Raw genomic sequence first — 72,089 nt, forward strand, 5'->3', positions numbered from 1 at the left:
GTTACAGCGAGACTGCCGCTGTATAATACCGGCGGGCCAGCTCTAATGTTAATTTGATATTGCCCAAGGGCTAAATTAAATTACTTGGCGGGCGAAATTTGGCCCGCGGGCCAGAGTTTGACACCCATGCAATAGAACTATGTATGCATGTTTATTTTTTTTAATGTATTTTTTTATTAATTATCCATCCATCCATCCATTTTCTACCGCTTATTCCCTTTTGGTGTTGCGGGGGGCGCTGGCGCCTATCTCAGCTACAATCGGGTGGAAGGCGGGGTATAAATTATTTTCCTAAAATATCACCAGCCTAAACATACAACAAACAGAGGAAAGTCAAAACACACAAGAAAGAGCACATAAAACCACATCCATTGAGAGAAGCTTACGTGAACTAGAGCAGGGGTCGACAACCCGCGGCTCCGGAGCCGCATGCGGCTCTTAGATCACTCTGATGTGGCTCAGCTGCTAAATCGCCGACCCCAACGACTATTCCATGAGGTTCCCGGACTTAAGTGCCTCTCTCGGCAATCAGCAGGTCCATTCTATGTGTCATACTTGATCATTTCGCGATTTTGCCCTAGTTTTACTGAAAGGATTTAGTAGAGAACATCCATGATAAAGTTCGCAACTGTCGGTGCTAAGAGAAAAGCCCTGCCTCTACCGAAAGTCGCAGACGATGACGTCACAAGTGTGGGGGCTCCTCACATATTCACATTGATTTTAATGGGAGCCTCCACCTGAAGTGCTTTTCGGACCGAGAAAACGACAATTTCCCCATTAATTTGAGCGAGGATGAAAGATTCGTGTTTGAGGATATTGATAGCGACGGACTAGAAAAAAGTAAAAAAAAAACGCGATTGCATCGGGACGGATTCTGATGTTTTTAAACACATTTACTAGGATAATTCTGGGAAATCCTTTATCTTTCTATTGTGTTGCTAGTGTTTTAGTGAGTTTAACAGTACCTGATAGTAAGAGGGGTGTCTCCACCGGTGTCTTGACATCAATGTCTCAGGGGAGTCGACGGCAGCTATGGACGGCACAAGCTCAGCTTTTCTCCTTAAATTTTCATATTAAGGTGCGGGCCGCGTGTCTGAGACCCCTGGTTTATACATAGCACAAAGTTAAAAAAAACTCTGTATGCAGTCTTATTTAATTTTAAATTTCAAAAGAGTTTTGTGGCTCCCATTGTTTTCTTTATTTTGTGAAACGGGTCAAAATGGCTCTTTGAGTGGTAAAGGTTGCCGACCCCTGAACTAGAGGAAATCCAAAATGAAAATAAATTAGAATAATAACAAAAAATAAATAATAACAATAATTCATACATGACCCAGCTGACCAAACCAGTCTATTGACTTTTGCAATCAAGATATATTTAAGCATGTTACAAAGGAAAAAAACGGCAGAAGATGGTTGGATATATTGACCTGTCCAACCTGTCGTATTGTCAATGATATTTTCAGATCAAATTAACTACTGATGTAATGATCATACATGATTGATTGATTGAGAAGTTTATTGACATCTTAAAGAATTGAATCCTTGTTCTGCTTTAAAAAGGCAAATGCATGGCACAAAAATACAAAAAGCTTGTTTCCATTGCGGTCCATTAAAGATACATTCAATAATTAAATATATATAACCTGTAACATGTATATAAAAAATATGTTTAAAAATTGATAAATTATGTATATATACACTGTATACATGTGAGGTGATTTGAAAAACAATATATACAAAAAATGGGGGAGGGTGGTTATATACACTATGTACATGACACTATGTACATGTTGACTCCAAGAGTGTGCAAAACAGAATGAAAAATATATATATATACATGTGGTGGGCGTGGCCTGCGCACCTGCAGTGAAGCGGGGTGTGGCAGGACCGGCTGCGAGGTTGGCGACAGGTGATTGGATGACACACATGAAAGTGTTTGTCTAATCTTACCTGTCGCTCTGTAAAAGGCGGCAGTCGGGAGGCGGAAAGAGAGAGAGACTGACATAAGACATTTGCTGAAAAGCAGAAAGAGATTCCCGAATGAAAGACAATTGCTGAAAAGCAGAAAAGAATTATTGGAAAAATAAACCTTGTCGAACTTGGAAAGCCTGTCATGCCAGTCCTTGGTGGTCCCGAGAACCCGGAAGCAGTAGACTTCCACAATACACTATAGCCACATATAAATATGTATACAATTTTGGTTCAGATCAGGTGGAGGTTGAGCTGAGCCAGCAATCTATGGCAGTTTTTAACATTTATATTCAATTATTTTTGGTGTGAGTCTTTGGGCACCTCGTCATTCGATTCCGATTCTTGGGGTGAGGATTTGATTTATAATCGATTTTCGATTCAACACGCATCTTGATTCAAACTGATATTTTTCAATGTATTACATGGTATAATAATAACACCTTAACAAAACGGCTTATAAGTTATAAAACCTAACTTTGGTTGCTGACGAATGACACATACATACACATACAAATGGCCTAAACATTTTTTTAAATGAATTTGTCAAAGAAAAAAAATTTATTTTTGAAAATTATTAATCAATTTACTATCGAGATGAATAAAAATGCGGTGCGATTTGGGTGTGATAAAAATAATTTTTAGCACCCCTAATTATTATATACCGTGTTATAGTCTGCAAAAATAACTGAATACTTAAATATCTGCTTCTCAACTTGACTTACGATTTCAAAGCAAGTTATCCATCACTTTGTACGCACACAAATCAAATAACCAAATGCATAGGCAATTGTGCAATAATATAATGAGACAATTATACTTTTATGTTCTTTTACATTCACTGTTACAAGCGGCCCTCTGAGGGCAACCATGACTGTGACGTGGCCCTCAATGAAATTAAGTTCGACACCCCTGATCTAAAGGTAAAATATAGTGTAGAAATGCACCCAATTACAGGAAATGTAGTCGGTATTTTCAAAAATGTCTTCCAGGGCTTTCGTGGCAGCACTTTGTGCAAATAGAAAAGTTTACTTTTTTGTCCTCAAAGGGTGCTCACATGCGTGTAAACACTAGACTATAGGTTGTATTCACCTGATGTCACGTTGGGCTCATTAACTATGCGAGACTTGAAGTGATGGACCGTTCAAATTGCGAAAAAGATAAAAGTTTTGCCAGTTTCTATGTCTCACTGTTGTTCTTCCACCCAGGTGTTGGAGTTTGTGTTTCCATATTTAATGCTACTGAATTTGTGAAGAGATGCCAAACTAACTTTTGTTGTCAAGTTAACGGCGATAATAAGGTTCTATTGGATTCTCTCTTGCAGGGGGTCGAAGACGTGAACGTCACTTTTGAGGACCAGCAGAAGATAAACAAGTTTGCCAGGAACACCAATCGCATGACGGAGTTGAAAAATGAAATCGAATCGAAGAAGGTAGAGGTCGTGGTCTTCATCGTACAGATCACACATTGCCACTGCTTTAAATAGTCTGTCTGCGTTAGCGCTTATAATAACAATATCACTAGGGGTGTAACGGTACGTGTAATTGTATCGAACGGTTTCGGTACGGGGGTCTCGGTTCGGTTCGGAAGTGCACCGAACGAGTACACATGCTGGCAGCGACCGGGCTAGGACAACATGTAAAAGCCAGAGCTGGAAGACCCTCCTGCCTCGTTAAGATCTCCCGTTTGGGAAGACTTTGGCTGCGCGATACAACAATGGAGGACAGAGGTTTGCCGACATTGTTCAGCAGCTGCATGTGACAACACGGACAGGGGAGGCACTCCTCCAGGGCTGATGTAGTCTCGCGGGGGCAATACCCTTCACTCTACCCGGCAGTGGGTCTCCACAGCTCCGGACTCCAGGGTAAATGAAGAGTCCGGCGATTAGTTGCAAATCGTGGCTTTATTGAGGTCTCGCACACAGCCAATCCAACAAAACACCAGCCACTCCCCGCACTCACTACCGCTCCCTCTCCTCTCTCACCCACACACACACATACGCTACTCTCATAACACATGCTAACCCATTTGAAGCGTCACCACCGCATTCAAGCAGCCTCTCCTCGGCGAATCAGGCAGGGTTAAAGCAATAACCAATGTTTTTATAGCAAAAGATTTAAGTCCATATTGCATTAAAAACTAGATTTTGAACCACTTCTATGGTGGAAGAACAATGAGCCCATATATCCTCTTACTGCCAAGTTAGCCAGGCTGAGGGGGGGGGGAAAGAAAAGTTGTTTAATGTTGCACTTTTTATATGTAGAAGAACAGTTTTGTTATTTTATTTACAACTTGAGGCAGTTTAAAGTTGATTAACGTGGACCCCGACTTAAAAAAGTTGAAAAACTTATTGGGGTGTTACCATTTAGTGGTCAATTGTACAGAATTTGTACTGTACTGTGCAATCTACTCATAAAAGTCTCAATCAATCAGTCAAAAAAAGCACTTTATACATAGAAAGTTTTTAAGAAACCATTCTGAGCCTTATCTTATTTAGTTTTTATTTTATACATGACCACATTAACCCTGGCAATGGACCCTGTCTGTATATGTATGTATGTTATAAATTTTGTAAATAAATGACAAAAAAATGTTTATTTTGTTGTTTTCTTACTGTACGGAAAATGAACTGAACCGTGACCTCTAAACCGAGGTACGTACCAAACCGAAATTTGGGTATATTGTTACACCCCTAAATATCACGAATACTTGGTAAATATTCAAGTCACAAATATATGAATGGAGTAATGTTGGCGCTTTTTGACTGGTTATTTATTGGACTTTATGGGCAAAATGGAGGAGCTTCCATTGGCTCTGCTGTAACCAGACGTTTTTTTCCCCTTTGTTTACAAATTACAATGCATTAAAAAAAACATAACTTTTATCATTTTCTAAACAAACCATTCCTGTGGTGTTGTATCCTGATAGAAGTCACTGCAGAACTTGCAGGACGCCAGCGACGACCTGATGATGTTTGACGACGACACGCTATTGATCCCGTATCAGATCGGCGACGTCTTCATCAGCCACACGCAGGAAGAGACGCAAGAGATGCTGGAGGGAGCCAAGGTAGGCTGACTGCACCGCGGCAACAAACGTGGGATTCAAACTACAAATACAAATCACACATTTAGTTTGAAATGCGATTCGGGTTAGAAGTGTTCACCAGTGTTTTATTTTCTACCGCCAAACACACGGTACATTAAGAGCTCAAATCAATGAAGTTGTGTTTTTCTCTTCATATACAGTGCAAATAAAATCATGTGACTTCCCCCAGCAAATCAGGAAAATAAAGGTTGTGATTTAAAAAATTATATGAAATAAAAGAAAGGTATCTTATACCGATATATATTTATAATGTTGGAAAATTGTCATAAATTACTCAAATTAGGACGTTCAGCAAGTGTATATACTGTGTGTGTGTATTAGTATATATACAGTACAGGCCAAAAGTTTGGACACGCCTTCTCATTCAATGCATTTTCTTTATTTTCTTGAATATTTCCATTGTAGATTGTCACTGAAGGCATCAAAACTATGAATGAACACGTGGGGTTATGTATTTAGCAAAACATGTGAAATAACTGAAAACATGTTTTATATTCTAGTTTCTTCAAAATAGCCACCCTTTACTCCAATTACTGCTTTGCACACTCTTGGCATTCTCTCCATGAGCTTCAAGAGGTAGTCACCTGAAATGGTTTTTCCAACAGACTTGACAGAGTTAGTTCTTCGAGAGAATGCCAAGACTGAGCATATACACACAAACATACACACATACAGTACATACCTTGGGTATATGTGTGTGTATATATATATATAGTGGGGCAAAAAAGTATTTAGTCAGCCACCGATTGTGCAAGTTCTCCCACTTAAAATGATGACAGAGGTCTGTAATTTTCATCATAGGTACACTTCAACTGTGAAAGACAGAATGTGAAAAAAAAATCCAGGAATTCACATTGTAGGAATTTTAAAGAATTTATTTGTAAATTATTGTGGAAAATAAGTATTTGGTCACTTCAAACAAGGAAGATCTCTGGCTCTCACAGACCTGTAACTTCTTCTTTAAGAAGTTCTTCTGTCCTTCACTCCTTACCTGTATTAATGGCACTTGTTTGAACTTATCTTTATAAAAGACACTATCCACAGCCTCAAACAGTCAGACTCCAAACTCCACTATGGCCAAGACCAAAGAGCTGTCGAAGGACACCAGGAAAAGAATTGTAGACCTGCACCAGACTGGAAAGAGTGAATTTACAATAGGCAAGCAGCTTGGTGTGAAAAAATCAACTGTGGGAGCAATTATCAGAAAATGGAAGACATACAAGACCACTGATAATCTCCCTTGATCTCGGGCTCCATGCAAGATCTCCTCCCGTGGGGTCAAAATGATCATGATAACGGTGAGCAAAAATCCCAGAACCACACGGAGGACCTGGTGAATGACCTGCAGAGAGCTGGGACCAAAGTAACAAAGGTTACCATCAGTAACACTACGCCGACAGGGAATCAAATCCTGCAGTGCCAGACGTGTCCCCCTGTTTAAGCCATTGCATGTCCAGGCCCGTCTGAAGTTTGCCAGAGCGCACATGGATGATACAGCAGAGGATTGGGAGAATGTCATGTGGTCAGATGAAACCAAAATACAACTTTTTGGTATAACCTCAACTCGTCGTGTTTGGAGGAAGAAGAATACTGAGTTGCATCCCAAGAACGCCATACCTACTGTGAAGCATGGCGGTGGAAACATCATACTTTGGGGCTGTTTTTCTGCTAAGGGGACAGGTCTATTGATTCGTGTTAAGGAAAGAATGAATGGGGCCATGTATCGTGAGATTTTGAGCCAAAACCTCCTTCCATCAGTGAGAGCTTTGAATGGTTGACCAAATACTTATTTTCCACCATAATTTACAAATAAATTCTTTAAAATTCCGACAATGTGAATTCCTGGATTTGTTTTTCCACATTCTGTCTCTCACAGTTGAAGTGTACCTATGATGAAAATTACAGACCTCTGTCATCATTTGAAGTGGGAGAACTTGCACAATCGGTGGCTGACTAAATAAATTTTTTCCCCACGGCGTGGCGCAGTGGGAGAGTGGCCGTGCGCAACCCGAGGGTCACTGGTTCAAATCCCACCTAGAACCAACCTTGTCACGTCCGTTGTGTCCTGAGCAAGAAACTTCACCCTTGCTCCTGATGGGTGCTGGTTGGCGCCTTGCATGGCAGCTCCCTCCATCAGTGTGTGAATGTGTGTGTGAATGGGTAAATGTGGAAGTAGTGTCAAAGCGCTTTGAGTACCTTGAAGGTAGAAAAGCGCTATACAAGTACAACCCATTTATCATTTATTTATCATTTATATGTTTATATTTATGTAAGAACGGGGGTTTGTACATCCTCCATGAATCGGAGTAGTCTGTAGCGAGCACACAAACCCGAGTAGTAATCCCAAGTGCGTTGGTACTGTGTGAGCAGGAGGCCTTGGAGCAGGAGGTCAAAGGTCTGGAGAATCGGGTGTCCGCCATCCAGCAGCTGCTGGCCGACCTGAAGGTGCAGCTTTACGCCAAGTTCGGTAACAACATCAACTTGGAGGCGGACGAAAGCTGAGGCGGGCCTGGGCTTTCTTCAGAGACCACGACACGGACTTTAACGGAACACTTGACAAACGGGAAGTACACTCGACCACACAGAACCACAAGCAAAACAAATAAAACCGGCGTCTTTTCAAACGTACTTCATCCCCTCTCGTCTTTCATGTGCGCTTGTCGCGAAGACACCGAGTGGACAACGTGGAGAAGCAATAATGTTGTCGGTATTTTAATGAGGCGCCACCCGGCTGGTGAAGAAGTACTATTAAACCCCGGCAGATATGTCATCATGCTGTGTCGGCTTGTTAAAGGAGGAAGACGCATGGAAGTGACTCAACTTATTTCCCCTCGTTGCCTCTCACGTCCTCATCTTGAGGGACACAAAAAACACTCGCTGCTTAGCGGTCGTACTTCTGATTTGTTTGGATTTCAAAACAAAACGTTCCCCGTAGGAAATAACACCAGTACAAATAGTCCAACTATCCATAAAAGCTTTATTGATGTTATAATGTAATCTTTTTAACATTCCCTCTGTCGTACCAGTGTAAAAGGTAGTTTACTATTGTTGTTGATCATGTAAGTAGAGATGATCCGTCCCAGGGTGAAACTGTGGCCATCAGAGCAGGTTTATTAAGTGTAGAGGCCATCTGGCAGTGTCTAAATGGTGCATCAATCATCAAGGGTAAAAAGAAATAAACCATTGTTGGCCTCAAATGTGTTCGTACAAAACCTGTTTCCATATGTGTTGGGAAATTGTGTTAGATGTAAATATAAACGGAATACAATGATTTGCTAATCCTTTTCAACCCATATTCAACTGAATGCACTACAAAGACAATATATTTAGATGGTCAAACTCATAAATTTTAATTAAAAAAATAAATAAAAATTTGAATTTCATGGCTGCAACTCATGCCAAAGTAGTTGGGGAAGGGCATGTTCACCACTGTGTTACATCATCCTTTTCTTTGAACAACTCTCAATAAACGTTTGGGAACTGAGGAAACTCACTGTTGAAGCTTTGAAAGTGGAATTCTTTCCCATTCTTGTTTTATGTAGAGCTTCAGTCCTTCAAGAGTCCGGGGTCTCCGCTGTCGTATTTTACGCTTCATAATGCGCCACACATTTTCCATGGGAGACAGGTCTGGACTCCAGGCTGGCCAGGAAAGTACTCGCACTCTTTTTTTATGAAGCCACGCTGTTGTAACACGTGCTGAATTTGGCATGGCATTGTCTTGCTGAATAAGCAGTGGCGTCCATGAAAAAGATGGCACTTAGACGGCAGCATATCCATCCATCCATCCATTTTCTACCACTTATTGTCTTTTGGGGTCGTGGGGGGCGCTGGCGCCTATCTCAGCTACTATCGGGCGGAAGGCGGGGTACACCCTGGACAAGTCGCCACCTCATCGCAGAGATGGCAGCATATGTTGTTCCAAAACCTTTATGTACCTTTCAGCATTAACAGCGCCTTCACAGATGTGTAAGTTACCCATGCCTTGGGCACTAATGCACCCCCATACCATCACAGATGCTGGCTTTTGAACTTTGCGTCGATAGCAGTCTGGATGGTTCGCTTCCCCTTTGGTCCGGATGACACAATGTCGAATATTTCCAAAAACAGTTTGACATGTGGTCTCGTCAGACCACAGAACACTTTTCCACTTGGCATCAGTCCATCTTAGATGATCTCGGGCCCAGAGAAGCCGGCGGCGTTTCTGGATGTTGTTGACAAATGGCTTTCGCTTTCCATAGTTGAGCTTTAACTTGCACTTACAGATGTGGCGACGAACTGTATTTAGTGACAGTGGTTTTCTGAAGTGTTTCTGAGCCCATGTGGTGATATCCTTCAGAGATTGATGTTGGTTTTTGATACAGTGCCGTCTGAGGGATCGAAGGTCAAGGTCATTCAATGTTGGTTTCCGGCCATGCCGCTTACGTGGAGTGATTTCTCCAGATTCTCTGAACCTTTTGATGATGATATGGACCGTAGATGTTGAAATCCCTAAATTTCTTGCAATTGCACTTTGAGAAACGTTGTTCTTAAACTGTTTGACTATTTGCTCACGCAGTTGTGGACAAAGGGGTGTACCTCGCCCCATCCTTTCCTGTGAAAGACTGAGCATTTTTTGGGAAGCTGTTTTTATACCCAATCATGGCACCCACCTGTTCCCAATTAGCCTGCACACCTGTAGGTGGGATTTTCCAAATAAGTGTTTGATAAGCATTCCTCAACTTTTTTCAGTATTTATTGCCACCTTTCCCGACTTCTTTGTCACGTGTTGCTGGCATCAAATTCTAGAGTTAATGATTATTTACAACAAAAAAAAAGTTTATGAGCTTGAACATCAAATATGTTGTCTTTGTAGCATATTCAACTGAATATGGATTGAAAATGATTTGCAAATCATTGTATTCCGTTTATATTTACATCTAACACAATTTCCCAACTCATATGGTTTGTACTTGGGGATCATAGCAAATGGAGTTATGTCATATAGCTGTGACTAAATGATCATAAACATAACCTGGCTAAATATTACCAACACAAAAACCTCAAAAGTTGGACATGTTCGGGACTAGGTTGAACAAATACTGCCTTATAGAAAGTAATGGAAATACAAATAATCTGTACAGCTTTATTCAGTGTAGAGGTCGTACAAGTGTAAAAAGAAGTGAAGCTGCGTTAAGTTAAAAGTTAAAGTACCCATGTTTGTCACACATACACTAGATGTGGCGAAGTTATTCTTTGCATTTGACCCATCACCCTTGATCAACCTCTGGGAGGTGAGGGGAGCAGTGAGCAGCAGCGGTGGCCGCACCTAGTATAACGTGCTAACTTGGTTACTAAGTGAGTTAGTGTACATAGAGGCTGAAGTTTTTTAGCTTTCAGTGTGAGTCTGCTTACCTCCTGTCTATATTTGTATTCCAAAAAAAAAAAAAAAAAAAGATTTTCATTTGATAAATTTTTACTTTTTGGGGGAGGAGCCACCATTTGGCTTTCGTTAATCCCATATGAGATACTTTTTCCTAAGGGGGGATGGCATGGCGCGGTCGGGAGAGTGGCCTTGGCAGCAGCCTGAGGTTTCCTGGTTCGATCCCCACCTACCAACCTCGTCACGTCAATTGGGTCCTTAAGCAAGACACTTCACCCTTGCTCCTGATGGGTCGTGGTTAGAGCCTTACATACATATGTGTGTGTGCGTGTGTATATATATATATCCATCCCATCCATTTTCTACCGTTTATTCCCTTTCACGGTCGCGGGCGGCGCTGGCGCCTATCTCAGCTTCAATCGGGCGGAAGGCGGGGTACACCCTGGACAAGTCACCACCTCATCGCAGGGCCAACACAGAAAGACAGACAGCATTCACACTCATATTCACACACTAGGCAACCTATCCCCAGGTGCATGTCTTTGGAAGTGGGAGGAAGCCGGAGTACCCGGAGGGAACCCACGCATTCACGGGGAGAACATACAAACTCCACACAGAAAGATCCCGAGCCTGGATTTGAACCCAGGACTGCAGGACCTTCGTATTGTGAGGCAGACGCACTAACCCCTCTGCGACCGTGAAGCCCTATATATATATATATATATATATATATATATATATATGCACACATACATATATACACACATATATAAGTATCTGTGTGTGTGTATATATATATATATATATACATATATATATATACATATATATATATGTATATATATATTTACACACACATATATATATATATATATATACACACACATATGTGTGTCTGTGTGTGTGTATATATATGTATGTGTATATATACACATATGTATATGGATGTGTGTGTATATATATATATGTGTATATATATATTTGTGTGTGTGTATGTATATATATATATATATGAAAGGGTGAAATTAATCAAATAAAAAATCTTTAAATATTTTGTATATGTTTTTTATGCTCAACTTGATATTGATACATATTTAGCTTTATACCGATTAAAATATATTCAACCTTTTATGTCCTCGTTGTGGCACAATGTTTTTTTTAATCAAACCAAGTGTCTTGTTGAAGCCAAATCTTCTGGTGGACGTGGTGCAAAGAAAAAGCAACATGTAATTTAAACTCCATCCATCCATTTTCTACTGCTTATTCCCTTTGGTGGTGCCTATCTCAGCTACAATCTGGCGGAAGGCGGCGTACATCCTGGACAAGTCGCCAACTTATCGCACGGCCAACACAGATAGTCATTACTGATAAACAATTAATTATTATTAATACTCATGCAGCTCAATTCCCAACATATTAGAAAACAGCTTTCAAACCGCAGTAATGAAGAATTTGTCAATAATACAGGTCCAAACTGAATGTGATTGTTTTCAGTGACTGTGCCTGCAAAGACGCGCCACAGGGGGTCGCTGTCCCTCAGCAGTGACGGCAGACAAGTAGGCGGGGAAAGGACAGAAGGCAACACGGAATGTGAATGTCAGGTGACGTGAACACACCGCAGCTGCACTTTAACAACAGCAAGTGATAAATGTGCACGGACTGTGCTTTGCTGCCAAGGAGAGGACATTGTGTTGTTTACTCCTCGCTTCTGCACACTTCTTAAATGTCAAACCTGAAGATGCACAAAGACAGTCAATGGCCTTCCTATTTTTAGTCAAGTCCACAGCAATGCCATCCCCTGTCAAGTCCAAACATGCTACGTTTAGGCGCTGGAGCCTATCTCAGCAGCATTCGGGCGGAAGGCGGGGTACATCCTGGACAAGACGCCACCTAATTCCGGGGCAGTTAAACAAAAATAAACCTTGTTTCACATAAAGTGTGGGAAAAAATATATAATTGGGGGGGGGGGGGACTTCAGAGAAAGTTATGCTTAGGGCCCAATTTAGCCAGTGGTGGCCCTGCTTGAATCAACTGAAATTCTAGTTTTATTAAAAAAGTATAAAAATCAATTTACTCACCGTATTCTTCGGACTATAAGGGGCACTTAATATCCTTTAATTTTATAACTTGGTACGCCCAATGTACGCAATAATTATGGTTGCGCTTACCGACCTCAAACAATTTTATTTGGTACATGGTACATGGTAGGGTCTCCCAAGACAAACAGGTCCTAGGTGAGTGATCAGACAAAGAGCAGCTCAAAGACTTCTATGGAATTACAACAAAATGAACCCAGATTTCCCTCGCCCGGACGTGGGTCACCGGGGCCCCGCACTGGAGCCAGGCCCGGAGTTGGGGCACGATGGCGAGCGCCTGGTGGTCGGGCCTGTCCCCATGGGGCCCGGCCGGGCACAGCCCGAAGAGGCAACGTGGGTCATCCCTCCAATGGGCTCACCACTCATAGGAGGGGCCATAGAGGTCGGGTGCATTGTGAGCTGGGCGGCAGCCGAAGGCAGGGCACTTGGCGGTCCGATCCTCGGCTACAGAAGCTAGCTCTTGGGACGTGGAACGTCACCTCACTGGGGGGGAAGGAGCCTGAGCTAGTGCGCGAGGTAGAGAAGTTCCGGCTGGATATAGTCGGACTCACCTCGACGCACAGCAAGGGCTCTGGAACCAGTTCTCTCGAGAGGGACTGGACCCTCTTCCACTCTGGCGTTGCCAGCAGTGAGAGGCGACGGGCTGGGGTGGCAATTCTCGTTGCCCCCCGGCTCAAAGCCTGCACGTTTGAGTTCAACCCAGTGGACGAGAGGGTAGCTTCCCTTCGCCTTCGGGTGGGGGGACGGGTCCTGACTGTTGTTTGTGCTTACGCACCAAACAGCAGTTCAGAATACCCACCCTTTTTGGGTACACTCGAGGGAGTACTGGAAAGTGCTCCGCCGGGTGATTCCCTTGTCCTACTGGGAGACTTCAACGCTCATGTTGGCAACGACAGTGAAACCTGGAGAGGCGTGATTGGGAAGAATGGTCGCCCGGATCTAAACCCGAGTGGTGTTTTGTTATTGGACTTTTGTGCTCGTCACGGATTGTCCATAACAAACACCATGTTCAAACATAAGGGTGTTCATATGTGCACTTGGCACCAGGACACCCTAGGCCGCAGTTCCATGATCGACTTTGTAGTTGTGTCATCGGATTTGCGGCCTTATGTTTTGGACACTCGGGTGAAGAGAGGGGCGGAGCTTTCTACCGATCACCACCTGGTGGTGAGTTGGCTGCGATGGTGGGGGAGGATGCCGGACAGACCTGGCAGGCCCAAGCGCATTGTGAGGGTCTGCTGGGAACGTCTGGCAGAGTCTCCTGTCAGAGAGAGTTTCAATTCACACCTCCGGGAAAACTTTGAACATGTCACGAGGGAGGTGCGGGACATTGAGTCCGAGTGGACCATGTTCCGAACCTCTATTGTCGAGGCGGCTGATTGGAGCTGTGGCCGCAAGATTGTTGGTGCCTGTCGTGGCGGTAATCCCAGAACCCGTTGGAGGACACCAGCAGTGAGGGATGCCGTCAAGCTGAAGAAGGAATCCTATCGGGTTCTTTTGGCTCATAGGACTCCGGAGGCAGTGGACGGGTACCGACGGGCCAAGCGGTGTGCAGCTTTAGCGGTCGCGGAGGCAAAAACTCGGACATGGGAAGAGTTCGGGGAAGCCATGGAAAACGACTTCCGGACGGCTTCGAAGCGATTCTGGACCACCATACGGCGCCTCAGGAAGGGGAAGCAGTGCACTATCAACACCGTGTATGGTGAGGATGGTGTTCTGCTGACTTCGACTGCGGATGTTGTGGATCGGTGGAGGGAATACTTCGAAGACCTCCTCAATCCCACCAACACGTCTTTCTTTGAGGAAGCGGTGTCTGGGGAATCTGTAGTGGACTCTCCTATTTCTGGGGCTGAGGTCGCTGAGGTAGTTAAAAAGCTCCTCGGCGGCAAGGCCCCGGGGGTGGATGAGATCCGCCCGGAGTTCCTTAAGGCTCTGGATGCTGTGGGGCTGTCTTGGTTGACAAGACTCTGCAGCATCGCGTGGACATCGGGGGCGGTACCTCTGGATTGGCAGACCGGGGTGGTGGTCCCTCTCTTTAAGAAGGGGGACCGGAGGGTGTGTTCCAACTATCGTGGGATCACACTCCTCAGCCTTCCCGGTAAGGTTTATTCAGGTGTACTGGAGAGGAGGCTTCGCCGGATAGTCGAAACTCGGATTCAGGAGGAACAGTGTGGTTTTCGTCCTGGTCGTGGAACTGTGGACCAGCTCTATACTCTCGGCAGGGTTCTTGAGGGTGCATGGGAGTTTGCCCAACCAGTCTACATGTGCTTTGTGGACTTGGAGAAGGCATTCGACCGTGTCCCTCGGGAAGTCCTGTGGGGAGTGCTCAGAGAGTATGGGGTATCGGACTGTCTTATTGTGGCAGTACGCTCCCTGTATGATCAGTGTCAGAGCTTGGTCCGCATTGCTGGCAGTAAGTCGGACACGTTTCCAGTGAGGGTTGGACTCCGCCAAGGCTGCCCTTTGTCACCGATTCTGTTCATAACTTTTATGGACAGAATTTCTAGGCGCAGCCAAGGCGTTGAGGGGTTCCGGTTTGGTGGCCACGGGATTAGGTCTCTGCTTTTTGCAGATGATGTAGTCCTGATGGCTTCATCTGGCCGGGATCTTCAGCTCTCACTGGATCGGTTCGCAGCCGAGTGTGAAGCGACCGGAATGAGAATCAGCACCTCCAAGTCCGAGTCCATGGTTCTCGCCCGGAATAGGGTGGAGTGCCATCTCCGGGTTGGGGAGGAGACCCTGCCCCAAGTGGAGGAGTTCAAGTACCTAGGAGTCTTGTTCACGAGTGGGGGAAGAGTGGATCGTGAGATCGACAGGCGGATCGGTGCGGCGTCTTCAGTAATGCGGACATTGTATCGATCCGTTGTGGTGAAGAAGGAGCTGAGCCGGAAGGCAAAGCTCTCAATTTACCGGTCGATCTACGTTCCCATCCTCACCTATGGTCATGAGCTTTGGGTCATGACCGAAAGGATAAGATCACGGGTACAAGCGGCCGAAATGAGTTTCCTCCGCCGGGTGGCGGGGCTCTCCCTTAGAGATAGGGTGAGAAGCTCTGCCATCCGGGAGGAGCTCAACGTAAAGCCGCTGCTCCTCCACATCGAGAGGAGCCAGATGAGGTGGTTCGGGCATCTGGTCAGGATGCCACCTGAACGCCTCCCTAGGGAGGTGTTTAGGGCACGTCCAGCTGGTAGGAGGCCACGGGGAAGACCCAGGACACGTTGGGAAGACTATGTCTCCCGGCTTGCCTGGGAACGCCTCGGGATCCCCCAGGAAGAGCTAGACGAAGTGGCTGGAGATAGGGAAGTCTGGGCTTCCCTGCTTAGGCTGCTGCCCCCGCGACCCGACCTCGGATAAGCGGAAGATGATGGATGGATGGATGGCATGGTGTAATGATAAGTGTGACCGGTAGATGGCAGTCACACATAAGGTATACGTTTAGACTGCAAAATGACACCAGTAAACAACACCAAAACTTTAAATTGCCATTGAGAATGGGCAAATTAAAATGTTTTAGTACGACTTTGGTAAGCTATGAAGCCACACCCCTTGATGGCTTTTGGGAGCATTACGGCTACCGTAGACAAGACAAATTATGCCTCAACGTACTATGGTGTGTGTATAAAGACCGCAAATTCGCACCCATTAGCAGACATTATTTGTTGTTTTGTCCTGCAATATTATGTAAAAACAACTTTTCTTACCTTCTGGTACCTGCTGATGTGTATTTGGGAACCGTATAAGTACTGAAATTTTGCGCGCGTCCGCCATTGTAGTCCGTAGTCGCTAAGCTTCTTCTTTTTCTCTCTTTTGTTATTCCTCCTCTGCTGTTGCCATTTCTAATATAAAGTAGTTTAAAGGTCTTACTTATATCTTTCAGTAAACTCGCCATGGAAGCACTAAAACATACCGGTGTAGTGAGTGTACATTATCCACCCAAAGAACTTTAGGTACTAGAGAGTTCCGGTCGGACGGTTTTTCACGGGACACATTTCTGGCGGATGAGGAGACGCTGCTCCGTTATTGATTGAAGTAACGTCTCAATGTCGTTAAAACAGTTAGCGCCATCTTTTGACACTTCTTCCACTCCCGTCCTTGCACGCTACTCTGCTACAACAAAGATGACGGGGACCAGACGCTGTCGAAGTGGAGGCACGTATGGAAGACCGCCCTCAAAATAGCGCATCCTGAAAAACGACTTGAAGATGTGTAAAATATCATCTTGACCATTACATGCTATGTAGGCCACAAGGAAGTTTTTTACACTTAGGAAAAAAAAAAAATAATATGACTCCTTTAATGCGCCTTATAATCCGTTGCGCCCTATGGTCCGGTACATAAAATAAGTATGCAAATAAAATCCTGCTTAGGGCCCTGGTAGAAAATTTCCTTTCACAGAACCATCGAAAAAGGGAAAGCTCCACATTTTCTCCATTTTCGTCAAGGGTCTTTAACCTCGCCGGGGCGAGGTGTGACTCACAGGGACACCAAGTTCAACTAGTGAAGCTGAGTAAAGGCCGGGCCCTTCAAAGCGTCTGAATGCGACTTTGAGTGTGAGACTTTTATTAATTCCCCCGGAACGAATTACCTCCCTTTTTTTGCTTCCTGCGTGTTTTTCCGCCTTGTCGCTCATTTCATTACCGTCCGTCATGTTGATCAGCACAAGCAATAAAGGAACGCAACACTGCGGCAGTCCTAAAAGACAACACCCCCTCCCTGTATGTGTGTGTGTGTGTGTGTAAGCGTAGGTGTGTGTGTGTGTAAGTGTAGGAGTGTGTGTGTAAGTGTAGTTGCTTGTGTAAGTGTATGTATGCATAAGTGTGTGTGTTTGTGTAAATGTGTGTGTGTGTGTAAGTGTGCGTGTGTTTAAGTGTAGGTGTGTGTTTGTGTAAGTGTGTTGGTGTGTGTGTGTAAGTGTGTGTGTGTGTGTGTGTGTGTGTGCAAAAGTGTAGGGATGTGTCTTAAGTGTAGAAATGTGTGTGCATATGTAGTTGTGTAGGTATGTGTGTAAGTGTAGGTACGTGTGTATGTGAGTGTAGGTGTGTGTGTAAGTGTAGGTATGAATGTAAGTGTGTGTGTGCGTGCAAGTGTAGGTGTGTGTATGTGAGTGTAGGTGTGTGTGTGTGTGTGTGTGTGTGTTTAAGTGTATGTATATGTAAGTGTAGGTGTGTGTGAGTGAGTGTAGGTGTGTGTGTTTTTTGGGTGTGTGTGTAGGTATGCGTGTAAGTGTAGGAGTGTGTGTGTGTGTGTAAGTGTAGATAGGTGTGTAAGTGTAGGTAAGTGTGTATGTGAGCGTAGGTGTGTGTGTGTGTGTTTAAGTGTATGTATGTGTAAGTGTAGGTACGTGTGTGTGTGTGTAAGTGTAGGTACGTGTGTGTAAGTCTAGATGTGTGTGTGTTTGTCTAAGTGTGTGTGTAACTGTGCCTGTGTGTAAGTGTAGGTGTGTGTGTAAGTGTAGGTGTGTGTGTAGGTATGCGTGTAAGTGTAGGGGTGTATGTGTGTAAGTGTATGTAAGTGTAGATGTGTGTATGTGTAGGTGTATGTAAGTGTAAGTGTGTACGTGTAAGTGTAGGTGTGTGTGTGTGTGTTTGTAGGTGTATGTAAGTGTAGGTGTGTATATGTGTAGGCGTATGTAAGTGTAGGTGTGTGTGTAAGTGTAGGTGTGTGTGTAAGTCTAGATGTGTGTGTTTGTGTAAGTGTGTGTAAATGTGCGTGTGTGTGTAAGTGTAGACGTGTAAGTGTAGGTGTGTGTTTGTTTAGGTGTGTGTGTAGGTATGTATGTAAGTGTAGGGGTGTGTGTGTGTGTGTGTGTGTGTGTGTGTGTGTGTGTGTGTGTGTGTGTGTGTGTGTGTGTGTGTGTGTGTGTGTGTGTGTGTGTGTGTGTATATGTGTAGGCATATGTAAGTGTAGGTGTGTTTAGGTGTGTGTAAGTGTGTAAGTATAGGTGTGTTTGTGTATTTGTAAGTGTATGTAAGTCTGTGCGTGTAAGGGGAGGGTTATGTGTAGGTGTGTGTGTGTAAGTGTATGTAAGTGTAGGTGTGTGTGTGTATAAGCGTGTGTGTGTTTGTCTATGTGTAAGTGTGTGTGTGTCAGTCATAAGATGGGCAGGGTTCTTTAGGAACACACTGATGTTCCCCAGCTTACATCCTGCACACGTTATTTAAAGATGTGTTTATCTTCATTCAGGAATGACTTAAAGAGAAGCCTGGTCTTGTAATTCCCACAATAATTCTCCACTAAAATTGCAGCCCGCGTGTGTGTGTGTGTGTAGGTGTTCGTGTAGGTGTTTGTTTGTGTGTGTGTGTGTGTGTGTGTCACAACAATACATCTTTTCCATTTCCGCCACAATACAATTGACCAAAGTTATTCGCTGTATGAAAGCGCTGCAAATATTTCTATGAATATCATTACTGGTCGCCGCCTTTCTTTTGTGGGAACTTTGAGGACGCAACTCTCTCAGGAGCAAAGTCAGGGTGGACAAAAAGCTCGTTTTTGTCTGCTAATTAGCTTTAGTATGCTAGCTGATAACGGTTCGAGAGCGTCAGGTTGAATGTGGCAAGAGGGTAAATACACGTATTGTTCGGTACCGTCCGTGTGATTAAAGACAGCCCACACTTCTGAGGCTACAGTACCTTTTTTCAAAAAATCTAGTTAAATCTAAAAATAAAAAAAATGTATTAGATTTAGGGTTGCAAAATTCCGGGAATATTCAAAGTTGGAAACTTTCCGTGGGAATAAACATTGATTGCAACATGCTAGGTCTTGCAGCATGATTATTAGCTAAAACGACCCCATTTAAAGGCCTACTGAAAGCCACTACTAGCGACCACGCAGTCTGATAGTTTATATATCAATGATGAAATATTAACATTGCAACACATGCCAATACGCCCGCTTTAGTTTACTAAATTGCAATTTTAAATTTCCCGCGAAGTGTCGTGTTGAAAACGTCGCGGTATGACAGCGGTTTAGTGATGATGACGCGTGCGGGTTGTAGCGGACATTATGTTCCAGCACCGATCACAGCTAGAAGTCGTCTGCTTTGACCCTTGTGTGGTGTTTGGGTCCGTGGGACCCATTTTCATTTTTTTATTAAAATAAAAGTGATGCAATTTATTAGTTTTTCAAACTGAGACTCACTGACTTTGGCTCATTTTCTTTGAAGAACATATATCAGAATAAAAATTTAATGACCACACACCATACACCCCCTAAACATTTCTATTACATAAAAGATGTCCGGGTCCACTGGGCCCGGGACTAATAGAAGTGTTTAAAATGATGTTATGTGTACCACACACAACCACTCACCCACTATGTACCTAGTAACAGTTACCAGCCATGTAATGCACACTCAACAAAACAGAAAGGGACAAGGGGTAGCAAATAGATGGATGGAACACCATCCTCCACACGACACCTCCGCTCCGGACAATCTAACCTCCTCCAACCTCCGAGGACAAAGCTACGAACAATGAGAGACCGGGTTTGCTGTGGTCAGTCTGTGGAACGCTCTCCCTGACCACCCGAGGCCACCACAGACTGTCGATGCTTTTAAAAAGGCTTAAAAACCCTTCGTTTTTTTAAACTGACTAATACAAGTGTGAAAATGTATGTTCTGTGTACTACACACACACACACACACACACACACACACACACACACACACACACATCAGGCCTAGACAGGAGTGTAGGTAAACAAAACATCAGAGGGTCAAATGTGCGAAAAAATGAGAGCAGAAAGTGTTGACTAACAGTGTTGCAACCTTGTGTGGGAACCGCATGTGCAGAAACACAAAAGAAGAATCCCTATGGGTTCCAGAAGCTGGCAGAGAAATTTTCCGTAAAACGTTCATATTGTTGTTACTCGGCCAGCATTTATGGGTCTGATGGACCCGTTGCATTTTGTGGCTTTCAATGCCTCACAATCAAACACTTTTTTGTTAAAATAATGAACAGATGTTTATTAGGATAAGGTAAACATCTGTTCATTATTTTAACGTAAAAGTATTTGATTGTGAGGCATTAAAAGCCACAAAATGCAACGGGTCCATCAGACCCACAAACGCCGGCTGAGTAACAATAATATGAACATGACACAAGGGTTAATCGCATAATTCCACAGTATTCTGTACATCTGTGTTGCTGAATCCTTTGCAATGTGTTCAATTAATAATGGAGACGTCAAAGAAGAAAGATGTAGGTGGGAAGCGGTGTATTGCAAGCGCCTTTAGCAACACAAACACAGCCAGTGTTTCGTTGTTTACACTCCCGAAATATGACGGTGAAGCTTTACTATGGAACAGAGCGGTCAAGCGAACATAGTTCCCGACCACATGGCAACCGGCAGGTTTCGGTGAAAAAGGTGGTATTAAGTCGGCTTTTACCGTAATTATGAGCAGAGAGCTTGTGTCATGCCTACTGCAGCTGTGGACTCTGTTGCCTCCTCCCACCGCCCGCCCCTGACCGTCGGATGCTTACACCGTGGAGGAGGAGGAAAAAAAAAATCTCAGCCCGGCTGCCTTGTCTCGTCGAGAAACGTGGCTTCCCTTCGGAGACACTGGCGGTCACCACACCCTCCGGCTTTCAGGTTGTACAGGTACGACCCTATAATCTCACTAAAACACTAGTAAAACAATAAGCAGATAAGGGATTTTCCAGAAATATCCTAGTAAATGTGTCTAATAACATCTGAATCGCTCCCACTGCCCTCGACTTTTTTTTTCTTCCTCTAGTCCTTCACTCTAAATTTCCTCATCCACGACGCTTTCATCCTCGCTCAAATTAACGGGGAAATCGTCGCTTTCTCGGTCCGAATCGCTCTCGCTGCTGGTGGCCATGATTGTAAACAATGTTCAGATGTGAGGAGCTCCACAACCCGTGACGTCACGCGCACATCGTCTGCTACTTCCGGTACAGGCAAGGCTTTTTTTATTAGCGACCAAAAGCTGCGAACTTTATCGTCTATGTTCTCTACTAAATCCTTTCAGCAAAAATATGGCAATATCGCGAAATGATCAAGTATGACACATAGAATGGAGCTGCTATCCCCGTTTGAATAAGAACATCTCATTTCAGTAGGCCTTTAATACCAATTCAGTTGAATTTCAACCCTGAACTGTGCATTCCTCAGTCACATGCAGTGCATTTTTCCATCACATGCCCCAGATAATTCCCAGCATGCTACACACCACAGCGGGGCTAATGAGGTCACACTAGTATTTGAGCCCAAGGACTTCATCCAGTCAGGTAAGTTTTGATGATATTACTGGGGTAAATATATTTGATCTATGCTATTTGAGTGTAATAGTGGTGTAATTGCTTGTTACTCTACGAATTCCACTCAAGCTAGCTAGCTAGCTGTTCCTGTACTTGTTAAATGATTTTGGGGCCAATATTTCTCGCTAGCTAGGTTTATGTACCACCAAAGTCTCATAATGAACCGAAAATATTTCTCCGTTAGCCGTGATGCTCATTTTCTCTATGTTAAATCCCATTCATTTATGCTAACAACGTTAGCGATCCGAATTTACCTTTTTTTGGTGATTTCTAAAGTTCAACTAGCAAATAGTAAATCAAAGCGTGTATTTTCCGATGCCTTCTGTTCTGCTGGCCGTTCTGTTGTCGTACAAGAACGTAGGATTGCTGATTGAGTGTTCATTTGTTCATCGAGCCTATTTCTATTCATTTGTCCGTCAGTAAAATATTTTTAAAGACTATTCCAATTGTTTAGCTGTGTTTGGAGTTGCATTCGTGTTTTACAAGCTTCTCATCTTATTCTACAGAACTTTGATTAATCAAACAATGATCAAATTTTCCAAACTTCCCGAGCTTGACTTCCCGTGGTAAATTTCCGGAAACTTTCCACCCCTTTGCAACCCTAATTAGACGACATCATTGTCGAAACAATCCCAGATCATTGGGATGTTGAGCGCCACCACAGCTCGTCATTTAGAAATATAAATATCCTTACTGGTGGCTGCGTTTCTTTTTTGGAAACCTGGAAGATGCTAACACGCTAGGTGGACAAAAATGTCTGTTAATTAGCTTTAGCATGCTAGCTGATAACGTTGTTGCTTAGTTACAACGTCAGGTTAAATGTCAAAAAACGGTAAATAGCTTTTGTGGACGCTTTGAAGAAGCAACTCTCTAAGGAGCAAAGTCAGGGTGGACAAAAATATCTGTTAAATAGCTTTAGCATGCTAGCTGATGATGGTTACAACGTCAGGTTAAATGTCAAAAACGGTAAATTGCTTTTTTGTGGAAACTTTGAAGACGCAACTCTCTAAGGAGCAAAGTCAGGGTGGAATAAAAAAACATGTTTTAGTCTGTTAATTAGCTTTAGCATGCTAGCTGATAACGGTTAGAATGTCAGGTTAAATGTCAAAAACGGTAAATAGCTTTTGTGGAAACCTAAAGACACAACTCTCTAAGGAGCAAAGTCAGGCTGGATAAAAGGCTTATTTTTCTCTTGTTGATTAGCTTTAGCATGCTAGCTGATAATGGTTAGAACGTCAGGTTAAATGTCCAAAAACGGTAAATAGCTTTTGTTAAAACTTTGAAGACGCAACTCTCTAAGAAGCAAAGTCAGAGTGGACAAATAGCTTGTTTTTGTCTGTTAACTAGCTTTAGCATGCTAGCTCATAGCAGTTTGAACGTCAGGTTAAATGTCCAAAAAATAGTAAATAATTTTTGTTAAAACTTTGAAGACACAACTCTCTACGAAGCAAAGTCAGGGTCGACAAAAAGCTTGTTTTTGTCTGTTGATTAGCTTTAGCATGCTAGCTCATAGCAGTTTGAACGTCAGGTTAAATGTCCAAAAAATAGTAAATAATTTTTGTTAAAACTTTGAAGACACAACTCTCTAAGAAGCAAAGTCAGGGTGGACAAAAAGCTTGTTTTTGTCTGTTGATTAGCTTTAGCATGCTAGCTGATAACAGTTAGAACGTCAGGTTAAATGTCCAAAAACGATAAATAGCTTTTGTTGAAACTTTGAAGACGCAACTCTATAAGGAACAAAGTCAGGGTTTACAAAAAGCTGTTTTTGTCTGTTAATTCGCTTTAGTATGCTAGCTGATAATGGTTACAATGTCAGGTTAAATGTCAAAAACAGTAAGTTGCTTTTGTGGAAACTTTAAGACACAACTCTCTAAGGAGCAAAGTCAGGCTGGATAAAAAGCTTATTTTTGTCTGTTGATTAGCTTTAGCATGCTAGCTGATAACGGTTAGAACGTCAGATTAAATGTCCAAAAACGGTAAATAGCTCTTTTGTGGAAACTTTGAAGACGCAACTCTCTAAGGAGCAAAGTCAGGGTTTACAAAAAGCTGTTTTTTGTCTGTTAATTAGCTTTAGCATGCTAGCTGATAACGGTTAGAACGTCAAAAAATATCCAAAAACGGTAAATAGCTTTTGTGGAAACTTTGAAGACGCAACTCTCTAAAGAGCAAAGTCAGGGTTACAAAAAGCTGTTTTTATCTGTTAACTAGCTTTAGCATGCTAGCTGATAATGGTTACAACGTCAGGTTAAATGTCAAAAACGGTAAATTGCTTTTTTGTGGAAACTTTGAAGACGCAACTCTCTAAGGAGCAAAGTCAGGGTGGAATAAAAAACATGTTTTTGTCTGTTAATTAGCTTTAGCATGCTAGCTGATAACGGTTAGAATGTCAGGTTAAATGTCAAAAACGGTAAATAGCTTTTGTGGAAACCTAAAGACACAACTCTCTAAGGAGCAAAGTCAGGCTGGATAAAAAGCTTATTTTTCTCTGTTGATTAGCCTTAGCATGCTAGCTGATAATGGTTAGAACGTCAGGTTAAATGTCCAAAAACGGTAAATAGCTTTTGTTAAAACTTTGAAGACGCAACTCTCTAAGAAGCAAAGTCAGGGTGGAAAAATAGCTTGTTTTTGTCTGTTAACTAGCTTTAGCATGCTAGCTCATAGCAGTTTGAACGTCAGGTTAAATGTCCAAAAAATAGTAAATAATTTTTGTTAAAACTTTGAAGACACAAATCTCTAAGAAGCAAAGTCAGGGTGGACAAAAAGCTTGTTTTTGTCTGTTGATTAGCTTTGGCATGCTAGCTGATAACAGTTAGAACGTCAGGTTAAATGTCCAAAAACGATAAATAGCTTTTGTTGAAACTTTGAAGACGCAACTCTATAAGGAGCAAAGTCAGGGTTTACAAAAAGCTGTTTTTGTCTGTTAATTAGCTTTAGTATGCTAGCTGATAATGGTTACAATGTCAGGTTAAATGTCAAAAACAGTAAGTTGCTTTTGTAGAAACTTTAAGACACAACTCTCTAAGGAGCAAAGTCAGGCTGGATAAAAAGCTTATTTTTGTCTGTTGATTTGCTTTAGCATGCTAGCTGATAACGGTTAGAACGTCAGATTAAATGTCCAAAAACGGTAAATAGCTCTTTTGTGGAAACTTTGAAGACGCAACTCTCTAAGGAGCAAAGTCAGGGTTTACAAAAAGCTGTTTTTTGTCTGTTAATTAGCTTTAGCATGCTAGCTGATAACGGTTAGAACGTCAAAAAATGTCCAAAAACGGTAAATAGCTTTTGTGGAAACTTTGAAGACGCAACTCTCTAAACAGCAAAGTCAGGTTACAAAAAGCTGTTTTTATCTGTTAACTAGCTTTAGCATGCTAGCTGATAATGGTTACAACGTCAGGTTGAATGTCAAAAACGGTAAATTGCTTTTTTGTAGAAACTTTGAAGACGCAACTCTCTAAGGAGCAAAGTCAGGGTGAAAAAAAAGCATGTTTTTGTCTGTTAATTAGCTTTAGCATGCTAGCTGATAATGGTTACAACGTCAGGTTAAATGTCCAAAACGGTAAATTGCTTTTTTGTGGAAACTTTGAAGACGCAACTCTCTAAGAAGCAAAGTCAGGGTTTACAAAAAGCTGTTTTTTGTCTGTTAATTAGCTTTAGCATGCTAGCTGATAACGGTTAGAACTTCAAAAAAATGTCCAAAAACGGTTAATAGCTTTTGTGGAAACTTTGAAGACGCAACTCTCTAAAGAGCAAGGTCAGGGTGTACAAAAAGCTTGTTTTTGTCTGTTGATTCGCTTCAGCATGCTAGCTGATAGCAGTTAAAACATCAGGTTGAATGTCCAAAAAACGGTAAATAGCTTTTGTTAAAACTCTGAAGACGCAACTCTCTAAGAAGCAAAGTCAGGGTTTACAAAAATATGTTTTTTGTCTGTTAATTAGCTTTAGCATGCTAGCTGATAATGGTTAGAACGTCAAAATAAATGTCGAAAAACGGTGAATAGCTTTTGTGGAAACTTTGAAGACGCAACTCTCTAGAGAGCAAAGTCAGAGTGGACAAAAAGCTTGTTTTGGTCTGTTGATTAGCTCTAGCATGCTAGCTAATAGCAGTTAGAACGTCAGATTAAATGTCCAAAAAACAGTAAATAGCTTTTGTTAAAACTTTGAAGACACAACTCTCTAAGAAGCAAAGTCAGGGTGGACAAATAGCTTGTTTTTGTCTGTTAATTAGCTTTAGCATGCTAGCTGATAGTGTTGTTGTTTAGTCACACACAGCGCCACCTAATGACCAGCCTGACCATGATGTCGATGACGGCTGTTTGTTTGGCGTCATGCATCAGCGCACGGTTCTGCATACGCGCTCCGTCACGCGGCGTCGCAGTCCAGTAGGTTCCGTCACGCCGCCTCGTCCCCGCCGAGCTGACGACGCGGCGAGCCACTCTAAATGTCCGCCCGCCGTCGCCGAACATTCCTCCGACGCCTTTTACGCAAGAGGGATGAATACTTTACATTCGCCCCGGCAGGATTATGTGGCGGAAAAAGATTTTAAAAAGGGGATCAGTCATATTAGCGCTGCCTCGACTCGGCGCGGCTGTCTGCCAATTAGCTTGGATGGATGTCGCCACAACACACACACATTTTTGTAGTTCAGACCTTCTGGGGACCTCCGAAAAATGCCGACTTCTTTAGGACCACCATTTCTAGATATATAAAGATTTGTACTTACAACATTAATAATATATACATACTATGCAAATATAAAAAATGTAAGCTTTTAGTTATTTTTGTTTTGTTTGTTTGGCATTGGTTTTTAATCTTGATTATTTACTTCAACTTTTTACAGTGTGTGTAAGGATTGCTGGGCATGGATATGCCGGATTCGTTCTTCCAAGAATGCAGTCGGGCAGTACGGTAAGAAATGAAGATTTATTAATAAATAAAACAGACTAAGAAACAGAAAGACATGTATTAGGCAAAAAAAAAAAAAAAAGCGCTAGCATGGAAGCTAGGGAAATAGCCGACAAACTTGCACAAAAGGCAAAAGAAAAACTACTAGCATGAGAGCTAGAGAAAAAACAAGGCGTCGCGCGAAAGCTAGCGAGTAGATACATAGAATAGAAGTCGTCACTTGTTGCACGTAAAGCAAATTCGTAATTATATGTGCAGTCCTTTGAGACGTTTGTGATTTGGGGCTGTATAAATAAACATTGATTGATTGATTGATTGAAATTAGGATGCGAGAAAGAATGACGAAAGAAAGCAGGCTTAAATAAGGACGGTGATTAGCAACAACAGGTGTGTGTAAACAGCGAGTAGCAGGTGGAACTAACATGAAACCATGGTGACAGAACAAACGGGAACTAAGGACGTCAAACATAAACAGAATCTGACACAAAAACGGAATAAAACTAGAATATGGTATGATCCGGGCAGCGGATCATAAAAGTATGTCTCCATGTGGATATATATTTTATTTTTTTAACTTAATTTTAGCCAGAGGCACTTCAATTTCTTGCACACACTTGTTATTACATATGTTGGCCAGAGGTGGAGCACGTCAAGTTTCTTACACACACTTGTTATTTCATATGTTACCAGGTTTTTGGGACCACACAAATTTTTATAGATTTCACCACCAGGAGTGCAAATGAGACATTCTCTATTAGATGCAATGTTATTGGGACCTTGATTTATGTCCTCACTTGTTCACACCTCCTCATATGGAAGCTACTTTTCCTTCTTGATGTCTCAAGAAGGGTAGAAATACAAGAAAACACACACATTTGTGTATTTCTGGCCTTCTTGAGACCTCCAAAAAATGTCGACCTCTTTAGGACCCCCCTTTCTAGATATATAAAGATTTGTATTTACAACATTAATAATACATACATACTATGTAAATACAAAAAAGGTAAGCATTTAGTAATTTTCTATTTTATTTTGGTAATTGGTTTTTAATCTTCATTATTTACATCGTTAATACAGTATGTCTCCATATGTATTTTATTTTTGTTACTTAATTTTGGCCAAAGGCATTTCAATTTCTTGCACACACTTGTTATTTCGTATGTTGGCCAGAGGGGAGCACGTCAATTTTTTTACACACATTTGTTATTTCATATGTTGCCAGGTTTTTGGGACCACCCAAATTTTGATAGATTTCACCATAGGGGTGCAAATGAGACATTCTCTATTAGATGCAATGTTATTGGGACCTTGATTTATGTCCTCACTTGTTCAAACCTCCTCATATGGAAGCTACTTTTCCTTCTTGATGTCTCAAGAAGGGTAGAAATACAAGAAAACACACACATTTGTGTATTTCTTACCTTTTTAAGACCTCCAAAAAAATGTAGACCTCTTTAGGACCACCCTTTCTTGATATATAAAGATTTGTATTTGCAACATTAATAATATATACATACTATGTAAATACAAAAAAGGTAAGCATTTAGTAATTTTCTATTTTATTTTGGTAATTGGTTTTTAATCTTCATTATTTACGTCGTTAGTACAGTATGTCTCCATATGTATTTTATTTTTGTTACTTAATTTTGGCCAAAGGCATTTCAATTTCTTGCACACACTTGTTATTTCATATGTTGGCCAGAGGGGAGCACGTCAATTTTTTTACACACATTTGTTATTTCATATGTTGCCAGGTTTTTGGGACCACCCACATTTTGATAGATTTCACCAAAGGGGTGCAAATGAGACATTCTCTATTAGATGCAATGTTTTTGGGACCTTGATTTATGTCCTCACTTGTTCACACCTCCTCATATGGAAGATACTTTTCCTTCTTGATGTCTCAAGAAGGGTAGAAATACAAGAAAACACACACACGTTTGTGTATTTCTGACCTTCTTGAGACCTCCAAAAAATGTCGACCTCTTTAGGACCAGCCTTTCTAGATATATAAAGATTTGTATTTGCAACATTAATAATATATACATACTATGTAAATACAAAAAAAGGTAAGCATTTAGTAATTTTCAATTTTATTTTGGTAATTGTTTTTTAATCTAAATTATTTACTTCATTATTACAGTATGTCTCCATATGTATTTTATTTTTGTTACTTAATTTTGGCCAAAGGCATTTCAATTTCTTGCACACACTTGTTATTTCATATGTTGGCCAGAGGGGAACACGTCATTTTTTTTTACACAGACTTGTTATTTCGTATGTTGCCAGGTTTTTGGGACCACCCGAATTTTGATAGACTTCAGCACCAGGGGTGCAAATGAGAGATTCTCTATTAGATGCAATGTTATTGGGACCTTGATTTATGTCATAACATGTTCACACCTCCTCATATGGAAGATTCTTTACCTTCTTGATTTCTCAAGAAGGGTAGAAAAACAAGAAAACACACACATTTGTGTGTTTCTTACCATTTTAAGACCTCCAAAAAAATGTAGACCTCTTTAGGACCACCCTTTCTTGATATATAAAGATTTGTATTTACAACATTAATAATATATGTATACTATGCAAATATAAAAAAGGCAAGCTTTTACTTTTTTTAAAATTGTTTGTAATTCGTTTTTAATATTCATTATTTACTTCGTTATTACAGTATGTCTTTATATACATATTCATTTTTTCAATCATTTTAGCTAAAGGCATTTCAATTTCATACACACAAGTTATTAAATATGTCGACCAGAGGGTGGCGCACTTCACATTTTTACACACACTTGTTATTTCGTATGTTGACCAGAGGGGAAGCACTTTTAAAAGCGACACAGTCCATTTGAAAACTTGCCTGATTTATGTCCTCACTTGTTCACACCTCCTCATATGGAAGCTACTTTTCCTTCTTGACGTCTTTAGGAGGGTAGAAATACAAGAACACACACACACTTACACACACACACACACACACACACACACACACACACACACACACACACACACACAGCATCAGTTTACTGCTGTAGCGAGATAACGAGGAGGGATTACAACTTCTGTCTGTTTTGTCTTCAATCTCATAAAAAAAACATATCTGCAACACATTTCAATGACATACACTGGCAGCGTTGCACTTAAAAAAAAAAAAAATTTAATACAGAGGAAGTTGCTTCATTAATGTACGGTATAAAAAATATTGGCGCAGTTTTTTTTAGGGGGCAGTTATGTCATGTTCGCCCTTTGAATTCTGCCCGGCGACCGGGAAAAATAAGCAGGGGCGAACGAAAAGAAAGGAACGCTTGTAATATCAAATTGTCCAAAGAATACTTTGGTGTCGTCACGTAGAGAACCGGCTCGGTTTCTTCTAATGGGACGTGGTTTATTGTACTGAGCAGCCAGGACAGAGGCTCACTTACTCTATGGTTATCATCACATTTTATCACTTCAAATACTTTTTAATTTTAAAGCCTGAACCACTAAATCATTGACAGAAACTGGAGTTTTTAGTTTTTTTTAAGTCTATTTCCATATACCGTATTTCCTTGAATTGCCGCCGGGGCGCTAATAAATTAAAACCTCTTTTCACTCCGACATTTACCAAAGGCATGCGGTAAAAATTTGAGTGTGATGTAAGGATACATCATGAAAAGCACATATAATTATGGTCTTACCTTTACTTATAAATATAGTCCATGCCATCTCCTTCTGATCAAAATCGTCGATAACTTGTTTACAGAAGTCTTCCTTATCTTCCTTCAGTTTTAAAAGTCTCTGTCTTGATGGAGATCTTCCTTTATTACCTCCTGCTTCGATTGAAAGTCCAGTTTAGAAAACTGCTATCAGAAGGTCCGTCGTATCTGTCTCAGCACATATCACGTCACTCATTGTCACTTCTTCTGCAGCCGAGTGGTCGCAAGAAGGATCACTAGCGCCCTCTACCACCAGGAGGCGGGAGTCATTTAATGACCCATATTGGACAGACGCAGCTACGGTATTGTGAGGGTTCACAGGACCACCAAGGAAGGACATGGCTTGAGCAGTTTGACTTTGTTTATTTATCAATAAAAGCTCAGTGCAGGTCCCTCTTCCGCTCCTCCTGTCCCCTCGCTCGCTGTCTCCTCGTCGCCATCTTGGGCCGGGCTCTAGCGTGCCCTGTCGGACCGTCGGCTTCACCTCTCCACAGGTACCGGTATATTAATAAAACATAGCTGCTAACTTTTTAATCTACTTCCCTTTGTGTGATTTCAAATTACCGGTATTAAAATCAGCCTCCTCCGTTTTTAAAATGATGACAGGAAAAGTGTCACTTGTGACATCACGAGTACTAAGCATACTAAGCATGCGCTAACTATTTTGCGAAGCGAGTTTGGCCTGACAGTAATTGAAGGCAGGCGCATACTATATGCCCGGCGGCATTTCAAGGAAATACGTTCTACCGTATTTTCAGGACTATTAGGCGCAATTAAAATGTTTTTTTTCCCCTCAAAACTTGACAGTGCGCCTAATACACGGAATAATTCTGGTTTTGCTTACCGACCTCAAAGCAGTGAAATTATAAGTGTGACCAGTAGATGGCAGTCAAACATAAGAGACATGTGTAGACTGCACTACGATGGCAATATGACTCAAGTAAACACCAACATTTTAAATGTTCCATTGAAAATATAAAACATTACACGCCGCACTCAAAAATCTATAAAAAAGGTTTTAGTACGACTTTGGTAAGCTGTGAAGCCACACTGCTTGATGGCTTGTATTGTGCTTTAATATAGGAGTATTATTATGATGTGTGTATGAGGTAAGACATATTATCTGGCGTTTGGTTTCACAATATTATGCAAAAACAACTTTTCTTACCTTCTAGTCCCTGCTGATCTTTACTTGGGATCTGCATAAGTCCTAAAAAATTGCACGTGTCCGCCTTTGGAGTCTGTGCCGACTCCCTAACTTCTTGTTATGGGACATTCATCTTCCGTTGTTGTTTCTCATTTCTAATATAAAGTAATGTAAAGTTCTTACTTATACTGAATATGTCAGTAAACTTGCCATGAAAGCTCTAAAACATACCGGTGTAGTGAGTCTACATTATTCACCCAAGAAACTTTAGTTATTAGAGAGTTCCGTTTGAATGTTTTTTCACTAGACACATTTGCGGCCTTGTTGATGAGGAGATGTTGTTGATTGAAGTAAAGTCTGAGTGTCATTAAAACAGTTATCTCCATCTTTTTACACTTCTTCCACTTCCGTCCTTGCACGCTACACCGCTACAACAAAGATGACGGAGAGGAGACGTCACGTATATAAGACCGCCCACAAAACCGCGCATCCTGAAGAGACGGTCAGATAGCGGCTTGAAGATGCTCTCTAAAACATTATCTATGCAACAGTTTGACCAAAGAACTACCATTACATGTTATGTAGACCACAAGGAAGTCTTTTACATTTAGAAAATAATAATATTAATAATATAACTCCTTTAATGCGCCCCATAATAATGAGAAAAAGATAGAGAATAGACCGTTCATGGGCAGTGTGCCTTATGGTCCGGAAAATACGGTAATTTGTTTCATATCCAACATCTTTTTTATAATTATTTACTACCTAAAAAAAGCTGTACAACAAAGTCAACGTCATCATGTTTTTTTTGTTTTGTTTTTTTTGTGATTTTTTTTTTCTTTCTCCTAAACAAAAATCCGAAATAATTGCAACACACCCTGACTGATCACCACGAAAATTACACAGCAAATTGGATACGTATATTTTACTTCTCAATACAGCGTATAGTGTAAGGTAAACATTGTATTCGCTTATTTAGGAATGCATGTTGCCAGATGGTATTTGTATTGCTTGAAACGCAATACAATGCCAATTGACTTAATTTACAGTTACATTACCTTTTATGCCTGTTGTTTCAAATTTGATACATTTTAAAACCCAGATTTTACTGTAAAGTGTATTGTGAAATATTAAGTAATTTCACATTGCATCAAGAGATTAACTATTCATATTGACGTGTCGGTAAAAAAAAAAAGAATTTTTCTTACCTTATCCGTTTCAAATTTGGTAAAGTTTCTCTTCAAGAATCAGGTGTATCTTGTTTCTTCTTTGTGGCATTATTGCCCTCTAATAAGCCAAGTGATTTATATGTGTAATGCATGTATCTGATCTGATACATCAGGCTTTTTAGTGGAGTGCTAAAAAAAACATATGTATCACTTATGATACTTTAGGCATTAAATGTCAAATAATGAACGTTGCAAAATTTCATTGATTCATACAAGCAAAGTGATGATTTTCGAATGACGTGCGGGGTGTTCTTTAAAGCTTAACGGATGAAAAGGGACTTTATTCACACGTCCGTTCCGTCTCCATTTGCATTCTCAGTATGATCCCTCTCTGCCGGGCAAAAAGCAGCAGGAAGTGGTGCTTTTATGCAGAGTGCCGCGGAACCAAATGTTTTTTCATGCACGCAAAGATTTGCGTCTCACTTTGTCTGCATTAAACAACATTTCTCGGGGGGACAGTTTGGCACATCCTGTTGATTATTTTTTTTTTATTTATTTATTTTTTATTTTTTATAAAGTTAAAGGAAATCTCAGGTGGGAGGAAAAAAAACGACGCTACTTCACTTTTGCCACTCAGCTTTGTGAATAGAAATCCAGTTTTTTTTTTTTATTCGGTGAAAAGACACAATGAATGTTAAATTGCTGCGTTTTATTGAGTGAAAAGCAGCCTCCTTTTTAGAATAGCGCCTGATTGCTTTTCAGTTTCACTCGGACAAAGTCCAAAGAACAATAAACCCTTAAAGGCCTACTGAAATGAGATTTTCTTATTTAAACTGGGATAGCAGCTCCATTCTATGTGTCATACTTGATCATTTTGCGACATTGCCATATTTTTGCTGAAAGGATTTAATGGAGAACATTGACGATAAAGTTCGCAACTTTTGGTCGCTAATAAAAAAGCCTTGCCTGTACCGGAAGTAGCAGACAATGTGCGCGTGACGTCACGGGTTGTGGAGCTCTTCACCTCCTCACATTGATTACAATCATGGCCACGAACAGTGAAAGCGATTCGGACCGAGAAAGCGACGATTTCCCCAATAGTTCAACCGAGGATGAAAGATCCGTGGATGAGGAAAGTTAGAGTGAAGGACTAGAAGGAAAAAAAAGCGAGGGCAGTGGGAGTGATTCATATGTTACAAGACACATTTACTAGGATAATTCTGGAAAATCCCTTATCTGCTTATTGTGTTACTAGTGTTTTAGTGAGGTTATATGGTACCTGGAAGCGGGAGGAGTGTGGCCATGGGTGTGTCTCCGTGGGAAACCACGTTTCTCGACGAGGCGAAGGCAGCCGGTGGGACCGGGCTGACTTTTTTTTTTTTCTTTCCCTCCTCCACGGTGGAAGCATCCGACGGTCGGGGGCGGCCGGTGGGAGGAGGCAAGAGAGTCCGCAGCTGCCTCTTTGACAGGTGCAGGAGGAACGACGCAAGCTCTCCGCTCATGTCTACAGTAAGAGCTGACTTATTACCACCATTTTCTCACCGAAACCTGCCGGTTGACCGCTCTGTTCCATAGTAAAGCTTCACCGTCATCTTTCGGAAATTTAAACAAGGAAACACCGGCTGTGTTTGTGTTGCTAAAGGCGGCCGCAATACACCGCTTCCCACCTACAGCTTTCTTCTTTGACGTCTCCATTATTGATTGAACAAATTGCAAAAGATTCAGCAACACAGATGTCCATAACACTGTGGATTTATGCGATGAAAACAGACGACTTGTAGCTGTGAACGGTGCTGGAACAAAATGTCCTCCACAATACCGCGACGTTTAAGCAGGATACTTCCGCGCGAAATTTAAAATTGCAATTTAGTAAACTAAAAAGGCCGTATTGGCATGTTTTGCAATGTTAATATTTCATCATTGATATACAAACTATCAGACTGCGTGGTCGGTAGTAGTGGCTTTCAGTAGGCCTTTAAAGCGACTCCTTCAAGAGCAGGTTCTAAGAAAGTTGAGTTCCTCTGCTTTCCACAGATGGTCAGAGTAACCATGTAATACTCTTCCATACCAGCAGGTGGCAGCAGGGAGCTAATTGCTTTGCAAGTCTACTTCGTGTCAGAAAAATTGTATCTAAGTTATCACAAAACTTTGTTTCCATGAGTTCCCGGTGAGAGGATAAAAGCTTTCTTTGATCTTACCAAGAAAAAGCCTTGTAAAACTCCACTGTGTGCGATGGAAAGCGACATGAAGGTGTCGGTGTCTTTGATCCATTGCGATCCACAGGAAGATCTTGTCTTGACCGGAGATTTACAAAGCGGAGAGGAAGCAGGACCCGACTTAAAAAAAAATTCTGGCCTAGGGCAACGGCTGTTTATGACCCCCTCACCCTTAAAAACAGCTGTTGCCATGTAATCAGGACCTTTCGTCAGAGCGTGGGACGACACTGTACAAGGGTCCAGGTCTACACGGTCTCCTCATTGAGCTAAATTGAATCCGGTCTCCGTTTAATTCCTTGCTTCTTGTCTGTTTAATAGATGTCATCGGTGTTTGAACCTGACACTTTGAGACAAGAAATTTAATGATGCATGGATGTTTATGTTTGGAAGTCATAACGAACAATGGCGTCAGGTGTTTGTTGCATTTGTGTTGATTGTGAAATATGTCGATGGAGAGGGTGGTGTCAATATTCAGTGTTTTATCGTACAAAGTTAATATTGTAAATCCCATAATCTAGATCATAAATATTAGGTTTCAGCATTTCTGTCAACAAAGATTAGCATCTAGCTGTGACACATAGTCATTTTGATAGTAGGCTAATATAACTAATAGGGACACTTCGTCATGTGTTGCATTCATTATAACACTTATATTAGACGTTTAAAGTCATTTTGATAGTAGGCTAATATAGCTCATATAAACACTTTCGTCATGTGTTGCCTTCATTATAACACTTATATAAGACTTTTAAAGTCATTTTGATAGTAGGTTAATACAAACACATCACCTGTTGCCTTCATTATAACACTTATATATGACTTTTAAAGTCATTTTGATAGTAGGCTGATATAGACACTTACGTTATGTGTTGCCTTCATTATAACACTTATATACGACTTTTAAAGTCATTTTGATAGTAGGCTAATATAGACACATCATGTATATATATGTATATATAGCTAATTTAGACACATCACCTGTTGTCCACATTTTGACACTTATATATGACTTTTAAAGTCATTTTGATAGTAGGCTGATATAGACACTTACATTATGTATTGCCTTCATTATAACACTTATATATGACTTTAAAAAAAATTGATAGTAGGCTAATATAGACACTTACATTATGTATTGCCTTCATTATAACACTTATATATGACTTTTAAAGTCATTTTGACAGTAGGCTGATATAGACACTTACATTATGTGTTGCCTTCATTATAACACTTATATATGACTTTAAAAAATGTTTTTGATAGTAGGCTAATATAGACACATCAGGCGTTGTCTTCATTATAACACTTATATACGACTTTTAATGTCATTTTGATAGTAGGCTGATATAGACATTTACATTATGTATTGCCTTCATTATAACACTTATATATGACTTTAAAAAAAAATTGATAGTAGGCTAATATAGACACTTACATTATGTATTGCCTTCATTATAACACTTATATATGACTTAAAAAAAAATTTGATAGTAGGCTAATATAGACACATCATGCGTTGTCTTCATTGGAACACTTATATACGACTTTTAAAGTCATTTTGATAGTAGGCTGATATAGACACTTACATTATGAGTTGCCTTCATTATAACACTTATATAAGACTTTTATAGTCATTTTGATAGTAGGCTATTATAGCTAATTTAGACACATCATGTGTTGTCCACATTTTGACACTTATATAGGATTTTTAAAGTCATGTTGATAGTAGTCTAATACAGCTAATATAGACACTTACATCATGTCTTGCCTTCATTATAACACTTATATAAGACTTTTAAAGTCATTTTGATAGTAGTCTAATATAAACACGTCACCTGTTGCCTTCATTATAACACTTATATAAGACTTTTAAAGTCATTTTAATAGTAGGCTAATATAACTAATATAGACACTTCGTCATGTGTTGCATTCATTATAACACTAAGACGTTTAAAGTCATTTTGATAGTAGGCTAATATAGCTGATATAGATTCTTTCGTCATGTGTTGCCTTCATTATAACACTTATATAAGAGTTTTAAAGTCATTTTGATAGTAGGCTAATACAAACACATCACCTGTTGCCTTCATTATAACACTTATATACGACTTTTAAAGTCATTTTGATAGTAGGCTGATATAGACACTTACATTATGTGTTGCCTTCATTATAACACTTATATATGACTTTAAACATTGTTTTGATAGTAGGCTAATATAGACACATCAGGTGTTGTCTTCATTATAACACTTATATACGACTTTTAATGTCATTTTGATAGTAGGTTTATATAGACACTTACATTATGTGTTGCCTTCATTATAACACTTATATAAGACTGTTATAGTCATTTTGATAGTAGGCTATTATAGCTAATTTAGACACATCATGTGTTGTACAAATTTTATAAGATTTTTAAAGTAATGTTGATAGTAGTCTAATATAACTAATATAGACACTTACATCATGTCTTGCCTTCATTATAACACTTATATAAGACTTTTAAAGTCATTTTGATAGTAGTCTAATATAACTAATATAGACACATCATGTCTTGCCTTCATTATAACACTTATATAAGACTTTTGAAGTCATTTTGATAGTAGGCTAATATAGCGGATATAGACACTTTCGTCATGTGTTGTCTTCATTATAACACTTATATAAGACGATTAATTTTTTGCGTCTCCGGACAGATGTTTTTTGTATTTTTGGTGCAACATGGCTCTATAAAAAATTTTGTGTCGCCGACCCCTGGTTTAGGGGGCGATAGGGGACCCGGAATTTGTTGCTACGCCCCTTCATGAAGCTTCTATGATGGAAACCGCTTGACCCTGGAACGTATCGTTTCTGTTCACAAGGTTACCTTCATTCCGTTGTTCCACCTTGCAAGGTTCTCGTAGGGTTTTGTTTTTTTGGTCCCCCGGCAGCCTCAGCGGTGGTCTTATTTTATTCAGTGGGATCCCAAAGTGGAGCATCTGGAGAGCGAGAGAGAAATCCTCTTATTTCCAGGAGGACGATTAGCTGAGACTTTGCCTCTGCAGACAGATAAAGTTCCGCAGAGACAAAAAAAAAGGGGGGGATCATTAAATATCCTGAGGCCTGACGCACGCCGTCCCTTTTTCATTGTGAGCGTTTCATAAAGGTAGCGGACTTGATGGACTTTCAAGGCGGCGTTTTTTTTTTTTTTTTTTTTTGCAGGACTCCCGGGAGGAAAGTCCTAATCAACGTACAACGTGGAAAAGTTGCAGTGTTTTTAAGTGATGGGTGCGTGTGCCCGGCATGGCAAGCAGTCAGGGTGTGGGATGCGCCGCGCTGGTTTCCACGGCAACACCCTCTGACTCTGCTTTCCCGATGATGGCCAATCAGCGCTGGCGTGGTCCTGGAGGAAATGAGCGATATATCGTTTAAAAAGACGCCGATAGTAAATGCGGGGGGGGAGTGTTCCACGCAGCACAATTGCAACGTGGGCGATTCTTGAGTGGACGGACTATGTCATTTACATTATTTTTTAACACCTACAGTATGTTAAAAGTCTTTTTTCACATACTTTTTAAAATCCTCTCATTTTCTCAAAAATGGACAGTGTACGTATTAATTGTGGTTCTGCTTGCCGACTTTGAAACAATTTTGTTTTTTACATGGTGTAATGATGAGTGTGACAAGTAGATGGCAGTCACACATAAGAGATACGCGTGGACGGCCGGCTGATGCCTGCTCAGTAAATGACGCTCGCAAGCAGCACCAACACTTTGTTTGATCATTGAAAGTAAAGAACAGGGGTCCCCAAACGATTTGACCCGTGGGCCACATTAGGTAAAAAATGTGTATATATATATATAATATAATATAATATAATATATAATATAATATAATATAATATATATATATATATATATATATATATATATATATATATATATATATATATACATACAGTATATATGTATATATTTATATACGTATATGTACGGATAAATATGTATATATATATATATATATATATATGTATACATATGTGTGTGTGTGTGTGTGTGTGTATATATATATATATATATATATATATATAAATATATATAGACCCGCTCGACATCCATTGCTTTCGGTCCCCTAAAGGGTGACCAAAAGGGGGGGGTTGCCCACATATGTGGTCCTCGCCATGGTTCTCATAGTCATTATTGTCACCGACGTCCCACTGGGTGAGTTTTCCTTGCCCTTATGTGGGCCTACTGAGGATGTCGTAGTGGTTTGTGTTGTGGTTTGTGCAGCCCTTTGAGACACTAGTGATTAAGGGCTATATAAATAAACATTGATTGATTTATTGATATATATGCCCAAAATTTCAGTGTAAAAAAAGATCATTGTACAAAAATTCTGTTAAAAAAAAATTTCAGTGTAAAAAAATATCAGTGTAGAAAAATTCAGTGTAAAAAAATTCTGCATAAAAAATTCAGTGTAGCCAAATTCCGTGTAAAAAAAATAAATCTTGGTACAGAAATTCAGTGTAAAAAAAATTCTGTGTCAAAAAAAATATATAATTTTGCAAAAAAAATAGTGTAAAAAAATGTACTGTAAAAAAAATATCAGTGTACAAAAATTTGGTTTAAAAAAATTCAGTGCATAAAAAAATCTGTGTAAACCAGTGCGCCTTTTGTATAAAAATCGACCTGAATAGACAATACTGCAGATGCAAATGAAGGAGACTTGTAGATGCATTATTAATTAAATGTCATATATTTACAGTATAATATAATAATAATACACAAGAAGTGTTTTAATGTAGAAAAAATATCATAATATGAGAATATTTGTCTACTGTTGACGTGGGTGTGAGTCAAGTGTTCATGTCTCATCAATCGATGTGAGATATTTGGAGGTTATTTCAGCAGCTCTCATTCATTCATTCATTCATTCATTAAGGACTTTGCTGCTTTAAGTGGGGTCAAGTTCATCTCTCCTGCAAAGCATATTAGAAGACATGAGGCACTGTCACTGTGTGTGTGTGTGTGTGTGTGTGTGTGTGTGTGTGTGTGTGTGTGTGTGTGTGTGTGTGTGTGTGTGTGTGTGTGTGTGTGTGTGTGTGTGTGTGTGTGTGTGTGTGTGTGTGTGTGTGTCTGTGTGTTCTGGCAATGCTTACTTAATGGGGACATCGCTCTGTTTACACAGTCACCTTTAGGGGACTTCTGACGGTGTGGGGACCAGCAAAAAACAGGTCCCCTGAAGGGAAACCGTTTTAAATGATAGTCGGATCCATTCTGATGATGCCTAAGTGATTTTAGTCACGTACAAATTTGTGTGAATCGTGCAAAATTATATAAATTTGGTCCCCATGAACCATATTAACTCTTATTCTCCAGGGTCCCCAGTAAGTATGATCAACACATTACTTCATCGATCAAGAGATTTAAAGACGTGTATGAGCTAACTGGGTAGTGGCCATTTTACCCCATTTTTGTCATGCCTCCACAACCTGTAGAAAGAATGGTCCCCACAAGTCCTGAACAACAACTTGGGACCCATTCCAAATGATAACCTGTGTGTGTGTGTGTGTGTGTGTGTGTGTGTGTGTGTGTGTGTGTGTGTGTGTGTGTGTGTGTGTGTGTGTGTGTTCTGGCAATGCTTACTTAATGGGGACATCGCTCTGTTTACACAGTCACCTTTAGGGGACTTCTGACGGTATGGGGACCAACAAAAAACAGGTCCCCTAAAGGGAAACCTTTTTCAAATGATAGTCTGATCCATTCTGAAGATGCCTAAGTGATTTTAGTCACGTACAAATTTGTGTGAATCGTGCAAAATTATATAAATTTGGTCCCCATGAACCATATTAAAGCTTATTCCCCAGGGTCCCCAGTAAGACTGATCAACACATTACTTCATCAATCCAGAGATTTAGAGACTTGTATGAGCTAACTGGGCAGTGGCCATTTCACCCCATTTTTTTTATGCCTCCACAACCTGTAGAAAAGGTGGTCCCCACAAGTCCTGAACAACAGCTTGGTCTCCATTCCAAATGATAACCTGTGTGTGTGTGTGTGTGTGTGTGTGTGTGTGTGTGTGTGTGTGTGTGTGTGTGTGTGTGTGTGTGTGTGTGTGTGTGTGTGTGTGTGTGTGTGTGTTCTGGCAATGCTTACTTAATGGGGACATCGCTCTGTTTACACAGTCACCCTTAGGGGACTTCTGACGGTATGGGGACCAACAAAAAACAGGTCCCCTAAAGGGAAACCTTTTTTAAATGATAGTCGGATCCATTCTGAAGAGGCTTAAGTGATTTTAGTCACGTACAAATTTGTGTGAATCGTGCAAAATTATATAAATTTGGTCCCCATGAACCATATTAAAGCTTATTCCCCAGGGTCCCCAGTAAGACTGATCAACACATTACTTCATCAATCCAGAGATTTAAAGACGTGTATGAGCTAACTGGGCAGTGGTTATTTTACCCCATTTTTTTATGCCTCCACAACCTGTAGAAAGAGTGGTCCCCACAAGTCCTGAAAAACAACTTGGGACCCATTCCAAATGATAACCAGGATATGTATGTATGTGTGTGTGTGTGTGTGTGTGTGTGTGTGTGTGTGTGTGTGTGTGTGTGTGTGTGTGTGTGTGTGTGTGTGTGTGTGTGTGTGTGTGTGTGTGTGTGTGTGTGTGTGCGTGCGTGCGTGCGTGCGTGCGTGCGTGCGTGCGTGCGTGCGTGCGTGCGTGCGTGCGTGCGTGCGTGCGTGCGTGCGTGCGTGCGTGCGTGCGTGCGTGCGTGCGTGCGTGCGTGCGTGCGTGCGTGCGTGCGTGCGTGCGTGCGTGCGTGCGTGCGTGCGTGCGTGCGTGCGTGCGTGCGTGCGTGCGTGCGTGCGTGCGTGCGTGCGTGCGTGCGTGCGTGCGTGCGTGCGTGCGTGCGTGCGTGCGTGCGTGCGTGCGTGCGTGCGTGCGTGCGTGCGTGCGTGCGTGCGTGCGTGCGTGCGTGCGTGCGTGCGTGCGTGCGTGCGTGCGTGCGTGCGTGAGAGAGAGAGTGGGAGGAGACAAAGCTAAAGCTAACGTTCATTCTTAGCGAGAAAACCGTGAATTTTAATTAAAGTTCAATTTATTTTGGATTGGTGCTCATCCGCCTCAACGGCAGAGTTGATCGCTGGCGATTATTCACGTTGGTTTAGTTTCAAATGTTTCCACTCAGGCTAGCGTGTCGTGTGTGTTTGGAGTAATTAGCATACTCCCCCGTGATTGGCTGATTGCCCCCAGCTTATGGTTTGGGGGCTACGGGGAACGTGGGGGTTAAGCTCGGCGTGGACAAGTTCACAGTCCACAGCCGACGTAAGAAGGAGGGGGAAAAAAAAGTCATCATGGCCCACAAAAACGACCGTAAGTTCATTTTATGAATTTTCTTTGCGGAATACGAGGGAATTCTGAGACTTACAGTATGTGTCGTGGAACGTTTGGAACATGGACGTCTTTAGAAGAGCCCAACTTGGTAGAACCCGTCTGGTTTGTAGCTAAAATGCCAAGTTACGGATTTGTAGTCGTCAAAAAGAAAGGGTTCAATAAACTCTGCTTCTACCTACTACTTTTCAGACGTTGTTGTACTTTGATGTGACTTGGCCAAAAGTATTTTCAAAATAAACACTTTTTATAAGTTAGACTCAGGCAGTTACAATTTACCAACAATGTATATTTGATCCCGGTATGTATGTACCGACAACTAATTTACTAACTACTGTATGTACACAGCAAATAATTTGTTTACTTTGTACACAACAAATTAATACATAACTATTTACATAACGTAGTATATCTTACTAACTACTGCAGGGGTCACCAACACGGTGCCCGCGGGTACCAAGTTGCCCGTAACAACCAGATGAGTCGCCCGCTGGCCTGTTCTAAAAATACCTCAAATAGCAGCACTTACCAGTGAGCTGCCTCTATTTTTTTTATTTATTTACTAGCAAGTTGGTTTCACTTTGCGCTACATTTTTAATTCTAAGAGAGACAAAACTCAAATAGAATTTGAAAATTCAAGAAAATATGTTAAGACATGGTCTTCACTTGTTTAAATAAATTTTTTTTTTTTTTTTTTACTTTGCTTCTTATAACTTTCAGAAAGACAATTTTAGAGAAAAAATACAACCTTATAAATTATTTTAGGATTTTTAAACACATATACCATTTTACCTTTTAAATTATTTCCTCTTCTTTCCTGACAATTTAAATCAATGTTCAAGTATATATATATATATTTTTTTATTGTGAAGAATAATACGTACATTTTAATTTAATTCTTCATTTTAGCTTCGTTTTTTTCGACAAAGAATATTTTTGAAATATTTCTTCAAACTTATTATGATTAAAATTCAAAAAAATTATTCTGGCAAATCTAGAAGATTTGTAGAATCAAATTTAAATCTTATTTCAAATCCTTTTGAATTTCTTTTAAAATTTTTGTTTCTGGAAAATCGAGAAGAAATAAAAATTTGTCTTATAACTTATAAATTATATATATATATATATAACTTGGTCCAATTTGTTATATATTCTAACAAAGTGCAGATTGGATTTTAACATATTTAAAACATGTAATCAAAATTCTAAAATTAATCTTAATCAGGAAAAATTAATAATGATTTTCCATAAATTATTTTTTTATTTCTTTCAAAAAGATTCGAATTAGCTAGTTTTTCTATTCATTTTTTTCGGTGGAATTCTGAATTTTAAAGAGTCAAAATTGAAGATAAACTATGTTTTAAAATTTAATTTTCATTTTTTCGTGTTGACTATTTACACAAATAATTCACTAACTTTGTACACAACAAATAAACAACTATTTACACAACATCGTATATCCAACTAACTACTATATGTACACAACAAATAATTGACTATGTACACAAATCTTTCACTAACTTTGTACACAACAAATAAACAACTATTTACACATCGTATATCCAACTAACTACTATATGTACCCAACAAATAATTGACTATGTACATAAATCATTCACTAACTTTGTACACAACAAATAAACAACTATTTACACAACATCGTATATCCAACTAACTACTATATGTACACAACAAATAATTGACTATGTACACAATTAATTCACTAACTTTGTACCCAACAAATAACTAAATAACTATGTGCACAACAAATAATTAATGATGTACACAACATACAATGTACTACCTACTGTATGCATACAACACATCCAACACCAACTCATTCAGAACATTCACGTTTTTTTTACCATTTAAAAAAAATAAATCATTTTTTTCCCGGCATTCCCAATTTTGTATGAAATTCCAATTGAAATGAATGGAACATTTTTCATTGTTCCACAACTCCTAAAGTTTTCATCTAATTTAAAGTTAAAGTAAAAACGGTTTCAAATTCAAAATACTCAGCCTCTTAAGGAATTGTGTGCTCTACTTCAAAAATTCTAAAACATTTCCCAGATTTTCCAGAATTCCCAGTTTTTAGGGACATTTTGAAATGAATTGGCCATTTTTCTAACTTTTTCCACCATTTCCACATTTTTCAACCGATTCAAACCATTCCACCTTCAACATATTCCGCATATCTTGACCATTCAAACTATCATTTTTCCAATTTGAAAAAATTCCAGGAATTCCCAGTTTTCCAAACCCTATTTTCACCCTTTTTTCTGTCGACCACTCTTCCCACATTTTTCAACCCACTTCAACCGTTCCACCGTCAAAACATTCCTCTTAATCTGGACAAAAAAAACAAAGTTTTTTTGGAACTGGAAAAATTCCCAATTTTCCCGCTATTCCAGGAATTCCGCAACACCATTTCTCAGTTAAAATGTTACTATGTCAACATTTCTCGACCGTTTTGAAAAATTCCAACACCAACTCATTTAGAACAGTCACATTTTTTTTTACATTTTCAAAAAAAGAAATCCCTCTTTTCCCAGAATTCCCAATTTTGTATGAAATTCCAATTGAAATGAATGGAACACTTTTCATTGTTCCACAACTCCTAAAGTTTTCATCTAATTTAAAGTTAAAGTAAAAACGGTTTCAAATTCAAAATAGTCAGCCTCTTAAGGAATTGTGTGGTCTACTTCAAAAATTCTAAAACACTTCCCAGATTTCCTAGAATTCCCAGTTTTTAGGGACATTTTGAAATTAATTGGCCATTTTTCTAACTTTTTCCACCATTTCCACATTTTTCAACCGATTTAAACCATTCCACCTTCAACATATTCCACATATCTTGACCATTCAAACTATCATTTTTCCAATTTGAAAAAATTCCAGGAATTCCCAGTTTTCCAAACCCTATTTTCACCCTTTTTTCTGTCGACCACTCTTCCCACATTTTTCAACCCACTTCAACCGTTCCACCGTCAAAACATTCCTCTTAATCTGGACAAAAAAAACAAAGTTTTTTTGGAACTGGAAAAATTCCCAATTTTCCCGCTATTCCAGGAATTCCGCAACACCATTTCTCAGTTAAAATGTTACTATGTCAACATTTCTCGACCGTTTTGAAAAATTCCAACACCAACTCATTTAGAACAGTCACATTTTTTTTTACATTTTCAAAAAAAAGAAATCCCTCTTTTCCCAGAATTCCCAATTTTGTATGAAATTCCAATTGAAATGAATGGAACACTTTTCATTGTTCCACAACTCCTAAAGTTTTCATCTAATTTAAAGTTAAAGTAAAAACGGTTTCAAATTCAAAATAGTCAGCCTCTTAAGGAATTGTGTGGTCTACTTCAAAAATTCTAAAACACTTCCCAGATTTCCTAGAATTCCCAGTTTTTAGGGACATTTTGAAATTAATTGGCCATTTTTCTAACTTTTTCCACCATTTCCACATTTTTCAACCGATTTAAACCATTCCACCTTCAACATATTCCACATATCTTGACCATTCAAACTATCATTTTTCCAATTTGAAAAATTCCAGGAATTCCCAGCTTTTCAAACCCTATTTTCACCCTTTTTTCTGTCAACCACTCCTCCCCATTTTTTAACCCACTTCAACCGTTCCACCGTCAAAACATTCCTCTTAATCTGGACAAAAAAAACAAAGTTTTTTTGGAACTGGAAAAATTCCCAATTTTCTCGCTATTCCAGGAGTTCTGTAATACCATTTCTCAGTTAAAATGTTACTATGTCAACATTTCTCGACCGTTTTGAAAAATTCCAACACCAACTCATTTAGAACAGTCACATTTTTTTTGACATTTTCAAAGAAAAGAAATCCCTCTTTTCCCAGAATTCCCAATTTTGTATGAAATTCCCATTGTAACGAATGGGACATTTTTCATAGTTCCGCAACTCCTAAAGTTTTCATCTAATTTAAACTTAAAGTAAAAACGGTTTCAAATTCAAAATACTCAGCCTCTTAAGGAATTGTGTGCTCTACTTCAAAAATTCTAAAACATTTCCCAGATTTCCTAAAATTCCCAGTTTTTAGGGACATTTTGAAATGAATTGCCCATTTTCTAACTTTTTCCACCATTTCCACATTTTTCAACCGATTCAAACCATTCCACCTTCAACATATTCCGCATATCTTGACCATTCAAACTATAATTTTTCCAATTTGAAAAAATTCCAGGAATTCCCAGTTTTCCAAACCCTATTTTCACCCTTTTTTCTGTCGACCACTCTTCCCACATTTTTTAACCCACTTCAACTGTTCCACCGTCAAAACATTCCTCTTAATCAGGACAAAAAAACCAAAGTTTTTTGGGAACTGGAAAAATTCCCAATTTTCCCGCTATTCCAGGAATTCCGTAATACCATTTCTCACTTAAAATGTTACTATGTCAACATTTCTCGAACGTTTTGAAAAATTCCAACACCAACTCATTTAGAACAGTCACATTTTTTTTGACATTTTCAAAAAAAAAAAATCCCTATTTTCCCAGAATTCCCAATTTTTCAAAACATTCCTCTTAATCAGGACAAAAAAAAACAAAGTTTTTTTGGAAGTGGAAAAAAATCCAAATTTTCCCGCTATTCCAGGAATTCCGTAATACCATTTCTCAGTTAAAATGTTACTATGTCAACATTTCTTGACCGTTTTGAAAAATTCCAACACCAACTCATTTAGAACAGTCACATTTTTTTGACATTTTCAAAAAAAGCTCCATCTTTTCCGAGAATTCCCAATTTTGTATGAAATTCCCATTGAAACGAATGGGAATTTTTTCATTGTTGCACAACTCCTAAATTTTCCATCTAATTTAAAGTTAAAGTACAAACCATTTCAACTTCAAAATATTCAGCCTGGTAAGGGATTTTGTACTCTACTTCGAAAATTCTAAAACTTTCCCAGATTTCCTAAAATTCCCAGTTTTTAGGGACATTTTGAAATGAATTGGCCATTTTCTAACTTTTTCCAATATTTCCACATTTTTCAACCGATTCAAACCATTCCACCTTCAACATATTCCACATATCTTGACCATTCAAACTATAATTTTTCCAATTTAAAAAATTCCCGGAATTCCCAGTTTTCCAAACCCTATTTTCACCTTTTTTCTGTCGACTTCTCCTTTCACATTTTTCAACCCACTTTAACCATTCCACTGTCAAAACATTCCTCTTAATCCGGACAAAAAACACAGTTGTTTTTTGAACTGGAAACATTCCTGGTTTTCTCGAGATTCCAGGAATTCCATAACACCATTTTTCAGTAAAAATGTTGCTACATCAACATTTCTCAACCTTTTTGAAAAATTCCAACACCAACCATCAACCACCAACAAACTCATTTAGAAAATTCAAATTTTTTTGTGTTTTTCTTACCATTTTCAAAAATTCCTTCTTTTCCCGGAATTCCCCAATTTTTATGAAATTCCCATTGAAGTCAATCGGACATTTTTCAAAGTTCCACAACTCCTAAATTTTGCATTTAATTTAATCCGTTTCAAGCCTTTTAAGGAACTGTGTGCTCTCCTTCAACAATTATAAAAACAACTTCCCGGATTTCCTAGAATTCCCAATTTTTAGGGAAATTTTCCCTATTCAAAATGAACTATCCATTTTTCAAACTTCCCCCATTTCCACATTTTTCAACCTATTCAAACCATTCCAACATCAACAGATTCCACTCATCCTGGAAATTCCAACTAAGACTTTCCCCAAGTTTCGAACCAAATTCCGGTTTTCCTGGAAATTTAAACCCTTCAACATTCACACTATTCTTACCTTCAAACTACATTCCGTCAGCATATATCCTTATGTGGGATCTGAACCGAGGATGTCGTTGTGGCTTGGGCAGCCCTTTGAGACACTTGTGATTTAGGCCTATATAAATAAACATTGATTGATTGATTGATTGGTTGATTGGTATCAGTTCAACTTCAGCATTGGAAAATTCCCACGCAATTCCTTCTGGAATTGCCTCATGTAGTTATTATAAATATTCCTATTAATTAGGGACCGATGTCCCTTTGGGACAGAGGACCCTATTGAATTTCTAGCGTTTTATTTTATTATTATTCTTTATTATTATACCACCGCCTCTTTGAGCTGTAATTTGACCCCCTTAGCATGCTTCAAAACTCACCAAATTGGACACACATCAGGACTAGCGAAAATTGGGATCTAATCAAAAAACCAAACCCCATTACTCAAAATTGCGCTCTAGCGCCCCCCAAGGAAGAAAACACAGACAAAACTGCCTCTAACTCCCAGTAGGAATGTCGTGGACACATGAAAGAAAAACATCTTTGTAGGTCTCACTTAGGCCTATATTTATCATTGTTGTTAATATACCTATTTATTATCATTATTATTATTATTATTCCTATTTATTATAATTTTAGGTATTATTAGTAGAGGTATTCACACTTTGCTTTCGCTCCTACATAAAAGCTTTTCTGCTTCCCACAGTCCAGATCTCCATCCGTGAGTACCGACCCTCGGATCAGCGCGCCGTGGCCGAACTATTTCGCGACGGAGTCCGCGAGCACATCTACCCGGCCTTCTTCAAGTCCATGGTCCACCCCGACCACGTGGGCGTGGCGCTGAGCCTCTCCATGGCGGGCTACGTGCTGGGGGGCAGCTCCTACTTCCAGGCGCTGCTCTTCGGAGCGGCGTGGGCGGGGCTTATCTACTTCTGCTGCCACGAGATCTACGAGGGCTACCTGGCCAGGAGGCTGGCCGCAGACATGGCCGACATCTGGTCGAGCTACACGGAGAACCCGGATAACGGATTCTGGGTGGCGGAGGCGGACGGGCGCGAGCCTCCCAGGGTGGTTGGCATGGTGGCGGTGATCGGACGAAGGGTAGGGGATAACGCCAACGGCAGAGTGGCGACGGGCAGCTCGGACAACGAGGGCGGGGCTACCGGGGAACTGTCCCTGGTGGTCGTGGCGTTCCCTTGGCGGCGCGAAAAACTGGGCTCCCAGCTGACCCAGCGAGCTTTAGACTTCTGCAAAGAGCGAGGCTTTGCTCGCCTCGCCCTGGACATCAGCTCGCCACAGTCGGGCGCCGCCTCTCTGCTCCGGAAGCTGGGCTTCGTCCAGACGTCGTCGCACGGCGTCACGCACGCCAACCGACTTATCTCCATTCTGGCCCGAATCACCGTGGGCCGCATGGAGAAAGTCCTCTGAGACACTCAAAGTCACATTTCCACTTCCTGTTTCCCTAAATACCGTCCTACGCTCTACATAAATAAAACACAAGACCTCAAGTCGACGCCTCCTTTGTTCCCCCGAAAAAGGCAAATTAACTTTTCAGTGACCTCGTTACAAGGCACGACGTGGCATCTGTAAAGCCGCTGACGCTCAGAAAATATCCGATTGAAAAACCACCAAAGTTTCTGAGAACTTGAGCGAGGAGTTGGGCAGAAGGAAGGAAACGCTGGACATCGAGCCTTCAATGAATGACGTAACACAACAAACACGTTAGATTGTTCAACAATATTATGAAATCACTCCGATAAATATTCATCTTTCATTAAAGTATAATATTTCATTTTATTTGAAATAATTTTGTACGAAATTTACATTTCAGTTGAATAAGATATCAACAAACATAATTAATAATAACTCATGTTTTATTTGAAATATATTTTTTTAAAATCTACACTTTTTAATAAAATATACATATTTTTCATTCAATTATTAAAATAAATAGTACAAAATTCAACTTCTCTAATTTCATGTTCAAATATCACATATTTTTATTAAACTTGTATTTTATTTAAAAAAAATACAAAAATATGTATATATATATATATATATATATATATATATAGTATCTATTTTAAGATAAAAGATGACTAATAAAAAATTAATTGGTAAAATGTCTTTTTAATAAGATGTAAAATCGTTATATTTTGATATAATATGAATTTTGAACAATAAAATAAAATTTGACTTTAAGAAAAGTTGAATTTTGTACACATTTTTATAGTAATATATATATACATATATATATATATATGTATTACTATAAAAAATGTGTACATACAAATTCATTTTTTATTATAGTCATATAGATATATGTATATATTTGTATATGTATATATATATATTTACATACATATATACATATATGTATATATAAATATATATAAAACTTCACATACAACCTAATATATACTATATATATATTACTATAAATATATATTTATATATATATATATATATATATATATATATTACTATAAAAAATGTGTACAAAAGTCCAATTTTATTTTATTGTTCAAAATTCATATTATATTAAAATATAACAATTTTACATCTTATTAAAAAGATGTTTTACAAATTAATTTTTAATATAGTCATCTTTTATTTGAAAATAGATCAAATTTGGACCTTTTAAGAAAATATATTTAATTATAACAAACATAATTAATAATAACACGGTTTAATATTTTTTTTAATTCTACATTTTTTATTAAAATATACACGTTTTCGTTCAATTATTAAAATAATATATACAAAAAACAACTTATAGATAGATAGATAGCTAGATAGATAGATAGATGGATGGATGGATAGATAGATAGATTGATAGTACTTGTCAAGATACATTTAGTTTCATGACAAACATATTTTTTATTAAACTCATATTTTATTTTTAAAAAAGTATATATATATATATAAATATATACATACTCTAAATTCTACTTTTATGAAAATCCAATTTTATTTTTATGTTGAAAAATATTTTTTTCAAAATTAATATTTTATCAAAAAATAACAATTTTCCATCTTGTTAAAAAGATGCTTTACGAATTAATTTTTGTTATAATACAGTCCTATTTTATTTTAATGTAGATACAATTTGTACAAAAGTCATATTTATTGAATGTATAATATTGCATTTTATTATAAAAAATAATTTAAACATTACTGAAATGTTACTTAAATATATATATATATATGTATGTATATATATATATATATATATATGTATGTATATATATATATGTGTGTATATATATATATATATATATATATATATATATATATATATATATATATATATATAATTTGTACTAACTACAAGGTCTAATAAACGCCTTACTTTTAATAACCCAGACTATTATTTGAGGAAATACCTTCTTTTGTTTCACAATTTCTTTCAACGTCAAAAAAATGTTTCCAGTTGGATCCTGGCCTTGGACAACAACAGTGTTTTGGGTTACCACGGAAAATATTTGTCCATCTTAACAAACTTTGCTGTTTTAACAAGCTTTCCTTTTTTTGAAATGATTCTTCTTGCCCCAATAAATGTCTCTTTTGATGCCAAATTTCTTTTTTAAATGTATGTAATAGTGTGTTATTTTTTTTGTTAGTATTTTTCAAATTCAACAAGGCTTTTTATTGTAAAGTGAATATTTTAAATGTAAAATATGACATTTACTGCATTCCCACACTTTATTCCACACATTTTTAATAAACTTTACTGTTACTTTACACTTGAATTCCTAATAAAAGCAAACCTTAAAAAAATATATTTAAAAAATCAGGCTTCACTACACATCTTAAAATTAATCTCTACTCTCTATCAGTCTGAGAAACTATCTTAAGTCACGAATAACCAGACTTGAGATGTTTGATCATTTAGTTTTAAATCAGTAAATATCCTAACCTACAATGATGTTAAAATGTAATGTTAGCATGTAGCTCACATAGCCATGCTAATGCTGCTAACCTAGAATGATGTTAAAATGTAATGTTAGCATGTAGCTCACATAGCCATGCTAATGCTGCTAACCCACAATGATGTTAAAATGTAATGTTGGCAAGCACTTTACAAAGATATGCTAATTTTGTGAACCAAGAATGGTGTTAAAATGTAATGTTAGCATGTAGCTAACATATCTATTTTATTAACTGAACGTGGTGTTGAAATGTAATGTTAGTAAGTGGCTTGTATAACTATGCTAATGTTGCTAACCTAGCATTAGCCATGCTAATGCTGCTAACCTAGAATGATGTTAAAATGTAATGTTAGCATGTAGCTCACATATCCATCCTAATGCTGCTAACCTAGAATGATGTTAAAATGTAATGTTAGCATGTAGCTCACATAGCCATGCTAATGCTGCTAACCCAGAATGATGATAAAATGTAATGTTGGCAAGCACTTTACAAAGATATGCTAATGTTGCGAACCAAGAATGGTGTTAAAATGTAATGTTAGCATGTAGCTCACATATTTATGTTATTAACTGTACGTGGTGTTGAAATGTAATGTTAGTAATGCTAGTGTTGCTAGTCTTGAATGATGTTAAAATGTAATATTAGCATGTAGCTCACATAGCCGTGCTAATGCTGCTAACCCAGAATGATGTTAAAATGTAATGTTGGCAAGCGCCTCACAAAGATATGCTAATGTTGCGAACCAAGAATGGTGTTAAAATGTAATGTTAGCATGTAGCTCACATAGCCATGCTAATGCTGCTAACCTAGAATGATGTTAAAATGTAATGTTAGCATGTAGCTCACATAGCCATGCTAATGCTGCTAACCCACAATGATGTTAAAATGTAATGTTGGCAAGCACTTTACAAAGATATGCTAATTTTGTGAACCAAGAATGGTGTTAAAATGTAATGTTAGCATGTAGCTAACATATCTATTTTATTAACTGAACGTGGTGTTGAAATGTAATGTTAGTAAGTGACTTGTATAACTATGCTAATGTTGCTAACCTAGCATTAGCCATGCTAATGCTGCTAACCTAGAATGATGTTAAAATGTAATGTTAGCATGTAGCTCACATATCCATCCTAATGCTGCTAACCTAGAATGATGTTAAAATGTAATGTTAGCATGTAGCTCACATAGCCATGCTAATGCTGCTAACCCAGAATGATGATAAAATGTAATGTTGGCAAGCACTTTACAAAGATATGCTAATGTTGCGAACCAAGAATGGTGTTAAAACGTAATGTTAGCATGTAGCTCACATATTTATGTTATTAACTGTACGTGGTGTTGAAATGTAATGTTAGTAATGCTAGTGTTGCTAGTCTTGAATGATGTTAAAATGTAATATTAGCATGTAGCTCACATAGCCGTGCTAATGCTGCTAACCCAGAATGATGTTAAAATGTAATGTTGGCAAGCGCCTCACAAAGATATGCTAATGTTGCGAACCAAGAATGGTGTTAAAATGTAATGTTAGCATGTAGCTCACATAGCCATGCTAATGCTGCTAACCTAGAATGATGTTAAAATGTAATGTTAGCATGTAGCTCACATAGCCATGCTAATGCTGCTAACCCACAATGATGTTAAAATGTAATGTTGGCAAGCACTTTACAAAGATATGCTAATTTTGTGAACCAAGAATGGTGTTAAAATGTAATGTTAGCATGTAGCTAACATATCTATTTTATTAACTGAACGTGGTGTTGAAATGTAATGTTAGTAATGATAGTGTTGCTGGTCTTGAATGATGTTAAAATGTAATGTTAGCAAGTGGCTTGTATAACTATGCTAATGTTGCTAACCTAGCATTAGCCATGCTAATGCTGCTAACCTAGAATGATGTTAAAATGTAATATTAGCATGTAGCTCACATAGCCATGCTAATGCTGCTAACCCACAATGATGTTAAAATGTAATGTTAGCATGTAGCTCACATATCCATCCTAATGCTGCTAACCTAGAATGATGTTAAAATGTAATGTTAGCATGTAGCTCACATAGCCATGCTAATGCTGCTAACCCAGAATGATGATAAAATGTAATGTTGGCAAGCACTTTACAAAGATATGCTAATGTTGCGAACCAAGAATGGTGTTAAAACGTAATGTTAGCATGTAGCTCACATATTTATGTTATTAACTGTACGTGGTGTTGAAATGTAATGTTAGTAATGCTAGTGTTGCTAGTCTTGAATGATGTTAAAATGTAATATTAGCATGTAGCTCACATAGCCGTGCTAATGCTGCTAACCCAGAATGATGTTAAAATGTAATGTTGGCAAGCGCCTCACAAAGATATGCTAATGTTGCGAACCAAGAATGGTGTTAAAATGTAATGTTAGCATGTAGCTCACATAGCCATGCTAATGCTGCTAACCTAGAATGATGTTAAAATGTAATGTTAGCATGTAGCTCACATAGCCATGCTAATGCTGCTAACCCACAATGATGTTAAAATGTAATGTTGGCAAGCACTTTACAAAGATATGCTAATTTTGTGAACCAAGAATGGTGTTAAAATGTAATGTTAGCATGTAGCTAACATATCTATCTTATTAACTGAACGTGGTGTTGAAATGTAATGTTAGTAATGATAGTGTTGCTGGTCTTGAATGATGTTAAAATGTAATGTTAGCAACTGGCTTGTATAACTATGCTAATGTTGCTAACCTAGCATTAGCCATGCTAATGCTGCTAACCTAGAATGATGTTAAAATGTAATATTAGCATGTAGCTCACATAGCCATGCTAATGCTGCTAACCCACAATGATGTTAAAATGTAATGTTAGCATGTAGCTCACATAGCCATCCTAATGCTGCTAACCTAGAATGATGTTAAAATGTAATGTTAGCATGTAGCTCACATAGCCATGCTAATGCTGCTAACCCAGAATGATGATAAAATGTAATGTTGGCAAGCACTTTACAAAGATATGCTAATGTTGCGAACCAAGAATGGTGTTAAAACGTAATGTTAGCATGTAGCTCACATATTTATGTTATTAACTGTACGTGGTGTTGAAATGTAATGTTAGTAATGCTAGTGTTGCTAGTCTTGAATGATGTTAAAATGTAATATTAGCATGTAGCTCACATAGCCGTGCTAATGCTGCTAACCCAGAATGATGTTAAAATGTAATGTTGGCAAGCGCCTCACAAAGATATGCTAATGTTGCGAACCAAGAATGGTGTTAAAATGTAACGTTAGCATGTAGCTCACATGTCTATGTTATTAACTGAACGTGATGTTGAAATATAATGTTAGTAATGCTAGTGTTGCTAGTCTTGAATGATGTTAAAATGTAATATTAGCATGTAGCTCACATAGCCATGCTAATGCTGCTAACCCAGAATGATGTTAAAATGTAATGTTGGCAAGCGCCTCACAAAGATATGCTAATGTTGCGAACTAAGAAGGGTGTTAAAATGTAATGTTAGCATGTAGCTAACATATCTATGTTATTAACTGTACGTGGTGTTGAAATGTAATGCTAGTGTTGCTAGTCTTGAATGATGTTATAATGTAATATTAGCATATAGCTCACATAGCCATGTTAATGCTGCTAACCCAGAATGATGTTAAAATTTAATGTTGGCAAGCGCCTCACAAAGATATGCTAATGTTGCGAACCAAGAATAGTGTTAAAATGTAATGTTAGCATGTAGCTAACATATCTATGTTATTAACTGAACGTGATGTTGAAATATAATGTTAGTAATGCTAGTGTTGCTAGTCTTGAATGATGTTATAATGTAATATTAGCATATAGCTCACATAGCCGTGCTAATGCTGCTAACCCAGAATGATGTTAAAATGTAATGTTGGCAAGCGCCTCACAAAGATATGCTAATGTTGCGAACCAAGAATGGTGTTAAAATGTAATGTTAGCATGTAGCTCACATATCTATGTTATTAACTGTACGTGGTGTTGAAATGTAATGTTAGTAATGCTAGTGTTGCTAGTCTTGAATGATGTCAAAATGTAATATTAGCATGTAGCTCACATAGCCATGCTAATACTGCTAACCCAGAATGATGTTAAAATGTAATGTTAGCAAGCGCCTCACAAAGATATACTAATGTTGCGAACCAAGATTGGTGTTAAAATGTAATGTTAGCATGTAGCTCTCATATCTATTTTATTAACTGAAGGTGGTGTTGAAATGTAATGTTAGTAATGCTAGTGTTGCTAGTCTTGAATTATGTTAAAATGTAATGTTAGCAAGTGGCTTGCATAACTATGCTAATGTTGCTAACCTAGCATGATGGTAAAGTGTAATCTTAGCATGTAGCTCACATAGCTATGCTAGTGTTGCTAACCCAAAATGTTAAAAAGTAATGTTAGCCAGCAACTCACATAGATATGCTAATGTTGCTAACTAAGAATTATGTTAAAATGTTATATTAGCATGTAGCTCACATAGCTATGCCAAAGTTGCTAAACCAGAATTATGTTAAAATCAGGCAACAACTTACATAGCAATGCTAGTGTTGCTAACCGGGAATGATGATAAAATTTAATATTAACATGTAACTGACATGGCTATGCTAATGTTACTAGCTTGGCATGATGTTAAAATGTAATGTTAGCAGGTAGCTCACATATCTATGTTATTGACTTAACATGGTGTTAAAATATAATGTTAGTATGACACTCAGATAGCTATGCTAATGTTGCTAACATAGCATAGTGTCAAAATATAATTCCAGCATGTACGTCACATCGCTGCGCCAGTGTTGCTAACCTCGGATATTGTTAAAATGTAATGTTAGCAAGTGGCTTGCATAACTATGATAATGTTGCTAACCTAGCATGATGGTAAAGTGTAATCTTAGCATGTAGCTCACATAGCTATGCTAATGTTGCTAACCCAAAATGTTAAAAAGTAATGTTAGCCAGCAACTCACATAGATATGCTAATGTTGTTAACTAAGAATTATGTTAAAATGTTATATTAGCATGTAGCTCACATAGCTATGCCAATGTTGCTAACCCAGGATTACGTTAAAATCAGCCAACAATTTACATAGCTATGCTACTGTTGCTAACCGGGAATGATGATAAAATGTAATATTAGCATGTAACTGACATAGCTATGCTAATGTTACTAGCTTGGCATGATGTTAAAATGTAATGTTAGCATGTAGCTCACATATCCATGTTATTGACTTAACATGGTGTTAAAACGTAATGTTAGTACGACACTCACATAGCTATGCTAATGTTGCTAAACTAGCATAGTGTCAAAATATAATTCCAGCATGTAGCTCACACTGCTGCGCAGGTGTTGCTATCCTCGGATGTTGTTAAAATGTAATGTTAGCAAGTGGCTTGCATAACTATGGTAATGTTGCTAACCTAGCATGATGGTAAAGTGTAATCTTAGCATGTAGCTCACATAGCTATGCTAATGTTGCTAACCCGGAATGTTAAAAAGTAATGTTAGCCAGCAACTCACATAAATATGCTAATGTTGCTAACTACGAATTATGTTAAAATGTAATATTAGCATGTAGCTCACATAGCTATGCTTATGTTGCTGACCCAGAATGTTAAAAAGTAATGTTGGCCAGCAACTCACATATATCTGCTAATGTTGCTAAATAAGAATTATGTTAAAATGTAATATTAGCATGTAACTCATGCTAAACCAGCATGATGTTAAAATTTAATGTAAGCATGCGGATCACAGAGCTATGCTAGTGTTGCTAACTTTGCATGTTGTTAAAATGTAATATTAACACATAGCTCGTTTACAATGTTAGTGTCATTAATTCAGCATGACGGTAAAATGTAACGTTAGCATGTAGCCCACATAGCTATGCTAGTGTTGCTAACCTTGCATGACGATGTTAAAATAGACTGTTAGCATGTAGCTCACAGAGCTATGTTAGTGTTAACCTAGAATGATGTAGCATTAGCATGCTGCTCACGTGGCTATGCTACTGCTGGTAACCTAGCATGCTGTTAATGCAATGTTAGCATATAGGTCACATAGCTATGCTAATGTCGCTAACCTAGCATGATGTTTACATATTGTAGAATGTTGGCATGTAGGTCACAAAGCTGTGCTAGTGTTGCTAACCTAGGATGGTGTTTACATAGAATGTTGGCACTTAGGTCACATAGCTACGCTAGTGTTGCTAACGTTTGTGTCCTCCTGTTCCACTCCTTAGTGTGACAGATCCGTCGTTCCTAAACGTGTGTGAACTGAAGGTTGTTTTGGAGGTAAGCTTCTTTCCAGGCAGAACTTGAATCCGCTCGAGGAATTCATGCCAGCTGACTTCTAAGACCTCTTAACTCTTTGCTCGCGAGACGTTGGGAGGTTTAACATTCTTCTGCAGCTGAGACAACTCTTTTGTGTGTACGCGTACGTGTGTTCTTGTATTTCTACCCTTCTTGAGACATCAAGAAGAAAAAGTGTCAGGTTCAAACACCGATGACATCTATTAAACAAGACAAGAAGCAAGGAATTAAACAGAGACAGAATTAAATTTGGCTCATTTGAGGAGAGCGCGTACACCTGTACCCTTGTCTACAGTGTTCCAACACGCTCTCCTTTATTTGGACTTTCCCTGATTACATGGCAACAGCTGTTTCTAAGGGAGGGGGGTCGTAAACAGCCATCGCCTTTGATTAAAAAACAGCTCAAATAAAACTTCATAAAAGAGTTCAAAGAAAAGGTGGGCTGGTTCTGCTTCCTCTCCACTTTGTAAACAATATCTTTCTGTGGATAACAATACATCAAAGAAAAAAAACACCTTCATGTTGCTTCCCATCCTACACAGTGGAGTTTTACAAGCTTTTTGTTTGGTAAGATCGAAGACAGCTTTTGTCTGCTGGCCGGGAACTCATAGAAACACAAAGTTTTGTGATGACTTAGATACAATTATTCCGACAAAAAGTAGCTTCCATATGAGGAGGTGTGAACAAGTTAAGACTCAAATCACGGTCCCTATACGGAAAACCATTGCATCCAATAGAGAGACAAACACTAGAGTCCGTGAACATTGCTCCAAAGTCAGGATTTATTGTTAATTTAATGTGCAAACAAAAGTAAACATTGCCAGGTACAAAGGCAGCAATATATGATAAAACAAAATAAAGAAGGACTTCCCTTTTCATCCCCAGAAAAAATTTGCCAGTTGGGTTGCTCAGAGTGCGGCACACTGTTTGTCATCGGCCTTAAGAACATTCCAAAAAAATATATAGAGAGATCTCATTTGCACCCCTGGTGGTGGAATCCATCAAAATTAGGGTGGTACCAAAAAGGAAGAATTTTTCAAATTGACTGTGTGTCGATTTTAAAAGTGCTCTCCCTCTGGTCAACATATGAAATAACAAGTGTGTGTAAGAAATTGAAGTGCACCTACTTTGGCCAAAATTAATAAAATAAATATGAATATAGAGACATACTGTAATAACATGTAGTAAATAATGAAGATTAAAAGCCAATTACAAACAAAAAAAATCAAAAAAAATTGCTGGGCTGCTCAAAGTGCGGCACAGGGAGCCATCTGTGGTCCCGGACTCGTTTGTCATCGGCATTTAGCACATTACAAAAAAAACAACAACAAAAAAGTGTCATTTGCACCCCTGGTGGTGAAATCAAAATGAGGTTGGTCCCAAAAAGGAGGGATTTTTCAAAATGACTGTGTGTCGCTTTTAAAAATGCTCCCCCCTCTGGTCAACATATGAAATAACAAGTGTGTAAGAAATTGCAATGCACCGCTTTTGGCCAAAATTAATCAAATAAATATGTATATAGAAACATACTTTAATAACTTGAAGTAAATAATGAATATTAAAAAACAATAAAAAACAAAAAAATTAAAATAAAAAATAACTAAAAGCAGTCTTATTTCTACAATGTGTGGACTTCTTTCTTATAAAATTAAGAACAATTTCTCATATTTTTTCTGTTTCTGTAATATTTCAATAATTTCTCGTAAAATTGTGGCTTTTTAATGCAAAATGGTGACATTTGTCACATAAAATTCTGATTTGTATCACAATATTTCCCATTTGTTTGTTGCTCTTGTAAAATAGTGACATTTTTGGAGTAAAACGATGACTTTTGTTATAATTTTTGCCAAGTAAAATTCCGATCATTATTATAACATTGCCAAAATTGTAAAGTTTTCTTATAAAATTGTGACTTTTGTGGGGTAAAATTACGACTCTTTTCATAAAATTGCCAACATTTTAGGCATTTCTTGTAAAAATGTGACTGTTATTGAGTAAAATTCCATCTTTTAGCATAATATTGCACACAAGTTCAGTTTTTCTTGTCAAATTTTGACTTGCGTTGAGTAAAATGACAACTTTTATTATAACACTGCCAACATTCTAAGTTTTCTTATGAAATTTTGACGTTCTTGTAAAATTCTAACTCATTTGTCACAACAACATTTTTTTTAGATTTGCATAGTAAGTATATATTATTCATGTTGTAAATACAAATCTGTATATACCTAGAAAAGGTGATCCTAAAGAGGTAGGCATTTTTTTTGGAAGTCCCCAGAATGTCAGAAATGCAAGGAAGTGTGTGTCGAGGACAAAGAGTGCAGTATAACAGTGTGCATTCAGGTCAGCATACACAGGCTAAATGGTGAGTTATGAAGTAAAAGGAGTGTGTGTGTGTGTGTGTGTGTGTGTGTGTGTGTGTGCGTGTGTGTGTGTGTGTGTGTGTGTGTGTGTGTGTGTGTGTGTGTGTGTGTGTGTGTGTGTGTTTCATATATACATATATATATATATATATATATATATATACATACATATCTATATATGTATATATATACATATACATACATATATATACATATACATACATACATACTTACATACATACATACATACATACATACATATATATATATATACATATATATATATATATATATATATATATATATATATATATATATATATATATATATATATATATATATATATATATAAAATATGTGATGGGGTACAAAACCATAAACACATTTCTGACAAGTTTATTATGAAGAGTTGACACTATTTTTTAGATATAATTCATCCTACAGGGTCAGTAATGTTAAAGATTAATTTTTGATTACTGGCATAAGTAATATAACACTCTGAATATGACAGTAGTTTATATATATATATATATATATATATATATATATATATATATATATATATATATATATATATATATATATATAAATATATATATATATATATATATATATATACAGTATCTATGTATATTGTGTCCTATTGTATACAGTTATATGTATAGTGTGTGTATACATGTGTGTATATGTATTTGTATATATATATATATATATATATATATATGGTTTTCACTTCACAAGTGTGCTTGAGGCTCATGGAGAGAATACCAAGAGTGTGCAAAGCAGTAATCAGAGCAAAGGGTGGCTATTTTGAAGAAACTAGAATACAAAACATGGTTTCAGTTATTTTACCTTTTTTTGTTAAGTACATAACTCCACATGTGTTCATTCATAGTTTTGATGTGAATATCTAATATGTAAATAGTCATGAAAATAAAGAAAATGCATTGAATGAGAAGGTGTGTCCAAACTCTTGGCCTGTACTATATATATATATATATATATATATATATATATATATATATATATATATATATATATATAAAACACACCTGAAAAGGTCTTGACCATGTAAAAAGAGAAAAGAAAGAAGGAGTGAGCTTGTATGAAATAAGTCTTTGGCAGATTGTTTGTTTCCAAGCGATGTTTCTTCACTTCCACAGACACAGAAGTTACAAATAAGAGCGAATAAAAAAAACATATTTTCCATCAGTGGGGATTTATTTTACTGAAAGCATCGGTCACACGCACACTTTGACTTTGCTGCACAATAAAAGAAGGTTCACTCTGTATATAGACTTTTTTTTTTTTTTTTTTACATTCTGTCTTAAAGCTGTTATAAACACGAGCAGGAAGTTCAAAATAAACCAGATTAAATATCAACATTAACTCTGCAGCACTCAAATAAGCAAAATGGTCTTTAATATTTTCGCTTAAAAACAAGTGAAAATTATGTTTTTCTTCCATTTTCTTTTTCCTAAAATATTTATACATAATATTAGAATTTTTTTTTTTTTTTAGTTCTAAATTGTAAAGTTAACATCTTTTCCCATACAATTAATAATTGTAACCGAAATTGTCTGTCCCAGGGTCAAACTGTGAGAGTCAATCTGCTTAATAAAAACTTTTTTTTTTATTATAAAACTTTTATGCTCACTGTTATCAGACTTGTTTTCCTCAAATATAATTGTCTTCAAATCCATTGTTATAAAATTACAACTTTTTTAAAAATCTCCAAATAAATATTTTCTCAATAGAATAACTTTTTTTTTCAGGGTCTACTACAATTTTGTTGTCATAAATGAACAAGTTAATGAACATTTCTCTCCAAACTCTAACTTTTTTTGGGTCAAAATTTTAAATGCATTGTGTTAAAAATAATGGCTTTTGTCTTTTATGAAATTACAACATATTCCCCTAAAGTTACTTTTTCTTTCAGTACTACAACTTTGTTATGAAAAATAATAATGAAACCATTCCTGTTAAATTACAACTTAAATTCTTCTAAAGCTACTTGTTCTTGTAGTACAACTTTATCATTTAAAAAAAAAATGGTGTATAATTACAACTTTTTCTGTTCATTTTAAAATGTTATTGTTATGTTTTCAAAAACAATTACTACTTTTTCTTGTAAATATTTTAAGTGCAATGTACGTGGTAAAAATAAGCTTTCTTTCCAATCAGTTTAGACATTTTCCATCCATCCATTTTCTACCGCTTATTCCCTTTTTCTAGTAAAATTAAGACTTTTTTGTAAACAATTCAAGTGCATCGTGTTAAAAGTGATGACTTCTTTTTTCATTAAATTATAACTTTTTTCTTGCTATTTACTTTTTTACCGCGTACAATTCCGACATTTTCTGCCCTTTTCAAAACTTTATCGTTATGAAAATACCTCTTTTACTTCATTCTTGAAAATGTATCTATATATATATATATATATATATATATCATATAGCTTTACTGCCCCCTTGTGTCTGTGTCGTCAACTCCATACTAGAAACATAACAGAAATGATGACATTTTCTCGTAAAATTGCGTGAAAAATATCGAACAATTCAGAATTTTAAATACATTTTCTGAGAAATAGCCTCGAGACGTCACATTAGTGACCATTAGTAGTGTAAAAAAAAAAGGTAATTTGTTCTATGTGCCTTTGTTTTGTTTTAGTTCATATTATATTTTCATGTGGTAAGGCATTGCCCTTTGTGCTGCAAATGCAGATTCCCGCCCATTTTTTCCCTACTCCCACTCATGTGGTGCCACCTGCTGTTGGCTTCAAACACATTCGGGAATAACGTATCTCTCTATAACTACGCACTCCTTACATACCTTGCTATGAATGTGACCTGTGCCTTTTGAGATGCTCGAGCTTCTCAAAACAAATCCAAGAAAGACAGTCTTGTGTGACTACTTGATTAGAAACATTCCAATACATAACTGTCACTTATTTATTGCGATTAAATTGTCACGGCGCAGGCTCGAACTCGCTTTTCCGTGGCAGCGAGCTGAGACACGCCCCTGCTTGCACTGGCCGCCCACAGCCTTGCCGGCTTGTGGGCGATCAGCAATCTGCACACTTGGAATTGATGAGGGCGATCTGTATAAGGACCAGTGGACCCAAGGATCCGGGCGGGATCTTAGTTTCTCTATGGTGTACCGTAAGCCCACAAACTATATGTTGCTCCCTGTTTCTTCCCCGTGCTTGATGTGTCCCCTGTCTTCTCCCTTGTGCCCGCAGTGTTTTTTTCCGACGCCTTAGTTTCGAGCTGTGTGTTTCGCTCCCTTGGACTTCCCCCCTGGATCTTGACTGCCTTCCCGGATCTCGACACGGACTCTGACGCCTCTCTCTCTCGCCCTGGATCTTTCGCCTGTCTCGCAGACTTCCCAGATAAGCCTCGCCCTCATGGACTTCCAGTTTGGAACAACACCTCCTGGTAACACTCAACAGAAAACTGCTTCACATAGTCTCACACCATACACACTCTTGAATTTGGTGACAATCCATTTCCTTAGTTATTTGTTAGTATTGTTTCTTTTATATATACATATATATATATATATATATATATATATATATATATATATATATATATACATATATATATATATATATATAAATTTAGCTGTATATATATAATTAATTATAGAATTTAACTTCCCCCTTGTGTTTGTGTCGTCAACTCCATCCTAGAAACATAACAGAAATTATGACATTTTCTCCTTAAATTACGTTGAAAATATCGTACAATTCAGAATTTGAAGAACATTTTCTGAGAAATAGCCTCAAGACGTCACATCACATGTAAGAAAAAAAAAAAAAGCTCATTTGCTCTATGTGGCTTTGTTTTTTTTCTAATTGGTGTTTTATATTCATGTGGTGGGGCACTGCACTTTGTGCCCCAAATCCAGATTCCCGTCCATTTTTTTCCCCCTGCGACCAATCTTGTGGCGCCACCTGCTTTTGGCCTCAAATACATTGGGGACGTTGACTAAAAAGGAAGCAAAACGAAGACCCCCGAAGACATGTCCTAATATGGGCATCATCAGCAAGGCTCTTCCTGTCAAGAATAATTATGAAGACTTTGATGTCACGGCGTTGTTTAATCGTCTCGCCAGAGTTTTTATTAGCATGTGAGTCCGCGCCGGGTCTTCTCTGAGGGCGGCGTGTTTCCTCAGCGGCGTGTTGGTCTCGTTCGTCTCCGTCTGCCCGTTTTATTGCTTCTGGCACGTGGAAGCTCATTTACAAATCAGACTTGGATAATTAAAAATCCAGCTCCTTCTTCTCTCCCAAGGGAGGAAACTTGCAGCGGGTGCGGGCACGTGGGTTGGCCACGCCCCTTTTAAAAAAATCCCATACAGGCTGCAATGGTTTTGTTCAGTGGGATAGAATACTGATGTTAGCCTGTAAGTGTAAATATTCATTGCCTGGTAGCTCTAAGTACCTGGGTGTTTTTTTAATGAATAAAACATAACAGGAGCCAGAGGCTAGTACAAACAAAACCAGCAGGTGGCGCTACTATGAAAAAAAAACATCAACCGTGTATGCATTTTTTTTGTCTTTCCGTACAACAACACAGCAGCAACACACCTTGCACGGAATGTTATGGACATTGTTAAACAAAACTTCTAAACACCATGACAAATTTCAAAATCGCACCCATTTGAATCCATTCATACGTGTAGCGCCGAATTTGACCAGTAGAGGGCGATGACAATAGACCAGGGGTCGGCAACCCAAAACGTTGAAAGAGCCATATTGGAACAAAAATACAAAAAAAAAAACAATGTCTGAAAATTAAAAGCCTTATAACAATGAAGGCAACACATGACGTAAGTGTCTAATATGGCTATAATAGCCTACTATCAAAATGACTTTAAAAGTCTTATATAAGTGTTATAATGAAGGCAACACATGATGGAAGTGTTTATAATAGTTATAATAGCCTACTATCAAAATGACTTTCTAAGTCTTAAAAAAGTCTAATAATGAAGACAACACGTGATGTAAGTGTATATATTAGCCTACTATAAAAATGACTTTAAAAGTATTACATAAGTATTATAATGAAGACAACACATGATGTGTCTATATTAGTTATAATAGCCTACTATCAAATTTACTTTAAAAGTCTTATATAAGTCTTAGAATGAAGACAACACATGATGTAAGTGTCTATATCAGCCTACTATCAAAATGACTTTCAAAGTATTGTATAAGTGTTATAATGAAGGCAACACATGATGTAAGTGTCTATATTAGTTATAATAGCCTACTATCAAAATGGCTTTAAAAGTCTTATATAAGTCTTATAATGAAGCCAACACATGATGTAAGTGTCCATATTAGCCTACTATCAAAATGACTTTAAAAGTTTACATAAGTGTTATAATGAAGACAACACATGATAAAGTGTCTATATTAGCCTACTATCAAAATGACTTTAAAAGTCTTACATAAGTCTTATAATGAAGCCAAAAAATGATGAAAGTGTCTATATTGGCCTACTATCAAAATTACTTTAAAAGTCTTATATAAGTGTTATAATGAAGGCAACCTGTGATGTAAGTGTCTATATTAGCCTACTATCAAAAGGACTTTCAAAGTCTTGTATAAGTCTTATAATGAATGCAACACATGATGTAAGTGTCTATATCAGTTATAATAGCCTACTATCAAAATGACTTTAAAAGTCTTATATAAGTCTTATAATGAAGGCAACACATGACGTAAGTGTCTATATTAGTAACAATAGCCTACTATCAAAATGACTTTAAAAGCCTTACATAAGTCTTATAATGAAGCCAACACATGATGTAAGTGTCCATATTAGCCTACTATCAAAATGACTTTAAAAGTCTTACATAAGTGTTATAATGAAGACAACACATGATAAAGTGTCTATATTAGCCTACTATCAAAATGACTTTAAAAGTCTTACATAAGTCTTATAATGAAGCCAACACATGATGTAAGTGTCTATATTGGCCTACTATCAAAATGACTTTCAAAGTCTTATATAAGTCTTATAATGAATGCAACACGTGACTTAAGTGTCTATATTAGTTATAATAGCCTACTATCAAAATGACTTTAAAAGCCTTATATAAGTCTTATAATGAAGGCAACACATGACTTAAGTGTCTATATTAGTTATAATAGCCTACTATCAAAATTACTTTAAAAGCCTTGCATAAGTCTTATAATGAAGGCAACACATGATGTAAGTGTCCATATTAGCCTATTAACAAAATGACTTTAAAAGTCTTACATAAGTGTTATAATGAAGCCAACACATGATAAAGTGTCTATATTAGCCTACTATCAAAATGACTTTAAAAGTCTTACATAAGTCTTATAATGAAGCCAACACATGATGTAAGTGTCTATATTGGCCTACTATCAAAATGACTTTAAAAGTCTTATATAAGTCTTATAATGAAGGCAACACATGACTTAAGTGTCTATATTAGTTATAATAGCCTACTATCAAAATGACTTTAAAAGCCTTATATAAGTCTTATAATGAAGCCAACACATGATGTAAGTGTCCATATTAGCCTACTATCAAAATGACTTTAAAAGTCTTACATAAGTGTTATAATGAAGACAACACATGATAAAGTGTCTATGTTAGCCTACTATCAAAATGACTTTAAAAGTCTTACATAATGAAGCCAACGCATGATGTAAGTGTCTATATTGGCCTACTATCAAAATTACTTTAAAAGTATTATATAAGTGTTAAAATGAAGGCAACACATGACATAAGTGTCTAAAACGGCTCTATTAGCCTACTATCAAAATGACTTCAAAAGTCTTATATAAGTGTTATAATGAAGGCAACACATAATGTAAGTGTCTCTATTAGTTATAATAGCCTACTATCAAAATTACTTTAAACGTCTTATATAAGTGTTATAATGAAGGCAACACATGACTTAAGTGTCTATATTAGTTATAATAGCCTACTATCAAAATGACTTTAAAAGCCTTATATAAGTCTTATAATGAAGCCAACACATGATGTAAGTGTCCATATTAGCCTACTATCAAAATGACTTTAAAAGTCTTACATATGTCTTATAATGAAGCCAACAAATGATGTGTCTATATTGGCCTACCATCAAAATTACTTTAAAAGTCTTATATAAGTGTTATAATGAAGGCAACCCATGATGTAAGTGTCTATATTAGCCTACTATCAAAAGGACTTTCAAAGTCTTATATAAGTCTTATAATGAATGCAACACATGATGTAAGTGTCTATATTAGTTATAATAGCCTACTATCAAAATGACTTTAAAAGTCTTATATAAGTCTTATAATGAAGCCAACACATGATGTAAGTGTCTATATTGGCCTACTATCAAAATGACTTTAAAAGTCTTATATAGGTCTTATAATGAAGGCAACACATGACGTAAGTGTCTATATTAGTAACAATAGCCTACTATCAAAATGACTTTAAAAGCCTTACATAAGTCTTATAATGAAGCCAACACATGATGTAAGTGTCCATATTAGCCTACTATCAAAATGACTTTAAAAGTCTTATATAAGTCTTATAATGAAGCCAACACATGATGTAAGTGTCTATATTGGCCTACTATCAAAATGACTTTAAAAGTCTTATATAAGTCTTATAATGAAGGCAACACATGACGTAAGTGTCTATATTAGTAACAATAGCCTACTATCAAAATGACTTTAAAAGCCTTACATAAGTCTTATAATGAAGCCAACACATGATGTAAGTGTCTATATTAGCCTACTATCAAAATGACTTTAAAAGCCTTACATAAGTCTTATAATGAAGCCAACACATGATGTAAGTGTCCATATTAGCCTACTATCAAAATGACTTTAAAAGTCTTACATATGTCTTATAATGAAGCCAACAAATGATGTGTCTATATTGGCCTACCATCAAAATTACTTTAAAAGTCTTATATAAGTGTTATAATGAAGGCAACCCATGATGTAAGTGTCTATATTAGCCTACTATCAAAAGGACTTTCAAAGTCTTATATAAGTCTTATAATGAATGCAACACATGATGTAAGTGTCTATATTAGTTATAATAGCCTACTATCAAAATGACTTTAAAAGTCTTATATAAGTCTTATAATGAAGCCAACACATGATGTAAGTGTCTATATTGGCCTACTATCAAAATGACTTTAAAAGTCTTATATAGGTCTTATAATGAAGGCAACACATGACGTAAGTGTCTATATTAGTAACAATAGCCTACTATCAAAATGACTTTAAAAGCCTTACATAAGTCTTATAATGAAGCCAACACATGATGTAAGTGTCCATATTAGCCTACTATCAAAATGACTTTAAAAGTCTTATATAAGTCTTATAATGAAGCCAACACATGATGTAAGTGTCTATATTGGCCTACTATCAAAATGACTTTAAAAGTCTTATATAAGTCTTATAATGAAGGCAACACATGACGTAAGTGTCTATATTAGTAACAATAGCCTACTATCAAAATGACTTTAAAAGCCTTACATAAGTCTTATAATGAAGCCAACACATGATGTAAGTGTCTATATTAGCCTACTATCAAAATGACTTTAAAAGCCTTACATAAGTCTTATAATGAAGCCAACACATGATGTAAGTGTCCATATTAGCCTACTATCAAAATGACTTTAAAAGTCTTATATAAGTCTTATAATGAAGCCAACACATGATGTAAGTGTCTATATTGGCCTACTATCAAAATGACTTTAAAAGTCTTATATAAGTCTTATAATGAAGGCAACACATGACGTAAGTGTCTATATTAGTAACAATAGCCTACTATCAAAATGACTTTAAAAGCCTTACATAAGTCTTATAATGAAGCCAACACATGATGTAAGTGTCCATATTAGCCTACTATCAAAATGACTTTAAAAGTCTTACATAAGTGTTATAATGAAGACAACACATGATAAAGTGTCTATATTAGCCTACTATCAAAAGGACTTTCAAAGTCTTATATAAGTCTTTTAATGAAGGCAACACATGACTTAAGTGTCTATATTAGTTGTAATAGCCTACTATCAAAATGCCTTTAAAAGCCTTATATAAGTCTTATAATGAAGCCAACACATGATGTAAGTGTCTATATTGGCCTACTATCAAAATTACTTTAAACGTCTTATATAAGTGTTATAATGAATTCAACACATGATGTAAGTGTCTATATTAGCCTACTATCAAAAGGACTTTCAAAGTCTTATATAAGTCTTATAATGAAGGCAACACATGACTTAAGTGTCTATATTAGTTATAATAGCCTACTATCAAAATGACATTAAAAGCCTTATATAAGTCTTATAATGAAGCCAACACATGATGTAAGTGTCCATATTAGCCTACTATCAAAATGACTTTAAAAGTCTTACATATGTCTTATAATGAAGCCAACAAATGATGTAAGTGTCTATATTGGCCTACTATCAAAATTACTTTAAAAGTCTTATATAAGTGTTATAATGAAGGCAACCCATGATTTAAGTGTCTATATTAGCCTACTATCAAAAGGACTTTCAAAGTCTTGTATAAGTCTTATAATGAATGCAACACATGATGTAAGTGTCTATATTAGTTATAATAGCCTACTATCAAAATGACTTTAAAAGTCTTATATAAGTCTTATAATGAAGGCAACACATGACGTAAGTGTCTATATTAGTAACAATAGCCTACTATCAAAATGACTTTAAAAGCCTTACATAAGTCTTATAATGAAGCCAACACATGATGTAAGTGTCCATATTAGCCTACTATCAAAATGACTTTAAAAGTCTTACATAAGTGTTATAATGAAGACAACACATGATAAAGTGTCTATATTAGCCTACTATCAAAAGGACTTTCAAAGTCTTATATAAGTCTTATAATGAATGCAACACGTGACTTAAGTGTCTATATTAGTTATAATAGCCTACTATCAAAATGACTTTAAAAGCCTTATATAAGTCTTATAATGAAGGCAACACATGACTTAAGTGTCTATATTAGTTGTAATAGCCTACTATCAAAATGCCTTTAAAAGCCTTATATAAGTCTTATAATGAAGCCAACACATGATGTAAGTGTCCATATTAGCCTACTATCAAAATGACTTAAAAAGTCTTACATAAGTGTTATAATGAAGACAACACATGATAAAGTGTCTATATTGGCCTACTATCAAAATGACTTTAAAAGTCTTACATAAGTCTTATAATGAAGCCAACATATGATGTAAGTGTCTATATTGGCCTACTATCAAAATTACTTTAAAAGTCTTATATAAGTGTTATAATGAAGGCAACCCATGATGTAAGTGTCTATATTAGCCTACTATCAAAAGGACTTTCAAAGTCTTATATAAGTCTTATAATGAAGGCAACACATGACTTAAGTGTCTATATTAGTTATAATAGCCTACTATCAAAATGACTTTAAAAGCCTTATATAAGTCTTATAATGAAGGCAACACATGACTTAAGTGTCTATATTAGTTATAATAGCCCACTATCAAAATGACTTTAAAAGCCTTATATAAGTCTTATAATGAAGCCAACACATGATGTAAGTGTCCATATTAGCCTACTATCAAAATGACTTTAAAAGTCTTACATAAGTGTTATAATGAAGACAACACATGATAAAGTGTCTATATTAGCCTACTATCAAAATGACTTTAAAAGTCTTACATAAGTCTTATAATGAAGCCAACGCATGATGTAAGTGTCTATATTGGCCTACTATCAAAATGACTTTAAAAGTCTTATATAAGTGTTATAATGAAGTCAACACATGATGTGTCTATAGTAGTTATAATAGCATACTATCAAAATGACTTCAAAAGTCTTCAACACATTTGCATTTTTCCATAATCATATATTGTGTCTAACTGGAGTTGTCAGGATTACCCCAGGGACCTCCTAAATAAGTAGAGGAAGCACGCAGACTGGACTTGTAGAACGTTGTTTGGATCAGTAACTAGAATACACCCCAAAACACGTGTCTCCTCGTTGAGCCAAATTGAACTCTGTCTCTGCATGATTCCTTGCTTCTGGTCTGTTTCCATGGATGTCATCACTGTTTGAACCTGACACATCACACTTCAAATGCAGCTCCTGCCATTTTGTTCATTAAAAAAACAAAACAAAACCAATTTGAGGTTGCCTACAGCCGCAGCTGTCAAATGCCAATGTTATTGTCTGTGTCGATTAGAGACAGCGACCACACAACTAGTGGCTGGAAGAGACTCACAACAAATGTCTTTCTGTCCTAGGAATGTTTTAACACCTTATAATCTTAACATGTCACAAGGTTTAGTGCACTTAACATGTGTGTGTGTGTGTGTGTGTGTGTGTGTGTGTGTGTG

The 72,089-nt window shown here is 37.6% G+C and overlaps 2 protein-coding genes across 3 annotated transcripts in view; both read left to right on the plus strand.

Moving 5' to 3' along the window:
• Positions 1-7,704, plus strand: part of pfdn4 (prefoldin subunit 4) — a 9,723-nt gene extending 2,019 nt beyond the window's left edge. The window contains exons 2-4 of the mRNA XM_061902662.1: positions 3,293-3,400; positions 4,897-5,037; positions 7,447-7,704. Coding sequence (XP_061758646.1) covers positions 3,293-3,400; positions 4,897-5,037; positions 7,447-7,578 — 381 coding nt within the window. The 3' untranslated portion in view covers positions 7,579-7,704. The remainder of the gene's footprint in view (positions 1-3,292; positions 3,401-4,896; positions 5,038-7,446) is intronic.
• Positions 7,705-21,501: 13,797 nt separating this feature from the next.
• LOC133554207 (probable N-acetyltransferase camello) lies at positions 21,502-50,085 on the plus strand. 2 transcript variants are annotated; one of them, XR_009807072.1, is made up of 3 exons: positions 21,502-21,779; positions 26,644-26,711; positions 48,811-48,874. XR_009807072.1 is itself a non-coding variant. In XM_061902674.1 (2 exons), exons 1-2 carry the CDS (start codon positions 42,273-42,275, stop codon positions 49,530-49,532), a joined length of 741 nt encoding a protein of 246 aa, XP_061758658.1. In that variant the 5' UTR covers positions 42,243-42,272; the 3' UTR covers positions 49,533-50,085. The 2 variants fall into 2 exon arrangements, 1 of the variants encoding a protein (XP_061758658.1); XM_061902674.1 differs by lacking the exons at positions 21,502-21,779; positions 26,644-26,711 and adding an exon at positions 42,243-42,291 and having other exon boundaries at positions 48,811-50,085.
• Positions 50,086-72,089: the final 22,004 nt, after the last annotated feature.

This window comes from Nerophis ophidion, linkage group LG06 (assembly GCF_033978795.1).
Source record: "Nerophis ophidion isolate RoL-2023_Sa linkage group LG06, RoL_Noph_v1.0, whole genome shotgun sequence".
Taxonomy (NCBI): Eukaryota; Metazoa; Chordata; class Actinopteri; order Syngnathiformes; family Syngnathidae; genus Nerophis; species Nerophis ophidion.